The 72,089-nt window shown below is 41.2% G+C and overlaps 3 protein-coding genes across 3 annotated transcripts; all 3 read right to left on the bottom strand.

Moving 5' to 3' along the window:
* Nucleotides 1-32,502: 32,502 nt before the first annotated feature.
* Nucleotides 32,503-33,453, bottom strand: LOC149452574 (olfactory receptor 1468-like). The gene has a single exon (XM_089689265.1). It carries the CDS (start codon nt 33,451-33,453, stop codon nt 32,503-32,505), a length of 951 nt encoding a protein of 316 aa, XP_089545391.1.
* A 12,020-nt stretch (nt 33,454-45,473) lies between these two features.
* Nucleotides 45,474-47,272, bottom strand: LOC149452573 (olfactory receptor 11L1-like). The gene is made up of 2 exons (XM_089689264.1): nt 47,244-47,272; nt 45,474-46,437 (listed from the first exon to the last, which is right to left on the bottom strand). Exon 2 carries the CDS (start codon nt 46,422-46,424, stop codon nt 45,474-45,476), a length of 951 nt encoding a protein of 316 aa, XP_089545390.1. The 5' UTR covers nt 46,425-46,437; nt 47,244-47,272.
* Nucleotides 47,273-67,392: 20,120 nt separating this feature from the next.
* LOC149452572 (olfactory receptor 1M1-like) lies at nt 67,393-68,370 on the bottom strand. Its single transcript, XM_089689263.1, has one exon. It carries the CDS (start codon nt 68,350-68,352, stop codon nt 67,393-67,395), a length of 960 nt encoding a protein of 319 aa, XP_089545389.1. The 5' UTR covers nt 68,353-68,370.
* Nucleotides 68,371-72,089: the final 3,719 nt, after the last annotated feature.

Here is a 72,089-nt window from a genome sequence, read left to right as displayed (position 1 = left end):
CTGCTTTATCCTATTTGTGGTCATTGACTTTTCCAGAGGCCAGGTCTTCCTCACATTGGCTGCAGAGGCAGGAAGGAGAACCCATAAAGGCAGAGAAGGGACCAGTGCTCAAAAAGATAATGAGAAAAAAATGTGCCCAGTCCCCAGGGCAGGATGCTAGCTTGGCCCATAGCAGAAACTTTGACCTTTTACACTGCAGTATGGCTTAGGAAGGGGTTTTTAGAATCAAGACTGGAGAGTAAGGTCATTGATGTACCATGCACTATTTAAAGGATAAGTCCACCTTTCGTAACATATTCAGGGTGTACCATGTTACAAAAGGACAGCCCCCGCTCCCGCTGCTCCCTTTTTATGACAGCTAGCGGAGAGTCTTCTCCCCCCTCCCCACTAGCTGTCACAATTTAAAAGAACGTGGCCGTGTAGAGCTCTGCCTTCCCGGCTTTGTCACTCATTTACAGTATTCTGTGAATAAGAAGACTACAAATCCCAACAGACTTTTGTAGCTGTCGGCTTGTAATTCTTAGTTAACTATCACAGTGCTGTGGAGCACTGTGGTAGTTCAGATACACTGACAGCTCTGCAGGAGTCCTGCATGGCAGCAGCAATCTGCTGATCATTGGTGCAGTGCTTTACAGGCTCCAAAAACAAAAAATATTAAATGCACATTTTTTTTATCTGCAAAAAAACGTGCATTTAATATTTTTTATTAAAGGGTTAACGTATCTTTTAAATTTCATTTTTTTTAAACTTCTTGCCTCAAAGATGTCACTGATATCCTTAGCCATTTTGCCTCATATATATATATATATATATATATATTTAAATAATAAATATAATTTAAAAAAAAATTTTTTTAAATATAATACAGTTGTTCTCAATAGTTTCCATCCCCTGCCAGAAATTGTGAAATTTTGGCATTGGTATTGAAAATATGACTGATCTGCTGAAAATGCTCTTTTATTGAAGGATGATGATCATATGAAGCCATTTATTATCAAATAGTTGTTTGGCTCCTTTTTAAATCATAATAACAGAAATCACCCAAATGGCCCGGATCAGAAGTCTCCGCCCCCGGATCAAAAGTTTCCCTCCCCTGGAATGTTTGTCCTTGGTACAGACACACGGGTTACAATGCCAATTAGAGGTTAATGTCCCACATCTGTGGCTTTTTAAATTGCAATTAGTGTCAGTGTATAAATAGTCAATGAGTTTGTTAGCTCTTACATGGAAGCACTCACTAGGCTAGATACTGAACCATGGGGATCAGAAAAGAACTGTCAAAAGTCCTGCGCATCAAGGCAACAAGCAATCCGTACTGTTAAATCATCTATTAAAAAGTGTAAAGTTACCAGTACTGACTGGCATATTCAAGGCTTTGGACATCTTTTCATGTCCTTTTCCATCCTTATAAAGTTCCATTACCTTGTTACGCGGGACGTTTGACAATTCTTTTCTGCTCCCCATGGCTCAGTATCTAGCCTAGTCAGTGCTTCCACGTAAGAGCTAACAAACTCCCTGAATATTTATACACTGACACTAATTGCAATTTAAAAAGCCACAGATGTGGGACATTAACCTCTAATTGGTATTTTAACCCGTGTGTGTCACCTTGTGTGTCTGTACCAAGGCCAAACATTCCAGGGGAGGGAAACTTTTGATGATGGCCATTTGGGTGATTTCTGTTATTATGATTTAAAAAGGAGCCAAACAACTATTTGATAATAAATGGCTTCACATGATCATCATCCTTCAATAAAAGAGCATTTTTTGGCACGATCTGTCATATTTTCAATATCAACGTCAAAATTTCACAATTTCTGCCAGGGTATGCAAACATTTGAGCACAACTCCTCAATATATTTATATACAGTATATATATATATATATATATATATATATATATATATATATATATATATATATATATATGAGAGGCAAAATGGCTAAGGATATCAGTGACGTCTTTGAGGCAAGAAGTTTTCAGTTGTTGGTTAGAGGTGTTGTCAATCAACCAGAAGATGTTCTTGACTGTACAATAAAGTTTTTTTTCCATGTTTTGCACATGATTGGGTATTTGTGACCTTTTATCACATTCATTATTTACCTTTAGTTAATTATCTCAGTTGTTTGTAGTTCACACAGAAGGGTAGTAATGCTATCAAAGGTAGGATGGATAACAAGGAAGAAGGGGAAACAACGGCAGACTAAACGTTCATTTGTTATAAATATACTTAAGTCCATACTGTATATAGAAAAGAGCATAGCTACATTGTTAAAGCCAAAAGGGAGCTATTGAGGAAACTTTAGTATTTGGGTTTCATTCACTTAAAGGTTATGTAAGTCTTTAAGCCCAACTCTAGGAAAAAATGAAATTTAAAGGATACGTTAACCCTTTAACAAAAAATATTAAATGCACTTTTTTTGCAGCTAAAAAAACTGTGCATTTACTATTTTTTGTTTTGGAAGCCTGTAAAGCACTACACCAATGATCAGCAGATTGCTGCTGCCATGCAGGACTCCTGCAGACCTGTCAGTGTATCTGAACTACCACAGCGCTCCACAGCACTGTGATAGTTAACTAAGAACTACAAGGCGACAGCTACAAAAGGCTGTTGGAATTTGTAGTCTTCTTATTTACAGAATACTATAAATGAGTGACGAGGCCGGGAAGGCAGAGCCCTACACAGTCACGTTCTTTTAAATTGTGACAGCTAGTGGGCAGGGGGGAGAAGACTTTCCGCTAGCTGTCACAACAAGGGAACAGAGGGAGTGAGGGCTGTCCTTTCGTAACATGGTACACCCTGAATATGTTATGAAAGGTGGACTTATCCTTTAACCACTTCCAGTCCGGACACTTTCACCCTCTTCCTGACCAGGGCAATTTTCAGCTTTCAGCACTATCACACTTTGAATGACAATTGCGCGGTCATGCAACACTATACCCATATGAATTTTTTACCATTTTTTGGAGACAGATAAAACTTTATTTTGGTGGTATTTATTCACCACTGGGATTTTTATTTTTTTTGCTATGTAAATGAAAATGTCCAAAAATTTTGAAAAAAAGTGTTTTTCTTATACAATTTTGCAAATTAATAATATTTCATCATAAATCTTGGCCAAAATTTATTCAGTTATCTTTTTAGTACAAAAAATAAATAAGCCAAATTAGTTTATAACCAAAAATTATAATTTTTAAACATTTTTTTTTACATTTTTATTTTTTTTATATAATTTTTTTTTTTTACATACTGTCACCCTAGCAGTATAGTGTCACCATGTACTACTTTTGGGGGGTGATGAAGAGTTTTTTTTTTTTTTTTTTACACTGATTGCTTTTACACCCATATAGGATGTAAAAGAAATCATTTCTCTTTCTCTCTGTCTGCATTCTTGCAGCCATTGAGAACTACTGAGTGAGCTGTGATTGGTCACAGTTTGTCACATGGTACAAGGCTGTTGTGAATAGCCTTGTACTATGTGACCTCTGTGATCATTCACAGATTTCACACGTAGTAAGCAATGATGTCAGAAGTGACATCTTGCTTACTATTCTGCATGTGATCACTGATTGGCCAATCAGTGATCACATGATCCGGACCTCGTACAGATGTCCGCCCGACGATCAGTGTTTCACTGTGTCCGGAGGACACCGGATCGCGGTGCTGCGCACTCCCGGGGAGCGCACACAAGCAGGGTGCGAGGAGGCCATTTATAAACAGCCACCCAACCCTGCACTGCCACCGTCCAGCCGTTTATATACAACGGCCGGTCAGGAAGTGGTTAAATAGTGCATTGTGCATCAATGACCTTACTGTGTCTGTACCAAGGCCAAACATTCCAGGGGAGGGAAACTTTTGATCCGGGCCATTTGGGTGATTTCTGTTATCATTAGGATTTAAAAAGAAGCCCAAAAACTATTTGATAAGGGGTGCCTTGAGGTTTCTTCAGGGGTGCCTTAGCAAAATGTCTAAACATTTCCCAAGACTTGAATACAAACCAGCGGGTGGAACAAGCTGGCCTTTTAGTTACACAAAGCCACAGGTTTTCATTGTGCGCCATTATGACCTTCTATCCTTGGCATCCTGACAACCAATGACATCATCAGTTGATAAGGAGGATGTCAGCTGCCTTCACTGCATCTTAGTTTGACCTTCCCCCGCCCCTCTCCATCAGTGCTGAGGTCACATTAGCTCAGTGATTGAAAAAACTGAGGGAGAAGAGAAACATCGGAATACTAGTCAGTACCAGTGTGCAGAAGTGTATTTGCTTTGCAATAATAAATCCCCTCTAATGTTGGGTGCCCTATGTATGTGGATGTTGTAGCTTTATATAAAATGATTAGAATAGTTTTTTACATTTTAGAATGCGGTGCCTCAAGACCAGCAATGGGCAAACTACGGCCCGTGGGCCGTATACGGCCCGGCGGACCTTTTAATCCGGCCAGCGGAGCGTGATAAAAAAAAACACAGCCAGGGCAGGCAAACATTGGCTGTCAGGATGTGTGTAGGCGGGGCAGCGTGACGAACGTGAAGGGAGCTGGGCTCCTCTCACAGTCCGCCCTGAAGACCGGAACGGCGCGGGAACACGGCGAGAGGAACGCGTGGAGCAAAGGTAAGTGAATTGACACAGGGGGGACTTGGCTTACTACTTGGGGGGGAATAGTACTGTGGGGGATGAAATACTATATGAGGGATGAATTAATATGGGGGATGAATTAATATGGGGAATGAATTACTATAGGGGGATGAATTACTATATGGGGGATGAATTACTATGGGGGATGAATTACTATATGGGGGATGAATTACTATGGGGGATGAATTACTATATGGGGGATTAATTACTATAGGGGGGATTAATTACTATGGGGGATGAATTACTATGGGGGATGAATTACTATATGGGGGATTAATTACTATGGGGGATGAATTACTATATGGGGGATGAATTAGTATGGGGGATGAATTACTATGGGGGATGAATTACTATATGGGGGATTAATTACTATGGGGGATGAATTACTATATGGGGGATTAATTACTATGGGGGATGAATTACTATGGGGGATGAATTACTATGGGGGATGAATTACTATATGGGGGATGAATTACTATATGGGGGATGAATTACTATATGGGGGATGAATTACTATGGGGGATGAATTACTATGGGGGATGAATTACTATATGGGGGATGAATTACTATATAGGGGATGAATTACTATGGGGGATGAATTACTATCTACTCTTGGTCCGGCCCTCGGGTCCAATATATGAACCCATTGCGGCCCTCAAGTCAAAAAGTTTGCCCACCCCTGCTCAAGACTGTCCATAATTTTAAAGGGTGCCTCGGGACTGTCCATCATTTTAAAGGGTTCCTTGACTGAAAAAGGTTAAGAAACACTGATGTAATGTCATTCAATTTTGATGGCATTTATTTTAACAACCACATACTTTATCACATTTATTTTAAAAATCGGTGCAGAGAGGTGAGAAAATGCAAAGTGTAATAACTGATGGGAACTATTCTCTCTGTTGGAGTCAACCAAATTATGGAGGATTCTGACTACTTGCTGTGTGTTACTACTAAACCGGTCAGAAATAATAAATACACAAATAAATGAATACATTATTACAAAATAACATAACAAATAATAAATGCACGCATACATACATAAAAACAAACTTATATCATCTTCGATCGCATTTCATATATACTGTATATTATACTTACAAGCAAAAAAAAAGGATACAAATATGTATTAGCAGAGATATAAACCATTGTCTGTTCATTTCTTTGTATTGAGTACTGTGGTTTTTATAAGAAGAACAGGCTGTGTGGAACCGCTGGGAAGCTGAAGAATATTTTCATGGGATTCATTATCAGTAGGCATATAGGGAAATTATTTAGACATGTTTTCTTTCAGAAAATATTCATCTTAACTGTTTGAAGCATGTAAATGGATAATTGCTTAAAAAAAAAAAAAAAAGATTCATTACCTTCAGCTGGAATTCTAAATGTAGATTTAAAAAAATGATACCTTTAAAAAAAAAAGAAGCTTTTACTACAGGACTTATTTGGGAAGCTTGAGTTCCAAACTTCAATTTGAATTGTAATAGCACTTTTCACATTTTGATCCGTTACTTAGCATTATTTTGTTCTCCTTTCCTCATTTTCTGCAGCAGACATTGCATTTTTGGCTATCTTATCCTATCCTTTCCTGGACCCCATTTCCTCAATTCCATGTTCTAATGAATCAAAAGGATAAATACGAGCGCATCTATGAAATAGCAGCTGAACATAAGGTACCATACACCCTCAAAACAATATATATCACAAGATGCAGCGCTATAAACTATAACATATATGCATGAATCAAAAAATCAGTCATGAATGACTGAACAGTTGACAGTTCATGTAATATAATAGGTGACTTTAGTGATCTCTTCTACTTTATATCCTCCTGGTGGTCAGGCGTTTGTGCAAAATAGTGCTGAAGGGGTGCACACTCACCAGAACGCACAAGTATATGAGCGTTTAGTATAGATTCCCCTTTAGGATCATCGACTGGACACGTTGTGATATTAGGACCACCACTTTCCAGAACTCCTAGATGTTCCTGTAAACTCCCTTGTTGGGTGACCTGCGGACTTCTCCTTAGGATCGGTATACGATTCGTACCCCGCAAAGAGATGGGTGACTAGAATGGATACTCCCCAAGGGAGTCAGAACAAAACGCATCCATAGTGTAGTAGGTCATTTAAAAAATTTATTAAAAGCTCAACAATCCGTGTACACGGTGGTATATAAACAATATGGACTAACCGTCCAGTGATAAAGATGACCGCCGGAGCTCCACGATGCTCCGGCGGTATGACGTCACGGCGTTCCTGGCTCCTCCTACGCGTTTCGTGCACACGCACTTGAGTGGCATATCCCCCCAGACGACGTGCGTGTGCACGAAACGCGTAGGAGGAGCCAGGAACGCCGTGACGTCATACCGCCGGAGCATCGTGGAGCTCCGGCGGTCATCTTTATCACTGGACGGTTAGTCCATATTGTTTATATACCACCGTGTACACGGATTGTTGAGCTTTTAATAAATTTTTTAAATGACCTACTACACTATGGATGCGTTTTGTTCTGACTCCCTTGGGGAGTACCCATTCTAGTCACCCATCTCTTTGCGGGGTACGAATCGTATACCGATCCTAAGGAGAAGTCCGCAGGTCACCCAACAAGGGAGTTTACAGGAACATCTAGGAGTTCTGGAAAGTGGTGGTCCTAATATCACATCGTGTCCAGTCGATGATCCTAAAGGGGAATCTATACTAAACGCTCATATACTTGTGCGTTCTGGTGAGTGTGCACCCCTTCAGCACTATTTTGCACAAACGCCTGACCACCAGGAGGATATAAAGTAGAAGAGATCACTAAAGTCACCTATTATATTACATGAACTGTCAACTGTTCAGTCATTCATGACTGATTTTTTGATTCATGCATATATGTTATAGTTTATAGCGCTGCATCTTATGTTCTAATGAATGTTGACCATGTCCTCTAGTTAGCCGCAGCCAATGTGGTCATGTAAATGTTCCTCTGTAGTTTTATTAGATGAGCAGCGTTGTTATTGCACAGTAGTGATGGGCCACAAACCTCCCAGTTCGGTAAGACATTCGAACGGACCAAAAGTTCTCCACAAACATTGAGCCTAATGCAAGTCTATGGGACTCGAACTTGAAAATTGAAAAGTGCCCTTTTGAAGGCTTGTATGCAAGGTATTGACCATAAAAGTGGTATGGGGACTTGGGTACTGCCCTGAGGGACATGAATCAGTGGAATTATTTTGTAAAAAGTAAAATTTTTAAAGGGGCAGTCATTTTTTCAATGCTTAAAGTACAAAGTAAATTGAGAAAATAAATATCATGTTGGGGGGGGGGGGTCCTCTTAAACTACCTGCAAAGTTGCACTTCTGTACAATGCATAGAATCTGCCATTTTTTTTTACAAATTACATTTTTATTTAAAATTAAATAGTGTGGGGTCTAGCCCAATCCATACTAGGCTCTTTAGGTGTGGTAGGAAGGTTAGGAGGGACCCCACAGTATTTTTTTTTTAAGTGCTTGGGGTTCCCCCTAAAACCGTTAACAGGACCTGGAGCCAACTTGGCAGTGTGCTGTGGCTGGGGAAACAGGACTTTCAATTTATTTTCCCTCAAGTGCACTCCCTTTCTCTAGGTTCACATCACTCCTTTCCTCATCCTGGAAACCAACATTGGAGAATTCAAATTGCTGTGCATCCTCCAGCAGCATGGAACTGTCACTATAATTCTGGTGATTCTTCCATCACAGGCTCCTTGTCCACGGCTACGGAAGGAGTAGCTGCCATGGACAAGGAGCCTCTGGAACAGGCCAGTTTGGCAGCTGTGGTGGAAGTGTGGAGGATAGTATGAGCCTGGGTGATAGAGGATGAGGAGGATGAAGATGGCTGAGTTATCCACTCCACCACCTCTTCTGTATGTTGTGGCTCAATAATAAGGCCAGCACCAGAAAAACAACCTTGACCACTTTTCACTGTGGACACAAAGGCTGCTTGTTCTCTCTTAGCTGTCTGTGAGCATCTGCCTCTCCTTCTTGGCCTTTCGGTCATAATGGGGATTTTTTACGGAATTTTTCTACTTTATTTTTCTGTGTCGGATGGGATTTTGGTGCTTGGGTGCAATAGGTTTGTGCTTGGTGCACTATAAACTGTTTGGTTTTTTTGCTCCTATAACACTGAACCAGGCTACTGCTATAACACTGCATGAGGCCACTAACACCACATTTCCGGCCTTGGCCGCGACGGAAATTACATCACCTGGCTCCATTCTCCAATGTGCTGCATCACAGATCACGTGACTTCCTCAGGGATAGGGTCGGGTGATCATCATTTCACTTATAAAAGGGCAAGTGCAGGGGCGGACTGACAACTCATGGGGCCCCCGGGCAATAGGGGATCATGGGGCCCCTGTGTCCTTGCCAAAATTCAAAAAAGCCTATGAAAAAGGTACCAGGGGCATGTCGTGGGGCCCCCTACTGACCCCAGGCCCTCAATATGGGATCATGGGGCCCCTGTGTCTTCACCCAAATTCAAAAAAGCGTAAAGAAAAAGGTACCTGGGGCATCTCATGGGGCCCCCTACTGACCCCTGGCTCTCGGGCAGTGCCCGACTTTCCAAATGGTCAGTCCGCCCCTGGGCAAGTGTATTCCAACTCCGTATTGGTATAATACAATGTACTGGCTGGCACTATACTAAAAATGTGCCACACGATGGCAATCAAGTCCCCATTTTACCTGATGCATTGTAATAATTAAAATGTCAATAGAAAGAACTTCCAGGTTGTCAGTGTGTGTAATAACTGGAGCTCCAAATTAAAAATCATAGCAATACAATTTTATGGAAAAGAATAAAAGAACGTGCAGAATATCATAAAAGGATGTACACAACAGTACAAAACATTGTAGTGTTTCAAAACATTTTTGTTTATGCCATAATAAGGATTCTGCCTTATTGCAGTTTTAGGGGATTGAAAGCTATAAAAAACATTGGAGAGGTAGTCACATAATGCGTGTTCTGAGCCAAAGTAAATCAAGATGGATCTATGAGCTTTGCACTTTGGTCCCGAAGGGGATACACATTGAGTTTGACATTAATTGCTTTATCTCAGACCACTAATGCCTATTATATATATTGTATATACTTTATAACAGGTGCACTAGATGGGCAACAATGAGACAACCACCAAAACAGGAATTGTTTTACAGGTGGAGGCCACTGACATTTCTTCCCCTACTCATCTTTTCTGACTGTTTTTACTAGTTTTGCATTTGGCTAGGGTCAGTGTCACTACTGGTAGCATGAGGCAATACCTGGACCCTACAGAGGTTGCACAGGCAGTCCAACTCCAAAGGATGGTACATGAATACATGCCAATGCCAGAAGGTTCGATGTGTCTCCCAGCACCGTCTCAAGAGCATGGAGGAGATTCCACGAGGCAGGCAGTTACTCTAGGAGAGCTGGACAGGGCTGTAGAAGGTGCTTAACCCATCAGCAGGATTGGTATCTGCTCCTTTGTGCGAAGAGGAACAGGATGAGCCCTGCCAGAGCCTCACAAAATGACCTCCAGCAGGCCACTGGTGTGAATGTCTCTGACCAAACAATCAGAAACAGACTTCATGAGGGTGGCCTGAGGGCCCGACGTCCTCTAGTGGGCCCTGTGCTCACTGCCCGGCACCATAGAGCTTGACTGGCATTTGCTTTTAGACACCAGAATTGGCAGGTCTGCCACTGGCACCCTGTGCTTTTCACAGATGAGAGCAGGTTCACCCTGAGCACATGTGACAGATGTGAAAGGGTCTGGAGAAGCCGTGGAGAACGTTATGCTGCCTGTAACATCATTCAGCATGACTGTTTTGGTGGGGGGTCAGTGATGGTCTGGGGAGGCATGATCTGTGACACAACACATGGGAGGACGGAGCCGGATGACATAATTTCCAGTCAAGGTCAAAGCAGAAAGTGTGGTGTGATAACAAACCTGGAATGCAGATAAACTATCTGTTACTTATTTTAATTAATTCATTAATTATTTATTACATTTACTTATATAGCACCATCAATGTACGCAGCGCTTTTTACATATATATTGTACATTCACATCAGTCCCTAACCCTCAAGGGGTGTACAATCTAAGGTCCCTAACCCTCAAGGGGTGTACAATCTAAGGTCCCTAACCCTCAAGGGGTGTACAATCTAAGGTCCATAACCCTCAAGGGGTGTACAATCTAAGGTCCCTAACTTACATTCATACATACACATACTAGGGACAATTTAGACAGGAGCCAATTAACCTACCAGCATGTCTTTGGAGTGTGGGAGGAAACCAGAGTACCCAGAGAAAACCCACGCAGGCACAGGGAGAACATGCAAACTCCAGGCAAGCGGTACTGTGGTTGAGATTTGAACCAGCAACTCTAGTGCTAACCACTTAGCCACTGTGCTAATGTAAGTGCCACTCTTTCTTTATTAACCCCTTGACGCCGACGTAACACAAATATGCGGCCTCACGGACCTGGGCTTTTTTCCGTGGGGCCGCATATTTGCGTACCTGTCTTTGTGCTGGGAGCGCGCCACACGGCGTGCTCCCAGCACCAAGACCGCAGTGTCACTGAGAGCCCCGGGTCCCGTTCTAACGATTGGGACCCGGGACTCCCGATTCCGGGTCACGTGATCGCTGTGATAGCCTCTGATTGACTATCACAGTGATCAATCACTGTGCAGCCCGGCCCCCTTGTTTTCTCTCTCTCTATGAATGGAGAAGAGAGATACATTGTATCTCTCGAACTCCTGACATAGAGAGATAAAAAAAAGTTTGTAAAAAAAAAAAAAAAGATAAATAAATATTAAAAAATAAAAGAAAAAATAAAGAAAAATACCTAGATCAAGGTTTGATCTAGTTCAGTACCAGGGTTAGTGTTTGGGTCAAGGTCAGGGTCAAAGGTCAGGATCAAGGGCAAAGGTCAGGGTCAAAGGTCAGGATTTAAAAATTTTTTTTTATCAGTGTCAGTTAGTGTTAATGTCAATGTCAGTGACAGTGTGTTTTATGTAAAAAAAAAATAAAAAAAAAAAGACAAACAAAATGCGTACTGTTGTTTCTGGACTGTACTACGGGTACAAACAACAAATAACATACACATATATGGTATCGCTGCGATCGTCAAGAACTGGAGAATGTATTTTGGGTTGTTCTTTGGTGGTAGGTTATGGTCGTAACAAGAAACACACAGTTAAATTAAAAAAAATGATTTTTTTTACTATTTTGGCCCAGTTTTCCTTTAATAATAAAAAAAAAATTAGGAGCTATCCATTACCATTTACTACCAAATGAAAGCCCAATTTGTCCTGAAAAAACAAGGTATAATCCACCTGGATGTACAAAGTAGTTGTGACGATATGTACGGTTTTACTAACACGTCAACGTTGCAGAATTGTGCTTAGGCATTTAGATTTGTTTTACCCTTAGGCGTGAAGGGGTTAAACAAAGTATTCTAATTACCACACTATGGATGGCTTCCCTGCTTTCTCCCTTATGACCATTCTTTAACTTTGCAGAAAATACTGAAGGACTCTGTAGGAGAGACATACTGGGTATTCATTTACTGTGGTGTGTTACACAATTCTGTGTTAGCGGCAATTCTTGTATCATTCATCACCATTCATCACTTTATTTTATGTTATTTATTTATTTATATTGGTATATCATTAGGTAGTACACAAGTCTCATTCTATTTATATGTTGGGACCAGGGGTGGACTGACCATTTGGAAACTCGGGCACTGCCTGAGGGCCCGGGGTCAGTAGGGGGCATCATGAGATGCCCCTGGTACCTTTTTCATAGGCTTTTTGAGTTTGGGCAAGGACACAGGGGCCACATGATCCCCTATTACCTGGGGGCCCCATGAGTTGTCAGTCCGCCCCTGGTTGGGACTAAGGGAATCCTTCACCCTGAAAGTTTTGTTTAGAATGCATTAAGGTGAAAAAAAACTTGGGTCTTTAGAGCCACTTTAAGTATTTTTAATTGCTATTAAAACATACGCTCATGATTTTTTTAACAATCTGTTGCAGATCTTTATTCCTCAGACTGTATATAATTGGATTCATCAGTGGGGTTCCTGCAGTGTACAGCAATGACATGAATTTGGTACCGTTCATTGACTGTCCTGTACTGGGTACAAAATAAACAAATATGAGGGTACCCACATAGGTGCATACAACACTCAGTTGGGAACTACATGTAGAGAAAGCTTTCTGTTTTCCAGTAATAGATGGGATTGTTAAAATTGTATTTAAAATATAAACATATGATAAAATTATAATGCTGAATGGGGTGACAAGGAAAAAAGCACTAATCAATTGAATTTGAAGGAGAACAATGCTAGTATCAGAGCAGAAGAGTTTAAGGATTGGATCAATATCACAAAAATAATGATCAATCACATTGGGACCACAGAATTGTAGCTTTGTTATAGATATAGTAAAAATCGGTATTATTAAAATGCTTAAAATCCAACAGATGGAGACCATCATCCAGCAAAAGTGTAGGTTCATGATCGAAGTGTAATGCAAAGGTCTGCAGATGGCTAGATTTCTGTCGTAAGACATCGCTGTTAAAAGGAAATATTCTCCCGCTTCTGCAACAACAAAAAAATAATACTGGGTAATGCATCCAGAAAATGATATTATTGGTTCTTTCAGCAAAAGATCATGAAGGGTATTAGGAAGAATATCAGTTAAAATCACTGTTTTTGGTAGAAATGATATTTCTACATGGCAAATCATTTCTTAGCAGGTGTAGTAGAGTCATAAAAATCCAACAGACCCAACAGTCATGACATGCATGCTGCTGATTCTGTGTCATTGAATCACTCATTGAAAGGGTCATGTTCAAAATAATAGCAGTGTGGAGTTCTATTAGTGAGGTCATTCATTCTTTGATAAACAGGTGGCAATTATTGCCCTTATTTAAGGAAGGAAGGCAGCAAATGTTGTACATGCTGGTTACAGTGCATTTCTCTCTGAAATTCTGAGGAAAATGGGTCGTTCCAGACATTGTTCAGAAGAACAGCGTACCTTGATTAAAAAGGTGATTGAAGAGGGGAAAATATATAAAGAAGTGCAGAAGAGACTTCCGGTTCCGGCGCCGCATGTGAAGACGGTGAGACCCGCGGCTCCGGCATATTAAGCTTATTAAGCCGGCACACCTCAGCTGGGGAGGACCTACTTAGCCTAAAAGTGCCCCCCGATCCCCCCCACACTCACCAGGCCTGGACCGATTCCTGCTCCCGGTCCCAAACGGCCCTGGATCAGCCGTGGAGGCAGAGGGAAACAGCTCTCCCTCTTCTGCAGCCAAGATGGCCGCCGAGCACAGCAGCAGCAACAGCAGCATGGACACAGGACAAGGTATGGCAGTGACACACACACATGCCACGTCCATACAGTGCCATGCTGACACCTGTAGTCCAGCAGATCAGTATGACAAGATAGCACAGGCTGTGGCTTCCTTACTGTTACCCACTATCACCCAAGCTGTTGACAGAGCAGTGGCAATGGGAATAGAGCAGCTTAGAAGAGATATGGGTGACAACGCTAAACGCATCACTGACGCGGAACAGCGACTGTCAGATTTAGAAGACGATCTTCAAGCTATTCAGGCGAGAACCGCACAATCCAAACGTGTGCAGCAGACCATCTTGGAAAAAATTGATGACCTGGAAAACCGTTCACGCAGGAACAACTTACGGGTCATAGGACTCCCTGAATCTTTCAACTCGGGCACCCTAGCGGACATATGCTGCACGCGCATTCCCACCACTTTAGGCATAACCACGCCATGTCAAGTTGAAAGAGCACACCGCCTAGGGGCACCCTCAAATGATCGACGTACTCCACGCTCAATCATAGTCAAATATCTTAATTATGCAGACCGCGTGGCTATCCTCAACTCTTTTCGAAACTCCCGCTCACTTCAAGTAGATGGTCATAAATTACTCCTATTTGCAGACTATTCACAAGAAGTCGCTCGAAAACGCAAATCTTTTCAACAAATATGCGCAAACCTCTACCAAAAAGGGATAAAATTTACCCTAGCATACCCAGCCACTTTGCGCTTCACCACCCCCACGGGAGACTCTAAATCCTTTGTCCACCCTGAAGAAGCCCTCCAGTATATCCAGAGTAATATGTCGGATATCCGAGACCCTTTGCTTTCACATTCAGCAGTCCAAAACACAGGCCTAAGAGACCAACGCAGCCCCCGCAAGGACCCACCAAAACGACAGCGAATCAACACCTCCTTGGCCAAGCCAAAACCACCCTGATGAGGTCTAATAACAAAATGGCGCGTTTATTCCTCTTTCACCTAATGATTACCACGATGCTCTCTCGGTCACCAATTTCTAGGCTACGTTACACGCCTTCTAGTTTGAGAACCACATATGTTATGACTATCTGTTATACTCGTTCAGGAAACTAACTTTGTCTCCTATTGTATTTTGATGCGTTTGAATAAGTCATTTATCAATGTTATGGCTATGGCCAGGGTTACTTGGGGGATCGTCAGGACGTATGAGCAGCTGCCAAAGATACGTGCTCTGGTAATGACTACCCCTTAAAACTGCTTTGACCATCGTAACACTGCGGATCTCAGGGATAAGAAGTCCCCCCCCCATGCCAAACGGCTATCTCCTAACTAGAGCACCCTTTTTTTTTGATCACCACCCACTCGCAAAATTCCTCTTCCCCCGCTGTAGGTCCATTCTTTTTTCAGTTACGGTTACGCTGGTCAAAGTTTAGAGGCAACATGCGGAAAAAAGAGAAGTTCAGGCTGTATTTGTGTTTATCAGAATTTTTGTTTGTTCAAACGACCCTTGTTGGGTCTTACCTAGTTTTCCTCTCCTGTCTTTTTTCTTCTTTTTTTCTTCTTTCCTGCCCGGAGAGCCCCTATCCCCCTTGGCCCCTCTACTGCCTAAAACCTAACCTGGAAGATAGATTCGAGCTTAACAGACGTACACTATTCTCAGATGATGCAAAACCTATCCATCACATCCAAGACTTCCCAATACCATGACACGCATTATTTCATGGAACGTGAAAGGCCTGAGATCACCCCATAAGCGCATGGTGGTCTTGCGTCACCTCCAGCGGTTGAAGACTGACATAGCGCTACTCCAAGAAACACACTTGTCCCAAACAGATTTTACACGCATGCAGAAGCTATGGGTGGGTAAGGTATACGGCTCCTCTTCACCTCGCCACAAAGCAGGAGTTTTAATCCTAATACACAAACGACTCACCCCTGAGATTCTATCCATAGAGACGGATGAGGAGGGACGATTTATTACCGTACATCTCAAGTTGGGCTCCTCCTCGTTGGTAATCACTAGAGATGAGCGAAGTATTCAAAAATTCGATTCGGCTGATTCGGCGAATTTCAGGAAGAAATTCGATTCGATGCGAATTTATTCGCTACGAAGATGACTTATAAAAAGGGTTTCTAGGCTTCAGAGAGCCTTTAAATTAGTGCAGAACACTGTACCTTTAATTTAAATGCCCTTGGAGATGAGGAAGGAGAAGGAGAAGGAGAAGGAGAAGGAGAAGGATGAGAAGAAGGAGAAGGAGAAGGATGAGAAGAAGGAGAAGGAGAAGGATGAGAAGAAGGAGAAGGAGAAGGATGAGAAGAAGGAGAAGGAGAAGGATGAGAAGATGTAGAAGGAGAAGGATGAGAAGAAGGAGAAGGAGAAGGATGAGAAGAAGGAGAAGGAGAAGGATGAGAAGAAGGAGAAGGATGAGAAGAAGGAGAAGGATGAGAAGAAGGAGAAGGATGAGAAGAAGGATGAGAAGAAGGATGAGAAGAAGGAGAAGGATGAGAAGAAGGATGAGAAGAAGGAGAAGGATGAGAAGAAGGAGAAGGAGAAGGATGTGAAGAAGGAGAAGGATGAGAAGAAGGAGAAGGATGAGAAGAAGGAGAAGGAGAAGGATGAGAAGAAGGAGAAGGAGAAGGATGAGAAGAAGGAGAAGGAGAAGGATGAGAAGATGGAGAAGGAGAAGGATGAGAAGAAGGAGAAGGAGAAGGATGAGAAGAAGGAGAAGGAGAAGGATGAGAAGAAGGAGAAGGATGAGAAGAAGGAGAAGGAGAAGGATGAGAAGAAGGAGAAGGATGAGAAGAAGGAGAAGGATGAGAAGAAGGATGAGAAGAAGGAGAAGGATGAGAAGAAGGATGAGAAGAAGGAGAAGGATGAGAAGAAGGAGAAGGAGAAGGATGAGAAGAAGGAGAAGGATGAGAAGAAGGAGAAGGATGAGAAGAAGGAGAAGGAGAAGGATGAGAAGAAGGAGAAGGATGAGAAGAAGGAGAAGGATGAGAAGAAGGAGAAGGAGAAGCAGAAGGAGAAGGATGAGAAGAAGGAGAAGGAGAAGGATGAGAAGAAGGAGAAGGAGAAGGATGAGAAGAAGGAGAAGGATGAGAAGAAGGAGAAGCAGAAGGAGAAGGATGAGAAGAAGGAGAAGGATGAGAAGATGGAGAAGGAGAAGGATGAGAAGAAGGATGAGAAGAAGGAGAAGGAGAAGGATGAGAAGAAGGAGAAGGATGAGAAGAAGGAGAAGGATGAGAAGAAGGAGAAGGATGAGAAGAAGGATGAGAAGAAGGATGAGAAGAAGGAGAAGGATGAGAAGAAGGAGAAGGATGAGAAGAAGGATGAGAAGAAGGATGAGAAGAAGGAGAAGGATGAGAAGAAGGACAGTTCTGTGACAGTTTCTGTCTATTTCTGACAGTTCTGGGACATTCACTCCATACAGCGGTTGAAACATTGTATCTATTTGTTTCCATAAATGGATCCATTTATGGAAACAAATAGATACAATGTTTCAACCGCTGTATGGAGTGAGTGTCCCAGAACTGTCAGAAATAGATTATTTCTGACAGTTCTGGGACATTCACTCCATACAGCGGTTTCAACCGCTGTATGGAGGGAATGTCATAGAACTGTCAGAAATAGACGATTTCTGACAGTTCTGGGACATTCACTCCATACAGCGGTTGAAACATTGTATCTATTTGTTTCCATAAATGGATCCATTTATGTAAACAAATAGATACAATGTTTCAACCGCTGTATGGAGGGAATGTCCCAGAACTGTCAGAAATAGACTATTTCTGACAGTTCTGGGACATTCCCTCCATACAGCGGTTTCCGGCAAAAAGTGTATGTGCAGAGTTCCTCTAAGTGTATCTGCAGAGCTCCTCTAAGTGTATCTGCAGAATAGAGGAACTCTGCACATACACTTTTTGCCGGCTTGGAATTAATCTTATTTTCATCCTACTTCTTCTTCTTCATCCTCATCCTCAGAAGAAGAAGAAGAAGAGGATGAGGATGAGGATGAAGAAGAAGAAGAAGAAGTAGGATGAAAATAAGAATAATTCCAAGCCGGCAAAAAGTGTATGTGCAGAGTTCCTCTATTCTGCAGATACACTTAGAGGACCTCTGCAGATACACTTAGAGGAGCTCTGCACATACACTTTTTGCCGGCTTGGAATTATTCTTATTTTCATCCTACTTCTTCTTCTTCTTCTTCATCCTCATCCTCATCCTCATCCTCTTCTTCTTCTTCTGAGGATGAGGATGAAGAAGTAGAAGAAGAAGAAGAAGTAGGATGAAAATAAGAATTCCAAACCGGCAAAAAGTGTATGTGCAGAGTTCCTCTATTTCTGACAGTTCTCTGACAGCTTCTTCACATGTACAGCGGTTGAAACATCTGTATCCTAAATGGAAACTAATAGATACAATGTTTCAACCGCTTTACATGTGTTCCTTCTGTCAGAGAACTGTCAGAAATAGCGGAGCTCACTGCAGGGACACTTTTGCCGGCTGATCGGGAAATATTCGATTCGCGCACCCGAAGTAGGCAAAATTTCGGATTCGACGCGAATCGAATATTTCCTGAAATTCGTATCGAATTCCGGTTCGCCTGGTTCGATTCGCTCATCTCTAGTAAGCACAAATATCTATGCTCCAAACTCTCCTCCCAAACACTTCTTTCAGGACTTATCGCACAAAATCTCAAAATATATGCATCTCCCACTTATAATAGGGGGAGACTTTAACTCCTGCATGAACTTGCAGGAAGATAAGTCAAGGCCGACCGACCATACCAGACAGCTCCCCTCCACTCCTTCCCCACCTTGCACGTTGCTTAACAACTTTGCTGAGGCACTCCAACTCATAGACATCTGGGGATTGGCGCATCCAGATGGTAAAGATTTCACCTTCTTTTCCCCAGTACACAACTCTTTGTCTAGAATTGATTACTTCTTCACCAACCCTGCTCTGTTACAACAAATCTCAGACTCTATTATTCATGACATTGCGGTTTCAGACCACGCTCCGATCTCCATATCCCTTCAACATCTAACACCCAGCCCTCAGGCATATACATGGCGCTTTCCTTCATATCTAGCAAACAATCAGGACCTATTCCGGGTGTTACGAGACGCCTGGAGTGAGTTCTGTGATACCAATGCTGTCCACTTGTCTAATCCGAATCTATTCTGGGATACAGGCAAGGCGGTATTACGAGGTAGAATTATTGCATTCACATCAGCTTATAAGAAAAATCTCCTTCATAAATACACAGAAGCTAGTCAAAGATTAAGACGAGCTCAAAGGTATCTGGCGGACCTCAACTCCCATCAAAATAGAAAGGAATGGGCGGATGCCAAACTCCAATTTGACACCTGGGCAGAAGCCCAAGAGTCCATACATAAATCCTATCTAGATCTTCAATACCACAAATACGGAAACAAACCGGGCAAGCTTCTGGCACGCCTATGTAGAAAACCTTTCGTTCCCACCCACTTCACCGCACTAAAGGACACCCAGGGCATGCAAAAAACGACCTCAGAAGAGATAATCTCTATACTGGAAAAATTCTTCGCAAATCTCTATGACGTTGACCCCATTGACACAGACCGGGCCATCACTTTTCTAGAAAAACTTGACCTCCCTCAAATTGACACTACTACACTCCAATCCCTAAATGCCCCGATATCTCAAATGGATATCAGCCGGGCTATCCAATCCCTAGCAAATGGAAAAGCCCCAGGACCTGATGGATATACCGCAGAGTTCTACAAACTTATGACGAAAACCCTTACACCTACCCTGCAGACAGTGTTCCAAACAATTCAAGAGGGAGGAGAATACCTGCCCTCTGGTTTTCAGGCATACATCAAACTCATAGCTAAAAAAGACAAAGACCCTACTAATCCAGGTTCATATCGCCCAATATCTCTACTGAACCTTGATGTTAAATTGCTTTCTAAAATCATAGCAAACCGACTGGCCTTAATCTTACCTACACTAATCCACCCCTCCCAAGCAGGTTTTGTCCAGGGCCGCTCAGCCGCTTCCAATATACGTAAGGTCTTAACAGTCCTCAATCATGCTAAACTTAATCCTCTCCAGGACATAGCGATCATATCCCTAGATGCCGAAAAGGCCTTTGATAATGTCAACTTTAATTGGTTATTTCTAACACTACAGAGATTCGGATTTACGGGCTCTTTTGTACATGTGGTTCAGGCTATGTATTCAGCACCGTCAGCTCGGATATTTGCGGCAGGTCGCATTTCTAATTCTATAAAACTCCATAAGGGAACTAGACAGGGATGTCCCTTATCCCCACTACTTTTTAATCTTGCCCTGGAACCCTTAGCCCGTTTTTTTGCTTTTTCATTTTGATCTACATGGGGTCTTGATAGGCGGCCAAGAGTTATGGCTATCACTTTTCGCAGATGACATCTTAATTTTCACATCAAACCCCACATTGGATCTCCCATACATCCAAGATACCTTCACTGAATTCCGTCATTATTCAGGTCTGCGTATAAACTTCTCTAAGAGCGAAGTACTGCCACTTTTTCACGCCCGCCCCCCAGAGTGGACCCAAACCTCACAGTTCACTCTAGCTCACAGATACATCACATACCTGGGTATAAAAATAGGAAAATTAGCCTCTTCCCTATACACGCTCAATCTGACACCTACAATTAATAAAATTTTAGGGGAATTGGAGATGTGGAGAGATTTACCTTTATCACTTATGGGCAGGTCACATCTCTTTAAGATGGTGACCTTCCCGAAGTTACTATACCCTATGCAGACTATACCCCTCCTTCTCAGACACAAAGATTGTAAGCAACTAAACCAGGCAATATCCAAATTCTTATGGAGAGGAAAACGTCCTCGTATAGCATTGCACAAATTGCATCTTCCGAGGAGTGGGGGGGGGATCAGGACTCCCCAATATACGAGTATACAATCTCTCCTGCCTTGTACGTGTATGCCTTGACTGGCTTACTCAGTCATCTAAATATTCCAACTTCCAACTTGAATCCGACATGGCCCACCCCTTTAATCTCACGGCCCTCTTACACTCAAACATTAATTCTCTTCCACCCCATTTAAAACACAACCCTCTTATTCGTGACACTCTCATTACATGGAGGGAAGTAAGACGCAAATTAGGGGTATCTCCGTGGATCTCATGCTTTCTCCCTATTCACAATAACCCATCTTTTCCCCTTTCCCACCAACACGCAGCTTATGGTAATTGGGTAATACATAATCTTACTTTAGTACAACAACTATATGATACTCCTTCTGGTTCACCAAAACCTCTACACCTCATCCAACAAATGTATCATTTGCCTACTCACCACTTTATATATGTATTACAAGTGAGGAGCTATATAAACTCTGTGGCACCAATCAAGTCCACCAGATTTGCCACCACAATAATAGAAGTTATGGCACAACACCGAAACTACAAAATATCCAGCATCTACAAACCACTAAACCTCCTCTACACGAAACCACTGGAAACTTCGAGCTCAATTCAATCCTGGATTAGAGACTTTGACAATGCCTTTACAGCGGATCAAATACTCACAGGTTTTAACACCACATGTGCCTTCAACACTAATGAGTTTTGGCGTGAACAACAATTTAAGATTATGCATCGAGCTTACATCACAAGTCTCTACCTGAAAGACAATCCGGAAGCTGCTAACTGCCCGCTCTGCAATACTCCTAAACCATCCTTACTTCACAAGTTTTGGCTTTGTCCCTCCATATCAGTCTTTTGGTCACAAGTACTCAACTTTATATCCTTTATCACCTCCATTCAACTGACCAGAGATCCTCTGCTTCTACTGTTTGGCAATACAGAAAATGTAACCGCAGGATCTCTGCCCTCTCAAATACGGGCGCTGAGAAAACATAACCCATGGGTATCTACTTGTCTCCTAGTAGCAAGGAGGGCCATATTGAAAAAATGGGTCTCCAGTCAACCTCCTTCCTTAACAGAATTAAAACAAGATCTCAATTTTCTTCTTCGCCTGGACAAACTACACTTAATCTCATCGCACCCCATTCATGGGTAGACCATCACATCAGGAAATGGAGTTCATATGTGTCTGCAACACTCTCCCTGCAAGAGCAGAAATTTTTCCTTCAGGATGAAAAAGCTTTTGTGTCATGATATGTAACCCCTGCTAGTTACAGTACTACCCATATGTAAGATGTTGGTTATATGATACTGCTCGAGCATAGTTCTTGCCTTACTCTCTGCCTTCATTTCCCACTTCCCACTTCTGGATCTCTTAGTGGCCTGGGATCCAGTAGTGGTCTGAACCAAATGCCTTGCTTCAGTTAGTACTACTACACACATCCTATACATTCACACCCGATTTACTATTCGCATCTCAGCTAACAGATAGGAGAGAGTTCTCTCCTCATCGCTCTCCTCCTATATTACTGAGTGATCAAATGTTATACTCCCAACCGTACTCACTTTCAACACCTGTTAATGCATCAGAACTGATTGTCACCTCAAATCTCTCTTCCATGGCCTGTATCTTGTATATGATATCTTCCTCTTTTTGCATCTTTGCGCACATAGAGGTTCTCGGGGCATACCTCAGTCAACTCCATCTCTCTATATCCTTCTCCCCACCCTATCCTCAACATTATCCCCCCTAAGCTAATATTTTCACACTACCACAGCAACTCCCTCCATAACCTCACTCCATTTCTTCCCTTTTTCATTCCCCTCTTCAACTTCACCATCCCCCCCCCCCCCCCCACCTCCTCTCTCTTCCTTGGTAATACCGAAGTTGATGTAACAACTACTTCATCTAACTAAGATTTTATTCCTACTTAGTTGTGTATTATCTTATGGATCTGTTTTTGTGATAAATGCTACCTTTGTATTTTACTGTATGGTCATTTTTCATTGTATGACTGTAAAATCCTAATAAATTTTCTTTAAAAAAAAAAAAAAAGAAGTGCAGAAAATGATCAGCTGCTCAGCTAAAATGATGGCAAATTCTTTAAAATGGCAACAAAACCTGAAAGACGTGGAAGAAAGCGAAAAACTACCATTGGAATGGATAGAAGAATAGCCAAAATGGCGCGGACTCAGCCAACAATCAGCTCCAGGAAGATGAAAGAAGGTGTGAGGTTCCCTGTGAGGACTGTTACAATTAGAAGACGCCGATGTGAAGCCAAGCTATCTGCAAGAAGCCCCCGCAAAGTCCCACTGTTGGAAAAAAGACGTGTGCTGAAGAGGTTACAATTTGCCAAAGAGCACATTGACCGGCCTAAAGAGAAATGACGCAACATTTTGTGGACTGACGGAAGTAAGATTGTTCTTTTTGGGTCTAGTGGCCGGAGACAGTTTGCCAGACGACCCCCAAACACTGAATTCAAGCCACAGTACACTGTGAAGACAGTGAAGCATGGTGGTGCAAGCATCATGATATGGGGAAATTTCTCATACTACGGTGTTGGGCCTATTTATCGCATACCAGGGATCATGGATCAGTTTGAATACATCAGAATACTTGAAGAGGTCATGCTGCCTTATGCTGAAGAGGAAATGCCCTTGAAATGGGTGTTCCAACAAGACAACGACCCCAAACACACCAGTAAACGTGCAACATCTTGGTTCCAGACCAACAACATGGATGTTATGGAGTGGCCAGCCCAATCCCCGGATCTTCATCCAATAGAAAACATGTGGGGTGACATCAAAAATGCCGTTTCTGAGGCAAAACCAAGAAATAGAGAAGAACTGTGGAATGTAGTCCAATCATCCTGGGCTGGAATACCTGATCACAGGGGCCAGAAGTTGGGTGACTCCATGCAACACAGATGTACAGCAGTTCTCAGAAACAGTGCGACTACAACCAAATATTCATGAAGTCATTCAAAGGAAAGCAAAATCTTCAAACATTTTTCAGTTTATATAGTGAATGTTTGAGTTTCTAAAGAAGAATACAAACACTTGTATTGATTTTTTTGAACCGTCTAATATTCACTTTTCCTCAATTTTTTTTAGAGGAACAACACAAATTTGTTCCACATAATGTTCTATTTAAGAGTGACAATCCAGCCATCCTATCAGCGGAAGCTTTGAAACGCATCACCTGACTCATCACCTGACTCATCCTTGTGTTCCTATTGGATGTTGCTTCTGGCTATGTCTTCCATGCATCCCATAGTGGTTGTGGCATCCATGACTGACAACCCACATGTACACCAGTCTCCTGTTGCCCGGGCTCCAGTGGACACACACCGGCCCCTGCATATGTCCCTTTTGAGACTTGATAAATGCCTGTATACCTACCTCAGTTGTGAGTAGTATTTTAGCTCATTTTAATAAACTTGTGATTTATACCGCACTTAGACTGGCACCCCTTTGCGTTTCCTTTTGCAAAATTTCAGGTGCAACTTAGAACCTAACCTGCAACAAACATTAGAAATTTTCTATATGAGGTCCAGCTGTGAAAACATTGTATGCAGTACCTTCACAGAGCCAGGGCACTGGAATAGGCAGAAAATTGTTAGATGCAACTCAGTACTTACCCTACAGCATATACTGCTAATTTTGCAGCTGAAGCCTTATGTGAAAGCACAAAACCATTTTATAATGTACTAACACAGATGCTTATGCATGGCCTACTGGTTCAGGTGCAGCCCTCTAAAGGATATTGGTCCCATTGCACTTATCAGACAGATGCTAGACAACTTACCTCTGCCAGGTAAACACTCACTGGGTATGACCACCTAAGGTGGCTGCAAATTTTCCTGGCCTGATGCAGAACCTCTTGGGAGAAAGGGCACTTAAACAGGAATTGCTGCACCAACAGATTGAGGACATATGCCGGGCAATGTAATGTTAACTTTTCCTGCTGAAAGGGTGACCTGATGTCATGCCTGCCATTGTCACACATGACCTTTTCTGGCCATGGTAGCATTTTTCCTAGACTCTGGAGTCCTTGCGATTTTGGGGACTTGCAGTTCTGAGGAATCAGGGGATAAGGCTCTTGAGTAAGTGGGGGTACAATGTGCTGTCACCAAAAATGAAGTACAAGACACAGGGACACAGTGTGCAGACAGCACACAAACTGCATAACTGCTGACTATATCATATATAAGGAGGAAAGTAGGGGTGAAGATAAGGATGAAGAATGGGTCATGCTTCATCATTGCATAGAGGCTTATATTGTGGGGACTGTTTCCTACCAAAATCCCTGTAATTAGAGGACTGAAATGTATGGCTTAGGCTAGGGGTTCAATTACCAAGGCGAAAATTTAGGTTGATAAAGGGCACCCATGTAGGGTGCCATTGCTTATTGGGAAAAAGTCAGAGAGGATGCCCGATGTCCAAACTCTGGCACTGGGTTTACATTAGCGGGCTATAATGGCCTGCAATGTCAAATTTTTTTAGGAATGCTTCTTAGTATTTCCAATGACCCCTATCAAATGCCTTCTCTGCATCAAGGGATATCAGCAGAGACCCTGTTTGATGATATTCAGCCCTGCGTATAAGGTTAACAAAGTGTTGGGTTCCATCGGCTGCTTGGAGCTGGGGGACAAATCCCATTTGGCAGGATGTATAAGTTGGGGCATATGTTTTGAAAGTCAAGTTGAGCATATAGCTTTAGGTCTGTGTTAAGTAAGGAGATGGGGTGGTAACCTGCAGGGTAATGAAGAGATTTTCCTGGCTTAGGTATGGTGGTGATGACAACTTCAAGGGCTTCCAAATGAATCTCTCCAGTAGTGAGAAACCTGTTAAAGGAGTTACATAAATGGGGTATGAGTTGTTCTTGCTAAATCTTTTAGTATTTATTACAGAAGCTATCAGGGCTTGGGATTGTGTGAGATGGAAGAGATTTGATTGCTGTGAGAAGTTCTTGAGGTGTAAAAAGTTGGGAAAGAGCTTCTACTTGTGTGGGTGTTAGGGTGTTTAAGGGGCACTAAAAATGCTTGGATAAGTGGTTGAGTGGGTTGGGTCTCCTTAGAGCTAAGGATGGAGGTGTTCATGAGCCACCAAGAGTGATGTTTGGCTGTGGAGGGAAAACAGAGAGTGATGGACAAAGAAGCATGATCTGACTAAGTAATTACTCCTATATTCCAATTACTTGTTGCATTAACCTTTTAGAGAGCAGGAACAGGTCTATCCTTGAACATGTCTTTCGGGTATGAGAGTAAAAAGAGTAATCACTCTTGTTACCATGTGGACATCTTCAAGGATCACAGACATTTTCTAGCAGAAGTAGTGACGATAAGACTGTAGATTGTTTTCTCTTAGAGTTGAAAGAATTTACAACCTCATTGAAGATCTTGGACACAGAGTATGTCCATGCATTAAGAAATCACTTCACACCATAGAAAGGAATGTTTAAATGGGCTGTTGAGGCCCTTGGTATTTAATAAGGTATTTTTAAGTGACATGGAGGATATATTGGAGGAGATGTCACTATGGGTCACAGAGGGTTGTACTGATAAGATGACTGGTGGATTGGTTCAAAGATTATGTATGACAATCGTAATACAAAATATACAAACAGTGAAATGAGTCCAACAGCATCCACAAATCTGAAATGAATAATGTATGGAATTACAAGGATTAAGGGAAATCTTAACACTGAACTGAGTAAAGAATAAGGAAAGATGTGTGCATTTTACTATACCAACATGGGATCCGCTCCTCCACATATTGAACTGTATAAACTGTATGTTGTCCAGCAATTAAATCTTAACTTGGGCAGAAGAGTAAAAACTGGTCGAGTCTTGTGTTTCCCAGTGATTTGTGATTTTAGAGGACAGCTTAGGTTTAGGGGTCATTGGTGGTGAGCATGGCATTAAGTCCCAGTTGTGTAGTTGTTTGATGCCGTCTTTGGGGGTTTGAATAGTGATTTGTGGATTTTGATATGTGACCAGTAGTTTCACGAGGCACTCCCATCTATAGGTGACTTTGTGCTCTGCTAGAATTGGGGTAACTGGTGAGAAATCTTTGTGTGCCTAGTGGCAGCAAAGACATCATTGTAGAGTGCTAGTTTTCCACATGGTTCAGGCAAGGAATGCCAAGATCTGGCAGCTGGCATGATCTGCTCCTTAATGTGGAATAAATAGACATGAGCTAGGATGTCCCTAGGCAGGGATGATGGTAAATGCTGTGGTTAGTGAATCCTATGGACCAGGTCTATAAGTAGATCTTGGGGTGTAAGTGTTGGTATAAGCTTGCAGAATACTGTAGCTGATGTAGGAATGATACTACCTCTTCTAAGGTAACAGATTCTGAAACCCCCCTAAATGTAATATTATTATGCCTGGTGCAGTCCTCCCAGTCTGCTACTTTTAGGTGTAATTGCTGTATAGCCTCTGCCTGCTTATTATTATTATTATACAGTATTTATATAGCACCAGGTTTGCTCAGCGCTGTACATTATAGTGGGGGACAGAACATGAGACAATACAGTAACAAAACAAAACACGAGGGGTTCAAGGGCCCTGCTCTTTCGAGCTTACAATCTAGGAGCTTATCCTGAATATCCACCACTGTGTTGTGCGCTGAGGTTTTTGTTGATAGATGTTGTTCAATATGGTCAGTTTGTTCCTCCAAAATGTCAACGCAGTCATGTAAACTGTTAACCGCTTGCCGCCCTGCCACTGTGTATATACGTGTGCAGGGCGGCAGTGGAGCGCAAAACCACGTTTTAAAACGGGTTCCGCGCTCCCGACACTTTCGCCGGCAGGGGGCGCGCGCGCGCGCTCCCGCCGACCCGCGGGTGACACTATTTGATCCAGGAGGGATCAATCATTAGATTTCAGCCAGTGATTTCTGGCTGAAATCACATGATCGGTCCCTGTCCTATCCTGTCCTGTGTTGACACACACACAGGGCAGGATATGATGTCATTCTTCTCTGCCTGGACACATTCCGTTCCAGACAGAGAAGAAGACATCCATAAAGTGAGTACACAAGCACTACACTACAGTTAGAACACTCTAGGTCACATTTAACCCCCTGATCGCCCCCCCCCCTCCAGTTAACCCTTCACTGCCCTGTCACCAGTGTTACTGATCAGTGAAGCGATTTTTACTGATCAGTGTCGCTGGCGACTTCCGATAGAGTTAGCGCCCCTCCCAGATAGCGCCAGATTGCCCGCCAGTACATCAGTAATCCCGTTTAACCCCTTGATCGCCCCCCCCCCCTCCAGTTAACCCCTTCACTGCCCTGTCACCAGTGTCACTGATCAGTGAACCAATTTTTACTGATCACTGTATCAGTGTCGCTGGCGACTTCCGATAGAGTTAGCGCCCCTCCCAGATAGCGCCAGCTTGCCCGCCAGTACACCAGTAATCCCGTTTAACCCCTTGATCACCCCCCCCCCCCAGTTAACCCCTTCACTGCCCTGTCACCCAGTGTCACTGATCAGTGAACCAATTTTTACAGATCACTGTATCAGTGTCGCTGGCGACTTCCGATAGAGTTAGCGCCCCTCCCAGATAGCGCCAGTTTGCCCGCCAGTACACCAGTAATCCCGTTTAACCCCTTGATCACCCCCCCTCCAGTTAACCCCTTCACTGCCCTGTCACCCAGTGTCACTGATCAGTGAACCAATTTTTACTGATCACTGTATCAGTGTCGCTGGCGACTTCCGATAGAGTTAGCGCCCCTCCCAGATAGCGCCAGTTTGCCCGCCAGTACACCAGTAATCCCGTTTAACCCCTTGATCGCCCCCCCCCCCCAGTTAACCCCTGCACTGCCCTGTCACCAGTGTCACTGATCAGTGAACCAATTTTTACTGATCACTGTATCAGTGTCGCTGGCGACTTCCGATAGAGTTAGCGCCCCTCCCAGATAGCGCCAGCTTGCCCGCCAGTACACCAGTAATCCCGTTTAACCCCTTGATCGCCCCCCCAGTTAACCCCTTCACTGCCCTGTCACCAGTGTCACTGATCAGTGAACCAATTTTTACTGATCACTGTATCAGTGTCGCTGGCGACTTCCGATAGTGTTAGCGCCCCTCCCAGATAGTGCCAGTTTGCCCGCTAGTGCACCAGAAATCCCATTTAACCCCTTGATCGCCCCCCTCCCCCCCCCCCAGTTAACCCCTTCACTGCCCTGTCACCAGTGTCATTGATTACAGTGAACAGATTTTTACTGATCACTGTATTAGTGTCACTGGTGACTTCTGATAGTGTTAGCGCCCCTCCTAGATAGCGCCAGTTTGCCCGCTAATGCACGGGATTTTTTTTACCAAAAACATGTAGCAGAATACATTTTGGCTTAAATTTATGACTAACTTTGAGTTTACGATATATTTTTTATAGCTGAAAGTAGAAATTATTGTTTTTTTTCAAAATTTTTGTGGTTTTTTTGTTTATAGCGCAAAAAATAAAAAGCGCACAGGTGATCAAATACCACCAAAAGAAAGCTCTATTTGTGTGAAAAAAAGGACGTAAATTTCGTTTGGGTACAGCATTGCATGACCGCGCAATTATCATTTGAATTAGTGCAGCGCTGTATAGCAAAAAAAGGCATAAATTACAGCATCTATACGATAGTTTGTAGACGCTATAACTTTCACACAAAGCAATCAATATACACTTATTGGGATTTTTTTTACCAAAAACATGGAGCAGAATACATTTTGGCTTAAATTTATGACTAACTTTGAGTTTACGATATATTTTTTATAGCTGAAAGTAGAAAATATTGTTTTTTTTCAAAATGTTCGTGGTTTTTTTGTTTATAGCGCAAAAAATAAAAAGCACACAGGTGATCAAATACCACCAAAAGAAAGCTCTATTTGTGTGAAAAAAAGGACGTAAATTTCGTTTGGGTGCAGCATTGCATGACCGCGCAATTATCATTTGAATTAGTGCAGCGCTGTATAGCAAAAAAAGGCATAAATTACAGCATCTATACGATAGTTTGTAGACGCTATAACTTTCACACAAAGCAATCAATATACACTTATTGGGATTTTTTTTACCAAAAACATGGAGCAGAATACATTTTGGCTTAAATTTATGACTAACTTTGAGTTTACGATATATTTTTTATAGCTGAAAGTAGAAAATATTGTTTTTTTTCAAAATTTTCGTGGTTTTTTTGTTTATAGCGCAAAAAATAAAAAGCGCACAGGTGATCATATACCACCAAAAGAAAGCTCTATTTGTGTGAAAAAAAGGACGTAAATTTTGTTTGGGTACAGCATCGCATGACCGCGCAATTATCATTTGAATTAGTGCAGCGCCAAACAGCAAAAAAAGGCCTGGTCATTAAGGGGGGTAAATCCTCTGGGGCTCAAGTGGTTAATGGAGGTTTGACGTTTCCTTTGCAGGTCAGCTTAAAGGGAAAGTAGCATGGCTTTAAGTGAGTGCTCAAAGATAGGATTGTCTGATGCTTGAAAGGTTGCTAGTGGAGGTGTAGGACTACAGGTCCCAGTTCCATGTTGCCACTTCACAGGAGCTGGTTTGGAAGGTGAATGTACAGGAGAGTTTGCTACTCTCTTACCTCTATATGGAGATGAGGAATCTGGATGGGTAAGTGTGTATTCTGTATCCTCCATGTCAGAAGGTAAATCTCCACCAGGCTCAGTCTGTGCGGGCGGTGGCCCCTGTTCTCCTGGCTCTTGGCTGGCACCCTGTTGATTCTGCAGTGCAGGTCGCATGTAGAAATTGAGGAGCATGTGCAATCCTTTCAGTTGTAATCACTTGTGGGACATAGTCTGGGGGTCCTGGAATGTAGCTCTCCAGAACAGAGGGAGGACTGCTGGATTGGGGCGCTTTTTGCTGGTAATTAAGGCTGTGGAGGAGCAGAGCTCTGTTCTCAGGCAGCTATCTTCTTCTGTGGCTGGACCACGCCCAAAATGCATTTTTTTATTTTACAAGTTAACCCTTTGAGGACCAAGGGACATATTTGTCCCATGTTTGTAATTGCGTGTATCATCTGATTAAGAACTTAAAACTCTTTTTTTTTTTTTTTGGTTTGAGTCAAATTATTAGTTCTTATCAACAAACAACAAATGGATCTAGCTTTTTGCCAATTATTTCATGAAATGGCTTAGTTACAGCAACTGAAGTGTACGAAATATAAAAACAAAAAAAGTGATTCTTTTGGCATTCCAAAACCTTACGGTCCTCAAAGGGTTAAAGCATACTTTCACTGACATTTCCCATTTAATGCCATGTATTATTGCATACAGTACTGTATATACTATTTAAATGAAAAAACTTTGCTGAACCGGATGCCACTGAATTCAAGGTGATTAAGGTGATCAAATGAAATCTTTTTGGTCTAAGCATTCTTAACATCACATATTCAATTCTCTCATACAGTTCTTATTATTCTAAACCTTGAATGGTATAAGTGAGCTAATATACTATTCTATGAAGAGGCCACGGTTACCCAAAATAAAGTTACCCTCTTATGGTGATCATAGCAAACCATAAATTAGGTCAACATCCACTGAAGGAGATTTATACAAGAAAATAAGAAAGAAGAAAGGTAATAAATCCTTCACATTGCATATTCCCATATTACGGGCCGAGAAAGCTGGGTGAATTGGATGTGGGCAGGGAGGGTGATCGGCACTGTGGAGGAGCAATTACTGGAGCCAACCCCATGTATGGCTCTCTACAGAAGCTGAAAGCTCCCTTCTTCTTTTCTCCATCCTGATGGCTTTCAGCTGCTGCAGAGAGAGAGCCATACAAGGGAATGGTTCTAATAACTGTCCCTCCCCCTCTGCGCACCAATCACTCTCCCTGTGCACCATACATTTTCATTTGTGTGTCCCCTCTACCCCCACAGAGCTGCCGGCTTCCCTCCTCTCCTTCTCACCAGCAGCTTTAGCCACACAATAGAATCCTTCAGGATGGAGAGTGGGGGAAGGATCCCGTAAATATGTCACATTTACCAGCCCCTTCCTTACCTGAATGAACACAATGGTACCGATCACTCACTGTGTTCATTCTTAACTGAAGCATAGTGATCTGTGTGTATTTGAGGGGGCCCTGTCAGGCTGGCTGTATGGGGTTTCTAACATTAGCCCTGTTAATTTCCCCAGGCTAATTTCTACATACATTTACTGAGACTGTTCATTTTGAACCTGTAGGACTTGCCTAAAATCCATGTTAGCAGCAAACCTGAGCCTTATCCCTGCTTATTAAATTTAGGAAAAAAACTGCAAAATATTAAATATTTTTACAGTTATATACTATTTTCATCCTGCCCAAACATATTCTGATAAAGTTTTACTAAACAACATTCTAGAATGTACAGTAGAATATGTTTGATTCTCTTGTAGAAGGAAATTAAAATGAAAAATCAAGGATGTGATACAAACTATCACTTATCAAGAGGCAATGCAAACAGTTTAAAGAAAAATGCCAATGATATCTCAAATTCAAAATATCGACTGCCTACCTAGAAATGTGTTCTGCACATTCGCTGAATTTATTACCTTCAGAAAAATTTAAGGAATTTTTTTGGGGGGAAACGTAGGTGGTTTGCAATGTGAATTGAATACCTAATAAATGAATTACAAATATTATATTCTATTGATATAGAAGCTTAGAACATTGTTGATCAATTTTCCAGCAACATTTTTCAAGTCTTTATTCCTCAGGCTGTATATAATTGGATTCAGCAGTGGGGTCAATACAGTGTACAGCAATGAGAAGAATTTAGTCATATTCCATGATTGACCCCTACTGGGTACCAAATAAACACTCATAAGACTAACATAATAAATAAAAATGACATTGAGGTGGGAGCTGCATGTGGAAAACACTTTTTGTCTACCAGTAATAGAAGGGATTTCAGAAATGGTAAATATGATATACGCGTAGGATATAATGATAATGAAGAATGGTATTACATCAGCAATAATACCCAAATACAACATTTCCAACTGAACAACTGAAATATCACCACAGGCAAGTCCCAATATTGGATCAAGATCACAGAAAAAGTGGTCAATAACATAAGGACCACAAAATTGCAATTTCGATATGGTTATTGTATGAATTAAAGCAACCAAAAAGCTTAAAACCCAACAGGTAACAACCATAATCCAAGATAACTGGTGGGTCATTATCAAATTATAATGCATTGGTTTACAGATGGCCAAATATCTGTCATAAGACATCACTGTTAGCAGAAAACACTCTAAGATTTCCATGACAGCAAAGAAATAAAACTGGGTGATGCAATCCGAAAAGGATATTATAATTTCTTTCACTAGAACACCATGAAGCATATTAGGAAAAATATCAGTTACTAGTAAGATATCTGATACAGCAAGCTGGGAGAGGAAGAAGTACATGGGAGAATGGAGGATTTTGCTGTAGGACACCAGTGTAATGATCAGGAGGTTTCCACTTAGTGTCATAAAATAATCAATAATAAAAAGAAAAAACACAAAAATGTGAATATACTGGGGAAATTGAAATCCTAAAATGTGGACCTTGCTGATTCTGGTTACATTTTTCTCATGCATAGCCTGAATATAGGACATTGCAAATTGTTGATACGGCTTGTCCGGCTGATGAAAATTAATTGAATTCCTGCTGTAAAACAAAAAAAGAGAGAGAAGGGAAGAGAAGGGAAGAGGAGAGGAGGGGAGGGGAGGGGAGAGGAGAGGAAAGGAGGGAAGGGGAGGGGAGATGAGATGAGAGGAGGGAAGGGAAGACAAGAGAAGAGAAGAGAAGAGAAGAGAAGAGAATGGAAGGGAAGAGGAGAGGAGGAAAGAGAAGGGAAGGGAAGAGAAGGGAAGAGGAGGGGAGGGGAGAGGAGAGGAGAGGAGGGAAGGGGAGGGGAGGGGAGATGAGAGGAGAGAAGGGAAGGGAAGAGAAGAGAAGATAAGAAGAGAAGGGAAGGGAAGGGAAGAGAAGAAGAGGAAAGAGAAGGGAAGGGAAGAGAAGAGAAGAGAAGAGAAGGGAAGGGAAGAGGAAAGGAGGAAAGAGAAGAGAAGGGAAGGGAAGGGAAGAGGAGGGGAGGGGAGAGGAGAGGAGAGGAGGGAAGGGGAGGGGAGATGAGAGGAGAGAAGGGAAGGGAAGGGAAGGGAAGAGAAGAGAAGGGAAGGGAAGAGGAGAAGAGGAAAGAGAAGGGAAGGGAAGAGAAGAGAAGGGAAGGGAAGAGGAGAGGAGGAAAGAGAAGGGAAGGGAAGAGAAGAGAAGAAAAGGGCAAAACAGGACTATAGAAGGTAACAGCAAATAAAACTCCCTTTTTAATTTTTGCAATTTGCAAATTGCTGTTTAGAAGCAAAAAAGTATCATCATGATAGCTAGTGACCAATGCATTAAAAGGTATAACACATTTTTGAAAATCTGGATAATTATTATAGATCATGAGCTTCCTCTTGTAAAAGAGTAGTCAGGTAACATAATAAAAGGTAAACCTCAAAATACAATTATAACAAAATCAGCAGAAAAAGTATAAGGCGGTAAACTACACACAATATACATATTATTACTCTAAATAAAATCTATATATTAATTAAATTTCCCCCTACTGCCCATCTCAATAAAAGAAAAAAAAATTCAATGGTTTCTCTTTAAGAAAAACTTTCATTTTAAATGCATATGAGATAGGGGGATAAGTAGTTTACAGAGGGAAGATAACATTGTTTTCTGCTTCCAGTGCATTTTAAAGGACTTAGAAGGACACTACATTTCCAGAAGGAACAATAGGTATTTTTTTCTGAAAATGTTCTTAGCTTGAAAAAATAAAACAAATGTAACCACCACATCTAAGAGCTGGTAAGCTGCAATATATTACAATTCTGTTCTTTGGTTTAGTTATGCTTTCAGACATGATTGGTCCTTTAAAAGTTTTGATTGGTAATATTTTGAAATTACCTTCACAAGGAAAACATGTTTACTTTTTTGAAATTGAAACTACTTAGAGCACATCCACACAGTATATACCTGCATGGATTTATTAATAATATGAGTATACAGAGTTTTGTTGCTTTTATACAGAAGAAGCACAGGTTATAGAACAACCTTTGGAAAACTGAAGTATTTAGGGATATATCTGTGGGATCAATTATTATTAAAATATTTTTATGTTTGTTTAATTCAAGCATACTGTGTTAATTAAATATTTATTAATACTATGTCAAATAGTAAAGTGTTTGTACGAATTTAAACAGCTTGCATGCCATTTTCTATAGACTTGCTGCTCTGATAAATCCTAAGCCTAAGGGACATCTTACCAAGTTCTGTACTGTATGTATTGACTGTTCATTTCCAATTCTAAAGAATCGTTTTGCTATGCTAATGTATTCCAGAATGAACATAACATGAAAAAATGAATGTGCAAAATACATTATGTGTACAAATAGGTTTATGAAATGAGAATATAAGTGAGGATAACAGAAAAGAAGAAGTGAATAGAGGAGAGAAGAACAGATGAGAGGAGATTAGAAGGGAAAAGAATAGAGGAGAGGAGAACAAAGGAGAGAAGAACATAGCAGAGGTGAAAGGAGGAGAGGAGTGAAATAGGAGAGGACAATAGAGAAAAGTAGAAGGGGCGGATAGAGGAGAGTAGAGAAGAACACAAGAGAACAGAGCAGGGGAGAACAGAGGAGAGGAAAACAGAGGAGAGGGGAATAGAGGAGAGGGGAGAACAGAGAAGAGAAGAGAGAAAAGAAGGGGAATAGAGGAGAGTAGAGAAGAGAAGAACAGAGGAGATTAGAACAGAAGATAGGAGAAAAGAGGAGAGAAAAAAGGAGAGGATAATAGAGAAAAGTAAAAGGGGGAGAATAGAGCAGATTAAAGAAGAATAGGTGAGAGGAGAACAGTTGAAAGGAGAACAAAGAAGAGGAGAATAAAGGAAAATAAATTTGAGAGGAGAATAGATGAGAGGAGAGCAAAGGAGAGAAGAACATAGCAGAGGTGAAAGGAGGAGAGGAATGAAATAGGAGAGGACAATAGAGAAAAGTAGAAGGGGCGGATAGAGGAGAGTAGAGAAGAACACAAGAGAACAGAGCAGGGGAGAACAGAGGAGAGGAAAACAGAGGAGAGGGGAATAGAGGAGAGGGGAGAACAGAGAAGAGAAGAGAGAAAAGAAGGGGAATAGAGGAGAGTAGAGAAGAGAAGAACAGAGGAGATTAGAACAGAAGATAGGAGAAAAGAGGAGAGAAAAAAGGAGAGGATAATAGAGAAAAGTAAAAGGGGGAGAATAGAGCAGATTAAAGAAGAATAGGTGAGAGGAGAACAGTTGAAAGGAGAACAAAGAAGAGGAGAATAAAGGAAAATAAATTTGAGAGGAGAATAGATGAGAGGAGAGCAAAGGAGAGGAGAACATATGAGAGGAGAGTAAAGAAAAGGAGAACAGATGAGGGTAGAAGAGAAGAGAGGAGAGGAACAAGGAGAATAGAGTAAATTAGAAGTGGGAGGATAGAGGAGAAGAGAGGAGAGAAGAAAAGATGAGAGAACAATAGATGAGAGGGGAATAAAGAAGAGGAGAACAGATGAGTGAAGAACAGAGGAGGGGAGAAAGAATAGAGGAGAGGAAAAGAGAACAAAGGAGAGGAGAAAAAACTGATAGGGGAATAAAAGAGAGGAGAAAAGATGAGTGGAGAACAATAGAAAGGAGTAGAGACAAGAAAAGAATAAAGGAGAGAACAGATGAGGGGAGAATAGAGGAGAGGAGAACAGATGGAGGAAGACACAAGGAGAGTAAAACAAAGAAGAGGAGAACAGAAGAAAGGAGAATAAATCAAAAGGAAACAAAGCAGAAGATAACAGAGAAAATAGAAGAAAATATGAAGAGTGGAATAAAGGGGGAGATTCGAGAAAATGAGGTATGGAGAATAGAGGTGATGAAAAGAAAGGAGGGAAGGAAGGAAGGCAAGTATCATCTCAGTTTCCGCTGATTTCTATGTGTACCTTGTTCTCTTCATGAACTACAGAACATTTGTTATGGAGATATAGGGAGTGGGAGATGTTCTGTAGTGTTCCTGTTTGTGGACACTCCCTGTCTTAGGGTAGCAACACCGCACCTTCATGAGTACAGTACACAAAGTGAAAATTGGCACCCTAGGAAGTATGTTGCTGGCAGGAATACTGTACCAGTAAAAAGCCTTAAAAAGGAAAATTAATTAAGCCACCATTGGGTTTGGATAATTTTTTTTCTTTTGCAAATTCTGTATTTAAAGTATACATCACTTGCAGAACAGCAAAAATACAATGGAAGCAGGGGCGGACTGACAACTCATGGGGCCCCCGGCAATAGGTGATCATGGGGCCCCTGTGTCCTTGCCCAAACTCAAAAAAGCCTATGAAAAAGGTACCAGGGGCATCTCATGGGGCCCCCTGCTGACCCCGGGCCCTCGGGCAGTGCCCGAGTTTCCAAATGGTCAGTCCGCCCCTGAATGGAAGCACACATATATGAGGTAACCCCTTCAAATGCCCCAAACCATCAAGAGACACAGCATCAGTTATAGATAGCATAAAAAGCACATAGCAGTAGCATTACCAGTAGTATTTGAAATGGGATATGGGGATCCCCTCTAAACTGGATCAGGATGCAGCCATGAATGCAAAGGGTATAGCATTTTTTTTTCAGAGTGTCAGGACAGAGGATGGGTATAGGGTAAGGACTGGGTGAAGGAGGAATACCAAAAACAAAGGGGGTGGGGTAGTTGCCGGAGGAGGACCCCAATGAAGGGGGTGTTAGCGTTCCATGTCTCAGTGCATGCAGTATGCAAAGAGGGCTTCCCCCTCTTCCAAGAAAATGAATGTATTCCAATGAACCCAAGTTTTAGAGTAAGCCTCATGTCTATTTTGTGTGGAAAGTAGTAGGTTTTCTATCTTGTTCATTTCCTCTTCTTTTGAGAACCAAAGTGTGATAGGGGGAGGGCATTGGTCTCTCCACCACAGCGCAATTCACAATTTGGCAGCATTAAACAGGCGGCAGGTTTGGATACACTTTAGATTACAGGCCCTTTGGACTATTACAATGGACTTTTCTTATTATTACAGATCCTTAAGGCTAAACTCGAGGACAGGCAATTATTGTCATAATAAAAGAGTCATGTGTATTTTTACTTCAATCTTGGTGTGCTTTATATATTTTTGTCCAGAGCTGTGCAGTATTCCAGTGGGAGACATTTCTCTGTGCAGGAGCTTCCTGTAATAAAGACCGGTCACTGCTCCTCTCTCTGCTCCGCTGCAGGGTGACTGGCCTTGTCTCCTCTTTCCAGTTAGCTTTTATATACCGATGATGGTTGGCTAAAAGACTCAATACCCCTAAATGGAATGCAGTTTAGACTCACTTATAAGTGAGTCATGCATCTGCTGAGCTGAAATAATATCGTAATAGCTGTATATGAGAATATGCAAATTTAATTCTGCATTATGCTGGATCAACCAATATTTATTATTTGTTATTTTATTTATTTCAGGTACTTATATAGTGTTGTCAATTTATGCAGCGCTGTACATATATATTGTACATTCACATCAGTCCCTAACCCTCAAGGGGTGTACAATCTAAGGTCCCTAACCCTCAAGGGGTGTACAATCTAAGGTCCCTAACCCTCAAGGGGCGTACAATCTAAGGTCCCTAACCCTCAAGGGGTGTACAATCTAAGGTCCCTAACCCTCAAGGGGTGTACAATCTAAGGTCCCTAACCCTCAAGGGGTGTACAATCTAAAGTCCCTAACCCTCAAGGGGTGTACAATCTAAGGTCCCTAACTCACATTCATACATACACATACTAGGGACAATTTAGACAGGAGCCAATTCACCTCCCAGAATGTCTTTGGAGTGTGAGAGGAAACCAGAGAACCCAGAGGAAACCCAAGCAAGCACAGGGAGAACATGTAAACTCCAGGCAGGTGGTGCCATGGTTGGGATTTGAACCAACAACCCTAGTACTGTCAGTCATAAGAGTTCATTTTGTTTTAATATTGGCACAAATATATTCATAGGTTCATTTGATTTAAAGCAAGTTGAAGAAAGTCTAGTTTGGATGTGGAAGGGCTGGTGGAAAGGCATCTATGACATCTATCTCCCTTAGCGGACCTTGTCGGTGACCTCACAAACCCTGTCTTTTTATGGCTACAGGCCTATAAGCCCCTTTACCTATCACTGAGGACAATTATTGTGGGCTAATTTTAGAGCTGTCTTCCCTTTATCCCCTAGTGAGGGATTGCATATATGTTGGCCATCATTGTTTATACATCTTTTCAAGTATAGAGGTCTATTTTTGTCTTGATACTATTAACCTGAAGTTAGTTGAACTAGTATACATAGACTGTATGTTTGGGGAGTCTCATGGGTCTCTCGCCCGCCCATAGCCTGGTCCTTGCACCCGTAATGTGGGTAGTAGAGCGTGTCGGTGGACGATGCTGAGGAAGTATGGCAGGTGATGATGGATGGTGTGTAGGAAAACCAGGACTGAGCAGCACTTCTAAAGAGTGGAGACAAACTCTGTGCAGAAGAAGGTGAAACAGGAAGGTGCTTCTAAGTGCAGTATTCCAGATCAACTTTAATAAAAAGCAGTTAAAAACACTTACAATGTAGTAGTACAAACAGGCTCTAATGTAATCCGTCAGTAGCAGGGCTCTGTCCTCTAAGCGATGGAGCCACTGTGCAGCCAGCAGCAGCAGGGGGAGCTTGAGGAGAGGTGTTAAAGATGGCCACCGCTCTGTTCGAACTGTGTCCTAGCGTGTGCTCCAGCGGTCCAAACAGAGAGGCGGCCATCTTTAACACCTCTCCTCAAGCTCCCCCTGCAGCTGCTGGCTGGCACAGCAACTCCATCGCTCAGAGGACAGAGCCCTGCTACTGACAGATTACATTAGAGCCTGTTTGTACTATTACATTTTAAGTGTTTTTAACCGCTTTTTATTAAAGTTGACCTGGAATACTGCACTTAGAAGCGCCTTCCTGTTTCACCTGGTTCTTGCATGCCCATACCCAACCTTTGGATGCCAGCCCCCCTTGTGTCGGCCTGAGGGAACCTGCAGTTGCTTACCCTGGGGGGGGGGTCCATTACTACACAATGCACATTGGCTAACTATATACATTGCTAGCCCCTGAAAAAGTGGCCTTTTGTCGTGAAACATGTTGGCCATTGATTTCACAGCTTGAATATCCACTACCTTCTTGAAGAAATATCCTGTTCTTACCTTTTGTACTCAACACACTCATTGGAACCTGTCTATCTATGGTTGGTTGGTTGTCGGGTATTAGCTGTGGGCTAATTGTGCAATGTAACTCTATACAAGATACATTTTAGAGGTGATGTGTTAATAAAAGAACATTAATTTGATTTTTTTTGTGTTCTGAGTTTTTGTGCCTAAAAGTCCATCCAATATCCTTCTCCATAACGAAAGGCATCTATGTTTAATGCTGATTTTGAATTGTGAATACTGATGAGCCTTCTCTATCTGATGAGCCCTCTATTTGACTAATGCATAAGGAAATTTGGGGAGTAATTTATTTTGTTTCAAAGTGTTATGATCCGCCAGGTGGTGCCTCTGGCAGCCCACTGGACAGACCTACCCAAAGTGTGGAATCTAAGTCCCAGTCTGTGCTTTCACCAGGGCCCCTGATGGTGGGGATGGACTTGTAACAGACCGGGGCCAGGTCACGACCTCCGAGCAGGCCTACCAGTGGCAGAGGCAACCTCCGGGGATGTATAGGTACCGGGAGAGCCAGCTGTGAGGAGGACGGCGGGACCTAGCATGATGGGTTACGAGCAGCGGTCCCGTGGGGTAAGCGAGGTACAGAATCGGCAGGCAAAGAGTAGTCAGGTCACACGCAGGGTCAGCAGGATAAGTCAGTCCGCAGAATGGTCAAACAAGCCGAGGATCAGGAGAGGAGAAGGCAGAGTAGTCAGGGCAATCCGAGTCAAATGCAGGAGAAGGCAGCGTAGTCAAGACAATCCGGGTCAAAGCACAGGAGAAGGCAGCGTAGTCAGGGTCAATCAAGGTCAAAATGCAGGTACAGGAACTCAGGATCACAGATAGACCTTGCGGCGATTAGTGACAGTGCAGGGCAAATATTGCGCCCTGCACTGTCATTGGCCATCCAGGACGTGCCCCCGGGCTGTCATTGGCTGCCCGAGGCGCGCCCGCGACTCCTACTGCGCATGCGCTGCGTCCTGTCATCTGCGGCCCGCCGGGACCTGGTGCTTGTGTCCCGGCGTGAGCTGTCGCCAGTGCGCATGCGCCGGAAGAGGAGTCGCCGCGATCCCTGACACAAAGTGAGTAGAATACCATCAAGGTTTAGGATTATTGATTACTACACTATGGAAATACATTTTTTTTAACCGCTTCTGCGCCGCCTTATAGCAGAAATACTGCTATAGGGTGCACAAAATCATGTATATATGCGTGATTTTGCAGTTCTGGGTAGGGGGCGCCCTATCCACATTGCCATTCGCGGCCTCGGCTGTCAATCACCGGGTCTTGGCCCGTGATTCCCCACCAGAACCCGGCGATCTCCGAGGATTTCATGGCTCTTGCATAGCAGAGCCATACAAAGCATCGTGCTTACAGTGAAACATACACAGCCCCCATAGTAAAACAGCACAAAGTTAACTGGTTTAATGAATCTCCACATCTATTGGTATCTGATTTAATGCTGATTAATCACCAGCATCTGGTGAGTTTGCACTTTGATGGGGTGTTGAGTACATTGAAGATGACGGTTGTGGTGGATACTTTTTTGAAAGAAAGATTTGGACTTTACTTTATATTATGAACTGATACTTTTTTTTACTTTTGCACTGTTTGGTAGAAGTGTTGTTTATTATTTATTTATTTTATTTTTATTGTTTATGTATTATTTATATTTATTTATGAATTTTTATTGTTTAATATTTCACACAATTTTGGGGATTGAATTGCATCTCATTAGTGAGCACTATTTACTGTATGGTGGTCTTCACTTATTTATGTTCCTTTATTATGAATTTATTTAAAATAGCAGCTCCAGTCACAGTTTAAGTTATATTATGTTATTGATATAAATTATCTCACATTTTTGCGCGGTGATATAGGCTATATATATTTTTTAGCTTATATATATAATTTTTGTTGTATTGTTTACTTCCACTAATGCCAGGGCATTTTCTACTCCAACTGGTCACAATCAGGCCCCCCTAAAGTTTGAAGGGCAGTAAACTGGCCCTTTGTTTCAAAAGTCTGGAGACCACTGCTCTAAAGTATCACTGACCTTAGCTCACCATGAAGTGTAAACACCATACAATACTGACCATTATAGATACAAAGGGCAAATATAAACTTTCTGAGTCTTCAAGTTAGCTACTTAACTCTCCAACATATCCATCAATGTTCTGTTCAATAGAAACAAAAACAACTAAGATATTGTTTTATATCTGAAGAATATATTTTAAAAATATATATTTTTAAAAATATTTATTTTTAAACATATTTTTCAGATTTTTTTTAACATATAACAAAGTTGTTTAACCACTTCCCGACGGGCCGTTGCATATAAACGACCGGACGGTGGCAGTGCAGAGTCGGGTGGCCGTTTATAAACGGCCTCCCCGCACCCTGCTTGTGCGTGCTCCCTGGGAGCGCACAGCACCGCGATCCGGTGCCTGCTGTGTCCTCCGGACACAGTGAAACACCGATCGTCGGACGGGACCTCTGTACGAGGTCCCGATCATGTGATCACTGATTGGCCAATCAGTGATCACATGCAAAGTAGTAAGCAAGATGTCACTTGTGACATCATTGCTTACTACGTGTGAAATCTGTGAATGATCACAGAGGTCACATGGTACAAGGCTATTCACAACAGCCTTGTACCATGTAACAAGCTGTGACCAATCACAGCTCACTCAGTACTTCTCAATGAGTGCAAGAATGCAGACAGAGAGAAAGAGAAATTATTGCTTTTACATCCTATATGGGTGTAAAAGCAATGTGTAAAAAAAAAAAAAATCTTCATCACCCCCCACAAGTAGTACAGTGTCACCATGGTGACACTGTACTGCTAGGGTGACAGTATGTAAAAAAAAAAAAAATAAATAAAAAATAATAATATAAAAAAATAAAATAAAAATGTAAAAAAAAATGTTTAAAAATTATAATTTTTGGTTATAAATTAATTTTTTTTTTTACTAAAAAGATAACGGAATAAATTTTGCCAAAGATTTATGATGAAATATTATTTATTTGCAAAATTTTATAAAAAAAACACTTTTTTTCAAAATTTGTGGACTTTTTCATTTACATAGCAAAAAAAATAAAAATCCCAGCGGTGAATAAATACAACCAAAATAAAGCTTTATCTGTCTCAAAAAAATGGTAAAAAATTCATTTGGGTACAGTGTTGCATGACCGCGCAATTGTCATTCAAAGTGTGATAACGCTGAAAGCTGAAAATTGCCCTGGACAGGAAGGGGGTAAAAGTGCCTGGACAGGAAGGGGTTAACATATATTTTTACATATATTTGTAAATGCATTCCAAATATGTAGATTTGTATTTTAAAGACATACAGTATATTTGAAATGTATTTTTAAAAATATGTTTCATTTATTTTGTAACAAAAACGCAACTCAACATGCAGTATATATATATATATATATATATTTTTTTTTTTTTTTATTTTTTTTTTTTAAATATATTGAATATGGCCACAATTATAGCATTTCAAATATTTGGCAATATATTTGGGAAGAATATTTTAAAAATATATTTCTAATATATTTTTCTTCCATATGGGGTTTCATACCTGTGAGATCCCTGTGGAAGCTGGAAAACATTGTCACTGTTACAGTGATTGCTGACAGCTTGCAGGTCCTGTGCATTCATTGCCCTGCTGTCTATTGAGTGCTTGCTCAACATGGGCACCATTCTGAGACCATTTTTCATTTTCTCTGATTGAACAAGCGGCATGGCAGTGGCAAAGGATCACAATCTCCTCTTCATCCAACCAGAGAACAATTATCATTCAATGAGGTGCTCGCCCAATGGTGTCTGTATCAATTGAGTTACTACCTGAATGGCACCAGTTCTGAGCTGTTCAGTAAGCAGCGGGACATCTGTTCATCATAGGACTTGGAAGTTATTGGAGATTACTGTAGTAGTGGTGCCTAGTACAGTGATTTCCCGTTTCCACCTGGACCCTACAGGTAATGAATATACACACTTACATTGGTTCAATCTGGACCAAAATCGCTATGTAAAAATTGCCATAACTAAACTTTACCTTTAAAACAGAACTCTGGGCAAATGTTTTTTTTTCCTAGGCAGTGTGGCTGTGCCCCCCCCCCCCGCATTGGTTAACTGCTCCCCCTACATGCGCCACAAATGGCTCCTCAGCATGTCAATGACGGTGTCTTGGCTACTGATTCTCGTCCGGGACTCAGTGATCATTGGCGGAGCTGACAGGGGAGAGGTCTGTATGTAAACAATACAGATCTCTCCCCTGTCAGCATGAATAGGCTGCTTTGTATTGCTCTGCACAGCATAGCAATACAAAGCAGCTTGTCTACACAGCAAAAGACACACAGCACACAGTTAACCCTTTGATCTCCCCAGATGTTAACCCCTTTATGCCCAGTGTCATTTTTATGACACTGATTAGCACTGATCACTGTATTGGTGTCACTGGAGATGTTATTTGGCAGGTTCCCACCCAGTGTTAGAATGCCTGCAGTCCCATAATAAGTCGCTGGTTACTAGTGAAAAAAATAAAATAAATAAAAATTCCAGTATATATACCGCCATTTTTAAACATTATAACTTTCACGTAAAATAACTAATTTATATGTATTGGGATTTTTTATAGCAAAGACATGGAGCTGAATACATTTTGGCCTAAACTTATGAAGAAATTAGATTTTTTTAAATTTTTTTATTGGACATGTTTAATAGCAAAATGTAAAAAAAAATTGTGTTATTATATATTTTTTTGTTTATAGCGAATAAAATAAAAAAACACAGGTGATCAAATACCACCAAAAGAAAGCTCTATTTGTGGGAAAAAATGACATAAATTTAATGTACAATGTTGCATGACCACGCAATTGTCAGTTAAAGTAACGCAGCACCTTACTGCACAAAATGGCCTGGTCAGGGAGGGGGGTAAATCCTCTGGAGGGCAAGTGGTTAAAACTTATCAGATATCTGCATCCCCTGTCACTCACTAAGGTTCCTTCCTCTGATCCATACATCACTGCTGTGTCCTGTAGTGAGGTAGAGGTTGGAGAATGGAACCAGAACATAGGACATGCAGTCCCCTGAGGTTTTCAATGCCAAAAAGACCAATGGAGGCTGCAGCCCTGGAATGGAAGGGATGAGGGAGCACCAGTCCACTGAAGAGGTGTGTGTCACTTATATTCCAGGTGACTTTTTTATTTCTTTATAGACCTGAAAGGGTCTGTTTAAATAAGAAAGACATATTATAAGAAGATATCATGTTTGTAGACATCTATTGTAACTTTAGATCCCCCGAGAGGGACATGGACTGACCAAATTTAATATTTCTCAATCCTGCAATACACTATAATTTGACAATATATTTCATTGTTTACGCCACAGCAAATCAAGACAATAGTGGATGATTTTATCTACAGATCTGTTCAAGTCTTTGTTCCTCAGGCTGTATATAATTGGATTCATTAAAGGAGTGGCTACAGTGTACAGCAATGACAGGTATTTAGTGATATCCCATGACTTTCCTCTACTAGGTATTAAGTAAACACAAAGCAAGGTGCCATAATAAATGCAGACCACAGTCAGGTGGGAACTACATGTTGAAAAAACTCTCCGTCTGCTGGTAATAGATGGAATTTTAAAAATGGTAATAATAATATAAACATATGATATGATAATAATAAAGAAAGGGATGCCAACAAATATAAAACTCAACAATGTCACTTCAAGTTGAACAAAGGTTGTATCAGAGCAAGACAGCTGCAGGATTGGTTCAAGATCACAGAAAAAATGGTCCATAACATTGAGATCACAAAATTCTAATTGTGATATTGTTAAAGTGACAGCCATTACTATTGAGACACTTAGAACCCAACATGTGATGACCATTTTGTAGCAAAACTGGACATTCATTGCTAAGGTGTAATGCAATGGTTTACAGATGGCCAAATATCTGTCGTAACACATCACCGTGAGAAGAAGACATTCTGATGTTTCTGAGACATCAAAGAAATAAAACTGGGAGATGCAGCCAGAAAATGATATTATGGTCTCCGCCATCAAAACAGCATGGAGCGTGTTAGGAAGAATGTCAGTTGCTAATAGGATATCTGATATGGAGAGCTGGGAGAGGAAGAGGTACATGGGGGATTGGAGGGCCTTACTGTAGGACACCAGGGTGATGATCAAGAGGTTTCCACAAATGGTAACACAATAAGTTACGAGGAGAAGAAAAAAGATAACAAATGTTATACCGTGCGGAGTCTGAAATCCTAAGAGGTGGATCATGGTTAACGAGCTTCTATTTTCCCCATCCATAACCTGAACATTAGATAACAAAATTAAATCAGATTTACTGAGATGGTCAAAAGTATTTGAATTACAGTATAAGCAATGAAACTGTTGAAATCATTACTTAGGTAATCTTAACATGTTCCTGCCTGGCCTATAGCAGATTGATGGCCGGGCGGGACACTCACCGTTGTGACTGGGCATCATATGACATCCTATCAAAACGAGCCACTCATGCAGCTGAGGTGCCGTGCAGTGGCGTGATCTGCCACTGGCTGTGTCCAAGGGACACAGCGGATGACATATCACTACACCGGCCCATTGCCAGTGTCATGTGACCACTGTGGCCAATCACAGCAGATCATATGTCAGTTGTATACAATGGATGGCTTCCTGTCATACCATCCATTGTATACAATTATGTTGTTATCTGTGATTGGTCAAGGCAGTCACATGATACAAAAAGGGCCAATCACAGCCCATCTGTATCATGTGATGAGCTTTGCCCAATCACAGCTAATCACAACAAAAGACTGAATGAATCAGTTTTATTCAGTAACAATGATTGAAAATATCAAGTAAATATATTGGTATTAGCAATCATAATGTGTTAAAAAAAATAACATGGTAACATTGTATTGCTTTGGTCACAGTGTGCTGAAAAATAGAATAGTAAAAAAAAGAAAAAAAAGTAATAACAAATAAAAAAAATAATAATAGAAACATTTAAAAAAAAATACAAATTCAATAATAATTATTATTATTATTATTATCACCAAAGAAATCTAGCAGAATACATTTTGACCTAAATTTATGAAGAAATGTTATTTATTTGCAAAATTTTGTAACAGAAACAAAGAAAAAAGTTTCAGGTGTTTTTTGTTTTATTTAGCAAAAAATAAAAAACTCAGTGGTGAATAAATGCCACCAAAAGAAAGCTCTATTTGTGTGAAGAAAATTATAAAAATTTCATATGGGTACAGTGTTGCATGGCCGCGCAATTGTCATTCAAAGTCTGAGAGTGCTGAAAGCTGAAAATTGGCCGGGGCAGGAAGGTGGTATAAGTGCCCTGTATTGAAGTGGTTAAAGTGTAAATAAAGCTCCAGAATGAACTTATGTTATTTGATTGCTTGTGCTCTATTAAATATACAGTTGAAAGAGTTTTATTATATCTGTTCAACAAGAGCATAAAAAATGTTGATCATTCCAAAAAATCCAGCAAACTCTTGATTTCCTGTGCATTTTGTCTGTGCTGCACTAAAATTTCAAACAATGTTATTATTTCAGCTCTGTGGACTACAAAATACTCCCTATGTTCTAAAGATGATGAGGGAGGTGTGGAAAAATGTTGTAAAAATGTAGAGGGAGGTGTTTGCAACTCAAATCAAGAGTGAGTGAGTTTAGATAAAGAAACTATTAAATAAATTAATTCTGTTCAGTTTCACACAAAAAAAAAACAAGTCGGGGGATCATATTCGTTGTAATGGTGAAGGTTAATTTTCAGGGTTCTCTATTGTTGGGGGCAGCAGATGAACTTGCTCACCTAAAGCTTAATAAAACCCCTAGTACTGGAGATGTTTATTCCAAGAATTTAAGATAACTTTTACAGTGCCTTGAAAAAGTATTCATACCCTTTATAATGTTACACATGTTTGCATGTTACAGCCAAAACGTTTTTGCACATAATTGTGAAGTGAAAGAAAAATGAGAAATGGTTTTCAAAACGTTTTACAAATAAATCTGTGAAAAGTGTGGCTGCATTTGTATTCAGCCCCCCGGAGTCAATACTTTGTAGAGCCACCTTTTGCTGTAATTCCAGCTGCAGTTCTTTTTGGGGATGTCTCTCCCAGCTTTGAACATCTAGAGAGGGACATTTCTGCCCATTCTTCTTTGCAGAATAACTCAAGCTCTGTCAGATTGGATGGAGAGCGTCTGGGAACAGCAATTTTCAAGTCTTGCCACAGTTTCTTAATTGGAATTAGGTCTGGACTTTTACTGGGCCATTCTAACACATGAAGATGCTTTGATCCTTGTCCTGCTGGAAGGTGAACCTCCGCCACAAACTCAAGTCTTTTGCAGACTCTAACAGGTTTTCTTCTAAGATTGCCTGTATTGGCTCCATCCATTTTCCCATCAACTCTGACCAGCTTCTCTGTCACGTACCTGATAGGAGACTGAAATGACGAGGTTGGCCTCACTTGTGTCACTAGTCCTGACCCCACTGGAGGTGGAATAGAGGGTGTCTAGGGACCAGGGGGACAAGAGCGCCAGTAGATCTTGTTTGCAGCTTTGCAGTTTGTGACCTTGGAAGACTGATGAACCTCCGATTCAGGCACAGTAGTAATATGCAGAGCTGGTATGGTAGACCGCCAGGTGTGCACCAGAGAAAGGCAGGAATCAAGAGTGAGAGACAGGAGCAGTGTCATAGGAAAAGCCAGGGTCATCAACGGGTGAACAGCGAGGTACCAAATCAGAAGCAAGCCAAAGTGAGGAGCAGAGCCGAAGTCAGGAACCAGTATCAAGCAGGAGAGTAATCAGAGTCAGGTCAGGAACAAACCAGGTCAGCAACAAGGGAATCACACAGGAACAAGCAGGACATGGGGGGAGCTGAAGACCAGTCAGCACTTAGCATAGGCAGAGGCACCCTTTAAATAGTCCGTCTGGTGCCAATCTTCGGTGTGCGTGTGCACGTGCGTGTGCGCGATCGCGCATTTCTGTGCGCATGCGCACAACTGATCACTCTTCTCCGGACATTTCTATGCGCATTTCTATCTGCAAATCATCTCACCGGGAATCCCTTACATTCACATGTTTGCTGTGTCCCTCACAGGGCTTCCCACAAACTAAAAACGGGACTTCTTATGGCTTTCTTCCAACAATGGCTTTTTTCTTGCCACTCTTCCATAAAGGCCAGATTTGTGGAGCGCACGACTAATAGTTGTCCTGTGGACAGATTCTCCCACCTGAGCTGTGGTTCTCTGCAGCTCCTCTAGAGTTACCATGGGCCTCTTGGCTGCTTCTCTGATTAATGCTCTCCTTGCCCGGCCTGTCAGTTTAGATGGACGGCCATGTCTTGGTAGGTTTGTAGTTGTGCCATACTTTTTCCATTTTTGAATGATGGATTGAATAGTGCTCTGTGAGATATTTTTTAATAACCTAACCTTGCTTTAAACTTCTCTACAACTTTATCAATAACCCATCTGGTGTGTTCCTTGGCCTTCATGATGTTGTTTGTTCACTAATCTTCTCTAACAAACCTCTGAGGGCTTCACAGAACATCTGTATTTATACTGAGATTACATAACACACAGGTGGACTCTATTTACTAATTAGGGGACTTCTGAAGTCAAGTGATTCCACTAGATTTTAGTTAGGTTTATCAGAGTAAGAGGGGCTGAATACAAATGCACTCTACACTTTTCAGATATTTATTTGTAAAAAATGTTGAAAACCATTTATCATTTTCCTTCCCCTTCACAATTATGTGCCACTTTGTGTTGGTCTATCACATCAAATCCCAGTAAAATACATTTACATTTTTGGTTTCAACATGACAAAATGTGGAAAATTTCAAGGGGTATGAATACTTTTTTAAGGCATTGTTAGTATAGTTTTGGACTATTAACTGATCTTTTGAATCAATCTCTTCTAACAGGAGGGGTCACTCATGACTGGCTGACAATTAACATTGAACCAATCCACAAGAAGGGTACTAAGGAAGATTCTGACAACTTACAGGTCAGAGTTTAACACCTGCATTAGTAAAATACAGTTCTAGAGTTACTTATAAAAATAAGGATCAATGATCCTTTAAAAACACGGTACTTGCGTGAGCCAGAGCAGTGTGACTTTTAATGGAATTTTATACCAATATCATACATGTTCTGGACCAGGATAGGGATGTGATCACAGCCTATCTTGATTCGGGCAAAGCATTGATACTGTTCCACATTATGATCTTAGGAAGAGTTGTACAAGCTGGGAATGAACCCTTGGGTGGTTCTGTTGTATCACAAGACTCTGTTCTAGGTCCTGTTCTATTTATTCTATTTGTAATTGATGTAACTGAAGGTTTGGCGGGAACAGTATTTCTTTTTTTTTGCTGATACAATTGTGAAATAGGCTTGATATTCCTGGAGGTGTCTGTATAATTGAACATCTTATGATAGAGTTCAATATTGGGGGTACATTATTGATAAGAACTACAAAGGAAAAATATTATTTTAGATAATTGCAAAAGGAGAAAACAGTGTGGATCCAGAAGAGGGGAAGTGAGTAGAATTTGGAGGTGAATCACTTTCTTGAGGTATTAGTGCACTTGCAACAGAAACAATTGAGTACTGTCCGTGATACTTTTTTTATTTGCACTAACATACAATTTTCAGGACAGGCTTTCGGGGTATGTCCGCTTCTTCAAGGTCCAAGTAGTACTACTTCACAAAGTTTTAGCAGAATGTTAACTGCCTCCCGCCCACCATATAGTACATATGACGGGTGCAAGGTGGTTCTCTCATTCTGGGAGGATGTCATATGACGTCCTCCCATTCTAACCGTGAATGCCCAGCTCCGGGACCACGCAGCGCGACAATCGGCGGTGCGCTGTGTCCCTCGGACACAGCTGATCACCGAACCATGGAAAGAGCTGAAGATGTCGGCTCAGTCATGTGATCAGCTGTGTCCAATCACAGCTGATCACATGTAAACAGGGAAATGCCAGTTATCGGCATTTCTCTCCTCTTGAGCTGTCACGCTGACAGAGGAGAGGAGAGCCGGTAATCGGCTTTCCGCAGAGGGGACATGTACACTGATCATCAGGGCACTGATGATCAGTGTGCCCTGATGATCAGTGTAGCCCCAGCAGCGCCACCTATCAGCGTCCATCAGTGCCAGCTCTCAGTGCTCATCAATGCCACCTGCCAGTGCCCATCAGTGCCACATCAATGCCACATATCAGTGCCTACCAGTGCACATCAATGCCACATATCAGTGCCCATCTGAGCTGCCTTTCAGTGTCACCCATCAGTGCCCGTCAGTGCCACCTATCAATGCCAGTCAGTGCCACCTATCAGTGCTGCCAATCAGTGCCACCTATCAGTGCCCATCAGTGCTGCCTAACAGTGGCAGTCAGTGCCACCTAACAGTGCCAGTCAGTGCTGCTTATCAGTACCAGTCAGTGCCACCTAACAGTGCCACCTATCAGTGCCGCCTATCAGTGCCACCTATCAGTGCTGCCTATCAGTGCCACCTATCAGTGATGCCTTTCAGTGCCCATCAGTGATGCATGTCAATTCCCATCAGTGCCACTTACCATTGCCTCCTCATCAGTGCCCATCAGTGCCATCTATCAGTGCCCATCACTACAGCCTCATTAGCGCTCATCAGTGAAGGAGAAAAATCACTTATTTACAAAATGTTATAACAAAAACTAAGAAAAAAATTTTTTTTTCAAAATTTTTAGTGGTTTTTGGTTTGTTTAAATAAAAAACCCAGAGGTGATTAAATACTTCCAAAATAAAGCTCCATCTGTCACAAAAAAATGATACGCATTTCATATGGGTACAGATTGCATAACTGCGCAATTGTCATTCAAAGTGTGACAGCGCTGAAAGCTGGAAATTGGCCTAGGCAGGAAGGGGGTATAAGTGCCCAGTAGGCTAGTGGTTAAAAGAAACAATTTCTAAGGGGAAAAAAAAGAAAACAGAAAAAGACACACACAAACAAATGTACACAGCAATGATTATAAAACTAGGATTAGATTAGAGATAAGACAGAGCAAAAGCAAAGACTTGGGGGGAGGTGATTTGGATGACAGTCACAGAGGGGGTGAATCACTAGAAGAATGAATAGCAGGAGAAGGTAGGTCCAGATTTCTCTATATATCTTTAGTTGGATTTCATTTGGAATACTATGTCCAGTTCTGGAGACCTCACTTACAAAAGATGAGAACAACGCCAGGCAAGAGCAAAGAACTTGTTGAAAGGTCTGAGAGATAAAACATATTGGAAAGACTGCAGGAACTTAATATTTACAGTCTTGAGGAAAGAAGGCTAAGGGAGAACATGACTAAATCCTTTAAATACATTAATGCTAGGTGCACACTATCAGTTTTTTTTGTTCAACCCAGCGGGGTGAGCGGAAAAAAACTGAGGAGCTCGAGAGGAGCTCACTGTACTAACTATCCGATGTTAGTACAGTGATTTCCCCACTGAGTAATTGTGTTCTGACAGGGAGACCGACCCACCTGCCGGAACACATTGGCCAGTACTCACAGCCTGTCAGAGGAAAAGACAAGGAAGCCCGGGAAAATGCGCCAATACGCAATATGGCCACGCCAATTCGTGCAAAGAAGTGTGCATGCGCATAGGTGGGCGACACGTAATCATGCATCTCTGTGCACGAAAACGCACCAGCACACGCAGGGTGCACTAATTGCTGACACTTAGTGGCCTTTATAAGGACTGCAGCTCTGCTCAGTGATTGCTGGATTATCGCCAGCCTCTCCTGTTCCTGTGTTATTGAGTTTCCTGCTGATTACCCATTACCAACCCAGCTTGATCCTGACCTTTTTCCTGTCTGCTGCTCTGTGTATGATCCCGGCTTGATCCTGACCTTGTTCCTGTCTGCTGCTCTGTGTATGATCCCGGCTTGATCCTGACCTTTTCCCTGTCTTCTGCTCTGTGTATGATCCCGGCTTGATCCTGACCTTGTTCCTGTCTGCTGCTCTGTGTATGATCCCGGCTTGATCCTGACCTTGTTCCTGTCTGCTGCTCTGTGTATGATCCCGGCTTGATCCTGACCTTTTCCCTGTCTTCTGCTCTGTGTATGATCCCGGCTTGATCCTGACCTTGTTCCTGTCTGCTGCTACTCTGTGTATGACCCCGGCTTGATCCTGACCTTTTTCCTGTCTGCTGCTCTGTGTATGATCCCGGCTTGATCCTGACATTTTTCCTGTCTGCTGCTCTGTGTATGATCCCGGCTTGATCCTGACCTTTTTCCTATCTGCTTCTCTGTGTATGATCCCGGCTTGATCCTGACCTTTTTCCTGTCTGCTGCTCTGTGTATGATCCCAGCTTGATCCTGACCTTTTTCCTATCTGCTTCTCTGTGTATGATCCCGGCTTGATCCTGACCTTGTTCCTGTCTGCTGCTCTGTGTATGATCCCAGCTTGATCCTGACCTTTTTCCTATCTGCTGCTCTGTGTATGATCCCGGCTTGATCCTGACTTTGTTCCTGTCTGCTGCTACTTTGTGTATGACTCTTGCTTGATCCTGACCTTGTTCCTGTCTGCTGCTACTCTGTGTATTACCCCGGCTTGATCCTGACGCTGCTCTTGTCTGTTGTTCCATATTGATCCTGGCTCTGACTACTGACTACTCTACCCATCCACCGGGATCCACGTGTTTTCTGGAGAAACTCACCTGCAACTGGAGCACCCACGGGTTCCATCTCATCAGGCATTTTCAAGCAGCAACATCACTGGCAACCCATGCTTCTTTGGGCACTGCACCTCCTGTTTCCACCTCCAGGGGCGCACTGCACTTAGCCGTAAGGGGAGCCCTCTCTCTATTGCAGCCTCCGGTCAGGTACGTGACACAGCCATTGGCGCTGAGTGGCAGATTTTTTTCGGTCATACTCCTTTGACCGAAGCCTGACATTCAGACGGCTTCTTTCGGACAGGCTGTTGTACACATGGGCCTTATGTTGGCTGGTTTCTGTTGAAATGGCTGATACCAGCTGATATTTGGTTACTGTGTATGGGGCTTTAAGGTGTGAATAAAATTCAGGGACGGGCAGTGTTTTCATTATGAACCTAAAATCAAGAAGGGGGCATGGCCTCAAACTAGCAGGAGGGAAGTGATTTAATGGGCGCACAGTGCCTAAGTGGCTAACACTTCCGCCTGGCAGTACTAGGGTCATTGGTTCAAATCTCAACCACAGCACTACCTGCATGAAGTCTGCATGTTCTCCTTGTGCCTGTGTGGGTTTCCTCCCACCCTCCAAAGACATGCTGTTAGGTTAATTGCCTCCTGTCTAAATTGTCCCTAGTATGTGTATGTATGAATGTGAGTTAGGGACTTTAGATTGTATGCTCCTTGAGGCTTAGGGACTGATATGAATGTACAATATGTACAGTATATGCAGAGTAGTTGGTGCTTGAAAAAAACTTTCAGCAGAGGTAGTGGGCCAGTCAATAGTAAATAGCTTCAAAAATGCTTGGGACAAACATAGATTTTACTCAGACAAAAGAAAAAAAAACACTTAGTCTGTTTCTGCCATCACTTTTCTATGTTTCTAAGCACTGAGTACATTGATGTTGCTATATAAATACATGTAAATAAACAACTCTTGTCTTTTCAAAGTACCAACTGTTCTTTATGTATTTTTTTCTTTTTTTTAATTCTAACAAAAGTGTAGTTGATGCTTGGAACAGATGACCGGGAGAGGTAGTGAGTCAGTCAAAGTTAGGTGAATGTAAATATGTTTGGGGCAAACATAGATCTATACAAAACACATAAATGAGCACTCAAAAAAGTGATCCAGTAGTGCATAAATATATAAGTGAAAAATTGTGAACATAAAAAGTGAAAACTGAGTGTGTAGTCCAAAGAAAGTCCGAAAACTACTTCTTATCCACCAAGTGATTCTTCCAAATCTTCAAACTAAATCACTGCGTGACAAAAGAAAATGATGTTCCCCCTGTCAGGGATATACACTCACCAGCAAATGTTGCCCCCCCACTCTCATGGTTGGCTAAAGAGGCTCAATCAATATCTCCCGGTGGGCTGATGGATAAATCAGTGCCAGTATCAATCATCTCCTCCAATCTTTATATTCGCCTATCTCCAAAAGATCGACAATGATTCGTAAAATAGTGGGAATCCAAAAAAGGTGGCACTTAGGGTAACAGATGAGCCTTCTCCCCTCTAAATACTCCACACTCAGACCAAATGACCATGTAAGAGAAAACGAGAAAAGTCCCAATGGTGCAGTATGAAACACAACAATTTATTGCCACAAATAGACTGCCACTTACAGGATAAATGAAAATAAAACGCCCAAAGATGCTGCACTAAGTGTGCACATTAATATAAATCGAGCCAGTGCTCTCACCACCACCGGATACTCCGTCTCTGATGCTCCTGTGTCACTTCCGGTTCCATCACTTCCGGTTCCATCACTTCCGGTTCCATCACTTCCGGTTCCATCACTTCGTCGCACAGCCTCGTCTGACGCGTTTTATCATATCAGACTTACTCATAGGGGTCCTGTAAGTGGCAGTCTATTTGTGACAATAAAGTATTGTGTTTCACACTGCACCATTGGGGCTTTTCTCGTTTTTTCTTACATGCTTCACTTTTTATGTTCACAATTTTTCACTTATATATTTATGCGCAACTGGATCACTTTTTTGAGTGCCCATTTATGTGTTTTGTCTGATATTTTTGAAGTAGCAGCATTTTTGTGATGATTCATTTATTTGTGTATTTATTCATATTTGATCCATTTTTCATGCATTCAGCGCAGTTTTCACACTTTTGTAAACATAGATCTATACCCAGAAAAAATTGTTTAAAAAGGAAAAAAAAAAGGTCATAATAAAGCAAAACAAGGGTAGACTCAATAGAGCACCTGATCTTTTTCTACCAACACTCATCTAGGTTTCCATGCTTTGAATACTTACCAGTGACCTGAAGCATTAAATTACTGGCCAAGAGGACAGGAACATGAGAGGAAGCCAGTCAATTCTTCTGTCTCTCATGTTTTGGTTCTTCAAACTTGTGTTTAGGCTAGAAATAGCAGATAATAAATAAATCTGTACATCTGGATGAAGACTTCGGAGCAGGACAGTTCTAACTTGAGGGTTCAATTTAGCCACTCAAAAATATCAAGTAACCATTTCTTACTTACACAAAGCATGACAATAATCTGTTGATAGTTAAATAATGCAACGCATTTCCAGAAATATTAAATGCAGTGTGCAGTCAGTTTGCCACAAATGAATTTCCTGAATATATAGAGTACCGTTGCTGTTATATGTTGGTAAGTAGAAATATATGGACCACTGGGAAAAGAAGCGCTCTCTGATATTTTCATGGGACTTGTTATTATTGATGTGTAGGGGAATTCATTTCAAGGAAATTCTTTCAGAAAACCATTTGTTAACTATTCACTGGGAGTACATTTGCAATCATTAGAGCTCCAGAAGAAAAATATTCAATGACTTACACAATCTCACAGACAATATTTTAAAATTGAAACTTTTTAATTTAGCCATTTCTGATCTTACTTTGATTTTTCATTTGTATGTGTTCACTGAATGGTAATTTGCCTAATTAAATGTTTTTTTATTCAGCTTTGCCCAGGTAGATATTACATTTTTTTACACAAGCAGTACAAGCTTTAAAGATTTAAAAAAGCCATCTAATCTCTGTAGCTGCATGTACACTGAAGTAATTAATCATCAAATATTTACACAGACTCTCAAGTAGGTTGTCAGGCAGTTTCTAAAAGTTTACAGTACCTGCTGTTTGTTTACAATAGAAGGATGGCAGACCGGCAAATATTCTGCTGGCAATGGATAAGAGCTGTGATTTCATAGCCTCCTCTGTGATCTTTGAAGATGAATTTCTCTACAGCGCCTGCACCTAGAAATGTTTTTTCCTGCTTGTAAATACTTTAAAGCTGAACTCTAGGTAGGATATATTTTATTTTTTTATTTATTACAGGTATTTATATAGCGCTGTCAATTTATGCAACTTATGAAGCACTTTACACATATATTGTACATTCACATCAGTCCCTAACCCTCAAGGGGTGTACAATCTAAGGTCCCTAACTCACATCATACATACACTTACTGGGGCCAGTTTAGACAGGATCCAATTAACCTACCAGCATGTCTTTGGAGTGTGGGAGGAAACCGGAGTACCTGGAGGAAACCCACGCAAGTACAGTATTGTATGACCGCGCAATTGTCATTCAAAGTGTGAGTATGAAAGCTGAAAATTGGCCTGGGCAGGAAGGGGTCAAAGTGTCTGGTATATAATGATCTAAATAGTTTTATGAGGTCTATTTTATTTATTTTTTAACAGTTTATTCTTTGTATTACCTTTAGGATATCTCCAAAGTTAGCATATTTTGACAGCAACAGATCAGTGTCAAGACATAACCTGGTGAGTGTGGTTTTATATATACATATGATATCTGAGTAAAAAAAAAATGTAGAAAAACAAACTATAGTAGCAATAAGATACAAGGATCAAGTGCTCATAAACAAGGCTAATAATAGAATTAAATTTTGAAGAAACAGAGAAATATGAAAGTTGTTAATAGCAAAAACTGACCAGATTTTACAGGAAGTGATACAAATCCCTAGAATAATCATGAAACTCATTAAAAAAGTGAGGTTGTCTTTTTAGATGAGATTCTTAATTGTTTCTAGGAGCAGAGTTGGAGACTTCAAGATTGTGGCAATACAGTATATATTTTTACAGCCAAGGTTATACACTGAATGAAACATCACAAGAGTTCTTATTCCTGCTTGTGTATGCCCTAGGTCAGCCTTTATCAGCCTTTTTGAAATAATTTTCTGGTTTTAGGGAACCCCTGTTAAAAATTACTGTATAGATAATTTTCCTACAAATACACGGACCATCATTATACATACTTTAGCAGCTGCAAAAACCAATATTACCAGACTTTGGCGCTCTACCACCACTCCCCCTCTGTCTTGCCTCTATTTCGATCTCAACCTCCAATGTGAAATGGAAAGAAGGATAGCTTTCCAAAACTCCACTTTTCACAAATTTAATACCCAATGGTCTCGATGGCTAAAAAACCCAAACTGCTCCGTAAAATGATTACTATTACTGCCCATTGTAATACACGTAACTCGTACTCCACTGGTGCCTCCTCTCTTCTTTTTTTTTTTTCTCTTTTTCCCTCCCCATTTTCTACTTCTCCCCCCAATTATAATCCATCGTTATCTAGAACGGTTCACATGACAATGAGCATACCTCTCATGTATACGTTTGGAACCTAAAATATCCCCAGCCTAATGGTGGGGATCTTCCACTCCTACATCTCTATTCATGCATTATGATCCTTCAAGTGAACCCTTCCAGTTTCATGTTAATATTAGAGATGAGCGAATTATTCAAAAATTCGATTCGGCTGATTCGCCGAATTTGCGGGAGAAATTCGATTCGATGCGAATTTATTCGCTGCGAATTTAACTTATTAAAAGGGTTTCTAGGCTTCAGAGAGCCTTTATATTAGTGCAGAACACTGTACCTTTAATTTAAATGCCCTTGGAGTCTGCTGGGGAAGAGAAATAATACTGTCAGTCAGTATGACATGCAGATAAGTGCCGTCGATCTTAGAATCACCGCACACTTCACTCATTTGGGCAGTCACGGGGCACGACGAAGAAGAAGAAGAATGAAAAGAAGAATGAAAAGAAGAAGAAGAAGAATGAAAAGAAGATGAATGAAAAGAAGAATGAAAAGAAGAAGAAGAAGAATGAAAAGAAGAAGAATGAAAAGAAGAATGAAAAGAAGAAGAAGAAGAATGAAAAGAAGAAGAAGAAGAATGAAAAGAAGAATGAGAAGAAGAATGAAAAGAAGAATGAAAAGAAGAATGAGAAGAATGAAAAGAAGAATGAAAAGAAGAAAAGAAGAATGAAAAGAAGAAGAAGAAGAATGAAAAGAAGAATGAAAAGAAGAAGAAGAAGAATGAAAAGAAGAAGAAGAAGAATGAAAAGAAGAAGAATGAAAAGAAGAATGAGAAGAAGAATTAAAAGAAGAATGAAAAGAAGAAGAAGAAGAATGAAAAGAAGAAGAAGAAGAATGAAAAGAAGAATGAGAAGAATGAAAAGAAGAATGAAAAGAAGAAGAAGAAGAATGAAAAGAAGAAGAAGAATGAAAAGAAGAATGAAAAGAAGAAGAAGAAGAATGAAAAGAAGAATGAAAAGAAGAAGAAGAAGAATGAAAAGAAGAAGAAGAAGAATGAAAAGAAGAATGAAAAGAAGAAGAAGAAGAATGAAAAGAAGAAGAAGAAGAATGAAAAGAAGAATGAAAAGAAGAAGAAGAATGAAAAGAAGAAGAAGAAGAATGAAAAGAAGTAGAAGAATGAAAAGAAGAAGAAGAATGAAAAGAAGAAGAATTCCAGTACAGCAAAAAGTGTCCCTGCAGAGAGCTCCGCTATTTCTGACAGTTCTCTGACAGTTCCTTCACATTTACAGCGGTTGAAACATTGTATCTATTTGTTTCCGAATAAAAACATCTGTATCCTAAATGGAAACAAATAGATACAATGTTTCAACCGCTGTAAATGTGAAGGAACTGTCAGAGAACTGTCAGAAATAGCGGAGCTCTCTGCAGTGACACTTTTTGCCGGCTGATCGGGGAAAATTCGATTCGTGCATCCGAAGTTTGCTAAAATTCGGATTCGGCGCGAATCGAATTTTTCCTAATATTCGAAACGAATTCCACTTCGCCAAGTTCGATTCGCTCATCTCTAGTTAATATGTTTACCTTTTTGTATGTTGGAAAATTTTTTCAATAAATACCATTTGAATATAAAAATTACTGTATATACAACTCATGACACATTAGTGTGATGATCAGTGGGAAGAAATACTGCCTACAAATAGCTAAACAGATCAATGCTGTCAGTAGAAATGTATCTGAGAGGCAGAAGATCCCTAGAGTTCCCTGAAACCCTGGTTGAGAGTCCCTGCCCTAGGTGAAGGACACATTGGAGCAGCCTGAAAGGTCCATGACAAAATGGGGATAACAGTTTAGTGATATGTGTGGAAAAGGATTAGATCACTGTACATCCCCATTTGTAGACTTTGGACCTTTCTCTATGCAGTCTAAGAAGTTAATTGCTTACGGTGATTGTAGCCGTATTAGTGCACTTGTGACAGAAACAATTGAGTAGTGTCCAGGATACTTTTTTTATTTGCATTATAATACAATTTTCAGGACAAGCTTTTGGGGTGTGTCCCCTTCTTCGAGGTTCAAGAACACTGCTTGGACCTTGAAGAAGGGCCATACCCCGAAAGCTTGTCCTGAAAATTGTATGTTAGTGCAAATAAAAAAATGATCACGGACAGTACTCAGAAGTGAATTGGGAAGCCTGAGGGATTGACTTGAACCTTCTCTTTGATTTTTATACTCTGTGAAAATGTCAGAGCGAGGGTTCCACCAAGATTACTTGATGGTTGTCCTTGCCGAGGGTAGTGAAGCAGTGTTGTTAGCTATCCAAACATAGAATAATACCCTGGTTCCTCTTCTAAGAGAACGTGAAATGAAACTTGGAGGCTGGTTAAAGTATAGGGAAAATATTATACCTCCACAAAGTGAGGCCTGAGAACAAATATTTTGGAAAATAATATGTAGATAACAGTTGTTTTTCTTAACATGAGAGCTGAAAAATAGGATATCTTGATATCGTTTTAAATCTCAGTTAAAGGCTAGGTATATTGTTTGATATAATTTTTTTGGCCTTACATATGCCCTATCCATAAAAACTACAGAAACCTATCTGCCAATTCATCATGGGAAATTCTCATTGAGCAGAACAGACTGAAAATCTTAGTTGCCAAAAAAATTGGTGATGGAGGCGGGAGTAGGCTTTGGTCCAAATGTGATATGTGCTGATTACCATAGAGATAGTAAATGGGGCATTACTGGAGAAGTTACATAACCACTTCTTTATAATAATGACATAATAATGACTGGGCATAATATTCTGTGTTTCTATTAATGCCTGTCCTGTAAATTTCAACCACCTTTTTGTTTTTAACCTTGGCTTGCCTTTTGGATTTTCATGCTTTTCTGTCTTCATGCAGTTTTTACAGATTGATCCATAATAAGTGTGTGTTCCAAGTTCTTTCAGTTTATGTACTACACTAAACACAGGATAAAACTGAAGGAGGAGGGAATAGTCAGGGAGACCAGGGTGCGGAAGGAGGAAGAGGAAGTAACAGGGATAGACAATCTAAGGGAAGGGGGTCAGCGAGATTGCTCATCATGTGTCATCGACTACATGTCCTGCTATAATAAATATTTGAATGGGATATTCCCACTGTCAGGAATGGACTCACCATTAGTGGTGGGACTCATCTGCCGTGTGGGCTGCAGTACCAGGGCTGGCCAGTGGGTGCTCTCAGCAACTAGAGGCTCACTCCTGCAATCATCCATCACCTGAGGCTGATTGCAGGAGGTGTATTTAAGGAATGGCCAGACCTGCAGTCAGTGCCTTGGTGTATGTTTCCCATGAGCCCTTGTACCTGCATCCTGTCTGCTTCCTGGCTGATACTGATTCTGCTTGATCCTGACTCTGAACGAACTCCGCCTGTCCTGACCTCGGCTATTCCTGACCACTCTCCAGCCTGCTCCTTTGGTACCTTGTCTGCCTGATTGTTCCTGACCCGGCCCGTCTGACTACGCTCTGCCTGCTCCTTTGTGTCTTGTCTGCCCAATGGTTCCTGTCCTGACTCGGCCTGCCTGACCACTCCACCTCACCAGCCCTGACTGCTCTTGTCTGTGTACATTCCGTTATCAGTTGGAGGTTTGGTTTTGTTATCTTGTGCGTTTTATATTTGTGTATTACCTTTAATAAATTCAATTGTTACACCATACTTGAGCCTGCGTTTCCCTGTGTCAGTGTCACATCTCTGGTCATACCCGGAGCCCTGACACCCATTCATGACAAACAACCTAATGTCTTATTTATTCTGATAGGGGACAATAATCCCCCTGCCAAGTTCTCTATGACTGAAATTGATAAATATTTTTTTTTGACCACCAGCCATGTGCGAGCTTTGCATTTTAAGATGGGTAAGTCAAGGATCTCATGCATGTGGAACCCATGCATCACTGTAGCATAACCACAAATGATTGGGTAGATTTTCCTGCTGAAATCACTATTGTTCCCATCTCTGATAACCATTTGCTTCTTTCCTGAGCCTTCTAATTATTCTTGGTTAAACTAGTCAGTTAAGTGCATTGGCTGGGCAGAAACAGATGATGTATTCCAGTATTCATACCTGCTCCTACGAGTAAAAGCTTACAAAAGAATGCTCCAAAACTGTAATAGAAATATTCACATTATATTTGACCAAATGATCTAAAATCTAATAAACCTACCCGAAGAAAAAATCTATAATACAAAGAAAAAATAACTGTGCACTTCAAGTGACCACATGCAATCCAGGAATAGAAGGGAAAAGAAAGATTATCCAAGAGCTTCAGCCCACCATACTAGATGAGGTCAGGATAAAATGTGGATAGGAACATTTCAACAACCCTCAATGCTGGCCTTCAGGCAATCACCCAACCTCAGGAATAAATTAATCAGAAGGAAACTTAATTTTGATTACAGAGGTAAAAATAAAGGAACCAAGCCTTGCACCAACAACGTTGCCGGCTGTGCAACCAAATCCACCCATTAAAAATTGTCACTCAATAAAAAAGAGACCTTCAAAATAAAAAAAAATGCAAGCAATGATCTTTCCTTGGCAAAACAGGACAGAAATAATAAAAAACAATTAAAGAACATAGGGAGGATGATCACTTCACAGCAATGAAGCATTATTTCTCCAAACCAGACCACTGTGTAGAGGACATGAATGTTTTAATTTTTGAAGGGAACTTTAAATATACTCAGGGAAGGAAACTTCAACTTATAATTCTATCTCACAAAAAAGATAATGAACTAAATGTTGACCTCTGAATTTCTGTTGAAATCACTATCGAACAGTTTTAAGACTTCTCTCACCACTGTGACCCCCATTCTATAGCCCACTACTTTCTTTATCTAAACAACTATCCCATTTTAATTACCATTGCTGTGTGAGCTTGTGTTTTTATTTTTCTCTGAAAATGTCTTACTTGACATTTTGCTAAAACGTTGTGTATTAGTACTGGTTGGTCCCTAGAAGGAAGAGTACACCCTGGAAGCTTGTCCTGAAAATGTAAATGCTAGTCAGGGGCGGACTGACCAGTCGAGCACTCGGGCACTGCCCGAGGGCCCGGGGTTAGTAGGGGGCCCCATGAGATGCCCCTGGCACCTTTTTTATAGGCTTTTTGGGTGGGCTTTGAGTGTGGGTGAGGACACAGGGACCCCATGATCCCCTATTGCCGGGGGCCCCATGAGTTGTCAGTCTGCCCCTGATGCTAGTACAAATGCAAAAAACTATCATGTACAGTACTCAATTGTTTGGAATGTAAGGTAAGAAACCAGATAACATTTCCAGAGGACAAACACACAAAGTTCTGGTTAGGACTCATCCTCAGCCTAAGGCTGCAAGAAAAAAAGGTGCCTTATTACTAGAATGGCAAAATATCAGGGTCTAAAATGTTTACATAGATTGTGTGCTGAACCCCTTCCAGTCCGGAAACTTTCACCCCCTTCCTGACCAGGGCGATTTTCAGCTTTCAGCGCTGTCACACTTTGAATGAAAATTGCGCGGTCATGCAACACTGTACCCATATGAATTTTTTTACCATTTTTTTGAGACAGATAAAACTTTATTTTGGTGGTATTTATTCACCGCTGGGATTTTTATTTTTTTTTGCTATGTAAATGAAAATGTCCAAAAATTTTTTAAAAAAGTGTTTTTATTATAACATTTTGCAAATAAATAATATTTCATCATAAGTCTTGGCCAAAATTTATTCCGTTATCTTTTTAGTAAAAAAAAAATAAGCCAAATTAGTTTATAACCAAAAATTATAATTTTTAAACATTTTCTTTTACATTTTTAGTTTTTTTTTTAAATTATTATTTGTTTATTTATTTATTTTACATACTGTCACCCTAGCAGTACAGTGTCCCCATGGTGACACTGTACTACTTGTGGGGGGTGATGAAGATTTTTTTTTTTACACTAATTGCTTTTACACCCAAATAAGATGTAAAAGCAATCATTTCTCTTTCTCTCTGTCTGCATTCTTGCAGCCAATGAAAACTACTGAGTGAGCTGTGATTGGTCACAGCTTGTCACATGGTACAAGGCTGTTGTGAAAAGCCCTGTACCATGTGACCTCTGTGATCATTCACAGATTTCACATGTAGTAAGCAATGATGTCAGAAGTGACATCTTGCCTACTACTTTGCATGTGACCACTGATTGGCCAATCAGTGATCACATGATCGGGACCTTGTACAGAGGTCCCATCTGACGATCAGTGTTTCACTGTGTCCGGAGGATCGCGGTGCTGCGTGCTCCCGGGGAGCGCGCACAAGCAGGGTGCGGGGAGGCTGTTTATAAACAGCCACCCGCCCCTGCACTGCCACCGTCCGGCCGTTTATATACAACGGCCGGTCGGGAAGTGGTTAAATTACATTTTGTCCAAATCTTTAGAGTAATACAATAATGTACTTTGTGTGGTTTGCAAATAATAATAACTGTATTTGTAGAAAAATATATACAAAACCACCATTATCCCTTTTAAAGTTGCAGTATAAAGATCCTTTCACAACTCTTCAACTTGAGGTCCAAAGTCAAAGATTTAGAACTTTACTTTCCTACTAGATTCAAGTAAAGCTGTCCTTACAGTTTCGTTAACTGTCGTAAAAACGTTCGTTTTCACAGGAAATTTACCAAAGGCAAAAAAATATTATAGTCATGCAAATATTTATCAATCTTTTGTAAAGCCTAAAATTTGAATGACGACATAAATTTTTAAGGGAAAAAAAAAATTATGCAATCTGTACTTTTGTGCTTTTGTCAAAGTTAAGCTGGCCATAGATGGAGTGATTTTCTTTCCTGCAATCGCTTGATTCCCTTCCTCGGAGTTATTGGGTTCTCCCAGCAGTGGCATTCTTGCTGGGAGAACACAGTGATTACTTCTAATAGCTGCTAGCAATAATGTCATGTGAATACCTAACAGGCTGGTTGTACCTAAGTTGATCAAATGATCAACTTGGGTACATTCAGCCTGGCTTTACGATCTTTGAATCTCAAGGGCGGTTTTAAATAGTTACATTGTTAGTCTGGCTTCAAAAAGACAAATGTCCATCTAGTTCAACCATAAATATATATATACATACAGGTGAAACTCGAAAAATCAGAATATGGTGCAAAAGTTCATTTATTTCAGTAATGCAACTTAGAAGGTGAAACTAATATATGAGGAGACTCATTACATGCAAAGCAAGATAGTTCAAGCCATGATTTGTCATCATTGTGATGATTATGGCTTACAGCTCATGAAAACCCCAAATACACAATCTCAGAAAATGAGAATATTACATGCAATCAATAAAACACGGATTGTACATAGAAAAATATCGGACCTCTGAAAAGTAGAAGCTGCATATGTACTCAGTACTTGGTTTGGGCCCCTTTTGCAGCAATTACTGCCTCAATGCGGCGTGGCATGGAAGCTATCAGCCTGTGGCACTGCTGAGGTGTTATGGAAGACTAGGATGCTTCAACAGCGGCCTTCAGCTATTCTGCATTGTTCAGTCTCATGTCTCTCATCTTTCTCTTGGCAATGCCCCATAGATTCTCTATGGGGTTCAGGTCAGGCGAGTTTGCTGGCCAATCAAGCACAGTAATCCCACGGTCATTGAACCAGGTTTTGGTGCTTTTGGCAGTGTGGACAGGTGCCAAGTCCTGCTGGAAAATGAAGTCAACATCCCCATAAAGCTCATCTGCGGAAGGAAGCATGAAGTGCTCCAAAATCTCCTGATAGACGGCTGCGTTGACCCTGGACTTAATGAAGCACAGTGAACCAACACCAGCAGATGACATGGCTCCCCAAATCAACACAGACTGTGGAAACTTCACACTGGACTTCAAGCATCTTGCAGTGTGTGCCTCTCCATTCTTCCTCCATACTCAGGGTCCTTGTGCCTCTCCATTCTTCCTCCATACTCGGGGTCCTTGTGCCTCTCCATTCTTCCTCCATACTCGGGGTCCTTGGGCCTCTCCATTCTTCCTCCATACTCGGGGTCCTTGGGCCTCTCCATTCTTCCTCCATACTCGGGGTCCTTGGGCCTCTCCATTCTTCCTCCATACTTGGGGTCCTTGGTTTCCAAATGAGATGCAAAAGTTGCTCTCAGCAGAAAAGAGGACTTTGGACCACTGAGCAACAGATCAGGTGTGTTTTTCTTTAGCCCAGGTAAGACGCTTCTGACGTTGTTTGTTGTTCAGGAGCGGCTTGACAAGAGGAATACGACATTTGAAGCCCATGTCCAGGATCCGTCTGTGTGTGGTGGCTCTTGCTGCACTGACTCCAGCCTCAGTCCACTCCTTGTGAAAGTCCCCAACACTTTTGAATGGTCTTTTCCTGACAATCCTCTCCAGGCTGCGGTCATCCCTGCTGCTTGTGCACCTTTTTCTTCCACACTTTTCCATTCCACGTAACTTTCTATTAATGTGCTTTGATACAGCACTTTGGGAACATCCAACTTCTTTTGCAATTACCTTTTGAGGCTTTCCCTGCTTATGGAGGGTGTCAATGATGGTTTTCTGCACAACTGTCAGGTCAGCAGTCTTTCCCATGATTGTGAGTCCTACTGAACCAGACTGAGAGACCATTTAAAGGCTCAGGAACCCTTTGCAGTTGTTATGGTTTAATTAGCTGATTAGAGTGGGACACTTTGAGCCGAGAATATTGCACCTTTTCACAATATTCTCATTTTCCGAGATTGTGGATTTGGGGTTTTCATGAGCTGTAAGCCATAATCATCACAATGATGACAAATCATGGCTTGAACTATCTTGCTTTGCATGTAATGAGTCTCTCTCATATATTAGTTTCACCTTTTAAGTTGCTGCACTGAAATAAATTAACTTTTGCACGATATTCTAATTTTTTGAGTTTCACCTGTATGCATATATATATATATATATATATATATATATATATATATATATATATATATAAAATATATAAAGATACATATGACATCTATCCCCATTTTAATGTACTGGATATATTATTACTCTGTCCTGTGATACAAATTAAATTGACTATCCATTTAATTGTTTACTGCAAAGCAAATACAGACAATAGTTGATGACTTTATCTATAGATATTTTCAAGTCTTTATTTCTAAAGCTGTATATAATTGGATTTATTAGAGGGGTGGCTACAGTGTACAGCAATGACAGGTATTTAGTGATATCCCATGTCTGTCCTCTACTAGGTATTAAGTAAACACAAAGCAAGGTGCCATAATAAATGCAAACCACAGTCAGGTGGGAACTACATGTTGAAAAAACTCTCCGTCTGCTGGTAATAGATGGAATTTTAAAAATGGTAATAATAATATGAACATATGATATGATAATAATAAAGAAAGGGATGCCAACAAATATAAAACTCAACAATGTCACTTCAAGTTGAACAAAGGTTGTGTCAGAGCAAGACAGCTGCAGGATTGGATCAAGATCACAGAAAAAATGGTCAATAACATTGAGATCACAAAATATTAATTGTGACATTGATAAAGTGAAAGCCAATTCCGTTAGAGCACTTAGAACCCAACATGTGATGACCATTTTGTAGCAAAAATGGAAATTCATTGCTACGTTATAATGCAGTGGTTTACAGATGGCCACATATCTGTCGTAACACATCACTGTCAGGAGAAGACATTCTGAAGTTTCTGTGGCACCAAAGAAAAAAAACTGGGAGAAGCAATCAGAAAATGATATTATTGTCTCCTCCATCAAAACAGCATGGAGCGTGTTGGGAAGAATGTCAGTTGCTAATAGGATATCTGATATGGAGAGCTGGGAGAGGAAGAAGTACATGGGGGATTGGAGGGCTTTACTGTAGAACACCAGGGTGATGATCAAGAGGTTTCCACAAATGGTAATGCAATAAATTATGAGGAGAAGAAAAAAGATCAAAAATGTTATACTGTGTGGAGTCTGAAATCCTAAGAGGTGGATCATGGTTAACGAGCTCCTATTTCTCCCGTCCATAACCTAAAGACAGAACATTAGAAAAAAAAAACATCTTTTTTGAGTGAGTAAAAGATTTTGATCTAAATTAAGAGCAATAAAACGTTTAAAGCCATTAATCTGGCCAGGTGTACGTGGCAGGAGAGGTGCTCTGTATTCTTTTATCAAAAGCATGGATGATGCTTGAAACAGACACCCAGAAAAGGTAGCAAATCAGTCAACAGTAGATGAATGTAAACATGTGTGGCCAGGCACCCCGGCACTACCCGAGGGCCCGGGGTCAGTAGGGGGCCCCATGAGATGGGCTTTTTTGGGTGTGGTTTGAGTGTGGGCAAGGAAACAGGGGTCCCATGATTTCCTATTGCCCAGGGGCCCCATGAGTTATCAGTCCACCGCTGTGTCTGGCATTGATCTATACTTAAAAAAAATGGTTTAAAAAGTCATAAAAAAACAAAAAAAGGGCAGACTTAATAGAAACTGCTTGGTATTTTTCTACCATCATTCTTCTATGTGTTCATGTTTCAATTGTGTACCCATTTTCTGAAGCAAATATTTGGGACAAGCATAGAATGGTAAGAAAATAGAAAAAAAACAAAAAAGGGACAGACCATTTGGTCTTTCTATGTCATCACTCATCTATGTTTCCATGTTATAAATACTTACCACTGACCTGAAGCCCTAAAGTCATAGCCAAAAGGCCATAAAAGTAAGAGGCACTCGGTCAATTCCTCTATCTCTAACATTCCTGGTTCACCAACACTAGGTGTAGGCTGGACATAGAAGAGAACAGGGGCGGACTGACCATTCCAAAACTCTGCCCGAGGGACTGGGGGTCAGTAGGGGGCCCCATGAGATGCCCCTGGTACCTTTTTCATAGACTTTTTGAGTTTGGGCAAGGACACAGGGGCCCCATGATCCCCTATTGCCCGGGGGCCCCATGAGTTTTCAGTCCGCTCCTGGAAGAGAATCAGTAAATTTGTAGATCTGGTTAGAGACCTGGAAGCAGGAGGACAATTCTGACTTTAAGGTTCTCAAAAATATTATATAACCAATGCTTTACTTACAAAGAGCATGAAAAATAATCAGTTGATAGTTGAATAATGCATGAATAAACAGAAATATTAAGAGCAGCAATGATTGTTTGCTACAATTGAATTTGCTGATTATGTGGGAAACTATTGCTTTTATTTGTTAGTAGTTTAAATTTTATAGACTGCTGGGAAAAAAAGGGCTCTCTGAAAATGTCATGGGATTCATTATTTTTTATATATAGGGAAATTATTTCTAGATATTTTTTTATTTAAAAAAAACATTTGTTAATTATTCATTGGGCGTAAGTACAATTGTTAGAGCTCTAAAAAACAATATTCATTGACTTACACAAGCTTACAGACAATATTTCAAAAGTCATACTGTTTTTACTTTAATCTGATCTTTTACATAATATATATTTTTTGTTTCCTTTTTTTTTTAAACATAGTATGCTGTATATTCACTTTGAATTATGTTTGTTTGTATGACTGTTAACTATGCATTGGGAGTGATTAGAATCATTAGAGGTCCAGCAGAGGGATATGCATTGAATTACAAAATCTCACAAACAATATTTAAAAATTCAAACTTTTTTGACCATTTCAATACCAAACACCTTCACCCCCTTCCTGTCCAGGCCAATTTTCAGCTATCAGTGTTGTCACACTTTGAATGCCAGTTATTCACCCATGCAGCACCGTGCCCAAATGAAATGTTGATCATTTTTTTAGACAGATAGAGCTTTATTTTGGTGATATTTAATCACCACTGTTTATTTTATTTTTTTGCTAAATGTAAAAATACTGTATTTGTTTTGGAAAAAAATCACTTAAATATCTCCTTTAACCCTTTTGCTGCAAGGTCCGTACTCCATAAAGACCTGACTGCGGGGGGTTTGCATACAGTCCAGTGGCTGCAGCTGCAGATTGTGTGTAAACCTGACAAGTAGACTCCTGCCTGTCAGATGGAAGCATTTGGGTATCTACGCTGCCACACGATTGCTTCCACACACCCCCGGTAATGGTCCCCCCCCGTCACCTGCCCCCTCTATGTATTCCAGGCTTCTCTAGCCCATTTGTGGGCCCATGTTCAACTGCCATACGATAGCTTCCACACCCCCCCGGTAATGGTCCCCCCCGTCACCTGCCCCCTCCATGTATTCCAGGCTTCTCTAGCCCATCTGTGGGCCCATGTCCAACTGCCACACGATTGCTTCCACACACCCCCGGTAATGGTTCCACCTCGTCACATGTCCCCTCCATGTATTCCAGGTTTCTCTAGCCCATCTGTGGGCCCATGTCCAACTGCCACACGATTGCTTCCACACACCCCCGGTAATGGCCCCCCCCCGTCACCTGCCCCCTCCATGTATTTCAGGCTTCTCTAGCCCATCTGTGGGCCCATGTCCAACTGCCACACGATTGCTTCCACACACTCCCGGTAATGGTCCCCCCCCGTCACATGTCCCCTCCCTGTATTCCAGGCTTCTCTAGCCCATCTGTGGGCCCATGTCCAACTGCCATACGATTGCTTCCACACACCCCCGGTAATGGTTCCACCTCGTCACATGTCCCCTCCATGTATTCCAGGTTTCTCTAGCCCATCTGTGGGCCCATGTCCAACTGCCATACGATTGCTTGCACACACCCCCGGTAATGGTCCCACCCCGTCACGTGCCCCCTCCATGTATTCCAGGCTTCTCTAGCCCATCTGTGGGACCTTGACAAACATGGGGAGGAAGGAGAGCAAACACACATCCAATCTCCTCCTCTTCTTGCTGTGACCTGAAAAGCGACATGTATGACATCACTTCCAGGTCACCCTGTCCTTTTACCAAAAATGTTATTAATTTATTGTGTTTGTTTGTCCTAGAATTTACTATAGCGTGTTTTTTACTGAAATGTTGTGCTTCCTTTGTGGTAATATTATGTGACATACTGTGTGAAATGCTAAAATGGCCCTGGTAGCGAAAGGGTTAAAAAAAGCTTTAGAAGTTGCTTTCATTTGATGAATTCATGTTGGCTCTACATGAAGCACTTTTTTGGTAAAGTCTCTCTCCCATTTTTCCCTATTTAACTAATTTAAACTAACATTTCAATTGGACTTTAACCACTTCAAGATCGGACACTTTCACCCCCTTCCAGTTCAGGCCATTTTTCAGCTTTCAGCACTGTCACAATTTGAATTAAAATTACTCTGGCATGCAACGCTGTGTCCAAATGAAATTTTTATAATTTTTATTGAGACTTTATTGAGACAGAGCTTTCCCTTGGTGGTATTTATGTACCTCTGTTTTTTTTTGCTATATAAATGAAAAAATACCACCAATTTTGAAAAAAAAAACATGATTTTCTTAGTTTTTGTTATCACATTTTACAAAGAAATATACTTTCTTTATGAATTTTGACCAAATGAATTCTATTAACCTTTTTGGTAAAAATAACTCAATAAAATATTTATTGCTTAGTCTGTGTGAAAGTTATAGAGTCCACAACCCATGGTATATACAGTATGTACTGTATATTTGAATGTACTGACTACCTATATCATTTCTTGGGACACTAAAATGCCAGGACAGTAAAAAATACCCCCCAAACGACCCCCTTTTTGAAAATATACAGTCTGAGGTATTTAATAGGAAAAGAAGCATGGTGAGTTTTTTGAAGTTGTCAGTTTTTTGGCAACTTTTTTTGGAATACGAGGAAAACTGGAAAAATCAGTTTTTT

The sequence above is a fragment of the Staurois parvus genome, unplaced genomic scaffold (assembly GCF_062004578.1).
Source record: "Staurois parvus isolate SC_StPar_1 unplaced genomic scaffold, SC_StPar_1.0 ptg000470l, whole genome shotgun sequence".
Taxonomy (NCBI): Eukaryota; Metazoa; Chordata; class Amphibia; order Anura; family Ranidae; genus Staurois; species Staurois parvus.
This window is presented reverse-complemented; position numbering and strand designations above follow the sequence as displayed.

Excerpts from the sequence above, each read along its gene's own strand:
- LOC149452574 (XM_089689265.1), bottom strand. The coding sequence starts at position 33,453 with ATGCATGAGAAAAATGTAACCAGAATCAGCAAGGTCCACATTTTAGGA.
- LOC149452573 (XM_089689264.1), bottom strand. The coding sequence starts at position 46,424 with ATGGATGGGGAAAATAGAAGCTCGTTAACCATGATCCACCTCTTAGGA.
- LOC149452572 (XM_089689263.1), bottom strand. The coding sequence starts at position 68,352 with ATGGACGGGAGAAATAGGAGCTCGTTAACCATGATCCACCTCTTAGGA.